This window comes from Ostrea edulis, chromosome 4 (genome assembly GCF_947568905.1).
Source record: "Ostrea edulis chromosome 4, xbOstEdul1.1, whole genome shotgun sequence".
NCBI lineage: Eukaryota > Metazoa > Mollusca > Bivalvia > Ostreida > Ostreidae > Ostrea > Ostrea edulis.
The window spans coordinates 29,042,921-29,111,372 of NC_079167.1; the positions used below are offsets into that span (position 1 = coordinate 29,042,921).

At 36.2% G+C, this 68,452-nt stretch overlaps 5 protein-coding genes and 1 long non-coding RNA gene across 16 annotated transcripts in view; 2 read left to right on the forward strand and 4 right to left on the reverse strand.

Annotated features, from left to right (window-relative positions):
* Positions 1 to 1,642: 1,642 nt before the first annotated feature.
* LOC125668065 (uncharacterized) lies at positions 1,643 to 17,378 on the reverse strand. 4 transcript variants are annotated; one of them, XM_056161141.1, is made up of 6 exons: positions 17,327 to 17,378; positions 13,357 to 13,619; positions 11,860 to 11,898; positions 7,640 to 7,690; positions 6,139 to 6,276; positions 1,643 to 2,335 (listed from the first exon to the last, which is right to left on the reverse strand). In XM_056161141.1, exons 2-6 carry the CDS (start codon positions 13,369 to 13,371, stop codon positions 2,177 to 2,179), a joined length of 402 nt encoding a protein of 133 aa, XP_056017116.1. In that variant the 5' UTR covers positions 13,372 to 13,619; positions 17,327 to 17,378; the 3' UTR covers positions 1,643 to 2,176. The 4 variants fall into 4 exon arrangements, with proteins under 4 accessions (XP_056017116.1, XP_048757780.2, XP_048757781.2 ...); XM_048901823.2 differs by lacking the exon at positions 17,327 to 17,378 and adding an exon at positions 13,788 to 14,859; XM_048901824.2 differs by lacking the exons at positions 11,860 to 11,898; positions 17,327 to 17,378 and adding an exon at positions 13,788 to 14,871.
* A 126-nt stretch (positions 17,379 to 17,504) lies between these two features.
* LOC125668063 (uncharacterized) lies at positions 17,505 to 32,934 on the reverse strand. Of its 3 annotated transcripts, XM_048901817.2 has the most exons (9): positions 32,677 to 32,934; positions 32,526 to 32,549; positions 32,142 to 32,384; positions 26,193 to 26,858; positions 23,217 to 23,240; positions 21,379 to 21,759; positions 20,822 to 21,010; positions 19,275 to 19,511; positions 17,505 to 17,910 (listed from the first exon to the last, which is right to left on the reverse strand). In XM_048901817.2, the coding sequence occupies exons 1-9, from the start codon at positions 32,677 to 32,679 to the stop codon at positions 17,767 to 17,769; spliced, it is 1,911 nt and encodes a 636-aa protein (XP_048757774.2). In that variant the 5' UTR covers positions 32,680 to 32,934; the 3' UTR covers positions 17,505 to 17,766. The 3 variants fall into 3 exon arrangements, with proteins under 3 accessions (XP_048757774.2, XP_048757775.2, XP_048757776.2); XM_048901818.2 differs by lacking the exon at positions 19,275 to 19,511; XM_048901819.2 differs by lacking the exons at positions 17,505 to 17,910; positions 19,275 to 19,511 and adding an exon at positions 19,518 to 20,723.
* A 7,103-nt stretch (positions 32,935 to 40,037) lies between these two features.
* LOC125668064 (uncharacterized) lies at positions 40,038 to 51,170 on the reverse strand. 4 transcript variants are annotated; one of them, XM_048901820.2, is made up of 10 exons: positions 51,031 to 51,170; positions 49,186 to 49,333; positions 47,580 to 47,594; positions 47,272 to 47,481; positions 45,369 to 45,494; positions 44,629 to 44,802; positions 44,452 to 44,475; positions 43,107 to 43,238; positions 42,081 to 42,251; positions 40,038 to 40,685 (listed from the first exon to the last, which is right to left on the reverse strand). In XM_048901820.2, exons 2-10 carry the CDS (start codon positions 49,225 to 49,227, stop codon positions 40,551 to 40,553), a joined length of 1,029 nt encoding a protein of 342 aa, XP_048757777.2. In that variant the 5' UTR covers positions 49,228 to 49,333; positions 51,031 to 51,170; the 3' UTR covers positions 40,038 to 40,550. The 4 variants fall into 4 exon arrangements, 3 of the variants coding, with proteins under 3 accessions (XP_048757777.2, XP_048757778.2, XP_048757779.2); XR_007367438.2 differs by having other exon boundaries at positions 40,556 to 40,685; positions 41,349 to 42,251; XM_048901821.2 differs by lacking the exon at positions 49,186 to 49,333.
* Positions 51,171 to 51,798: 628 nt separating this feature from the next.
* Positions 51,799 to 52,382, forward strand: LOC125668067 (uncharacterized). Its single transcript, XR_007367439.2, has 2 exons — positions 51,799 to 51,936; positions 52,031 to 52,382. It is a non-coding gene; the product is annotated as an uncharacterized LOC125668067 (long non-coding RNA).
* Positions 52,383 to 52,849: 467 nt separating this feature from the next.
* Positions 52,850 to 58,054, reverse strand: LOC125668066 (vesicle-associated membrane protein 8). The gene is made up of 3 exons (XM_048901826.2): positions 57,853 to 58,054; positions 56,812 to 57,027; positions 52,850 to 53,387 (listed from the first exon to the last, which is right to left on the reverse strand). The coding sequence occupies exons 2-3, from the start codon at positions 56,953 to 56,955 to the stop codon at positions 53,235 to 53,237; spliced, it is 297 nt and encodes a 98-aa protein (XP_048757783.1). The 5' UTR covers positions 56,956 to 57,027; positions 57,853 to 58,054; the 3' UTR covers positions 52,850 to 53,234.
* A 1,856-nt stretch (positions 58,055 to 59,910) lies between these two features.
* The window catches only part of LOC125670452 (uncharacterized), a 12,618-nt gene continuing 4,076 nt past the window's right edge, over positions 59,911 to 68,452 (forward strand). Inside the window, exons 1-3 of one of the 3 annotated variants that reach the window (XM_048905642.2) lie at positions 59,911 to 60,036; positions 64,382 to 64,470; positions 67,932 to 68,015. In XM_048905642.2, coding sequence (XP_048761599.1) covers positions 64,468 to 64,470; positions 67,932 to 68,015 — 87 coding nt within the window. In that variant the 5' untranslated portion in view covers positions 59,911 to 60,036; positions 64,382 to 64,467. Of the gene's footprint in view, positions 60,037 to 60,654; positions 60,869 to 64,080; positions 64,298 to 64,381; positions 64,471 to 67,931; positions 68,016 to 68,452 lie in introns of those variants that run through there. The other 2 variants (XM_048905641.2, XM_048905640.2) reach the window with 2 other exon arrangements.

Here is a 68,452-nt window from a genome sequence, read left to right on the forward strand (position 1 = left end):
CATGTCACAGTAGAATTTGGAGCGATAAAGAACCCTAAGATGTCAGGAAGAGAAATTTGTGGCACTTTACCCACAGATGGTTACGTCGCAACGTATGTGGAAAATTCTTGAATGCGTCGTAAAACGGCATACAAACGAAAGCCTGATCACAATGGACTAGTCTGTCTTTTTGTCCTACATTATCACATTTCGTAATAAATCTTGCTCTAAGATATGAAGTTTAGATATTTGTATGGAACTTTTCGAAATTCCTACCAAGAATTAAATTATTAAGAAAAATGAATTTGATGCAATGTTTTCCTGTTATTTTATTTAACATTTCAAAAAACACTCATATAGGGACGTCACAATAAATTAATTAAATAAATTGCGTAAATTGAGAGTGTTATTCAACAACATTTTTTGGGATGATTGATCAAAAGATATCAATAATTTGTGTAGCTTGTGTGTCCAGAATGAGGTTTTATGTCCTCCAAATTACAACGTAATGGACCATACATAGGCTTCTATTATATAAAGAACATTGACCGTGGTCACATGACATTGGTTTAGGATTGAGATACATCTGGTTGTCATAAGCAACCTTTGTATCATGCATGGACTTCTTAACTGTATGTATATCCATCACAAAGCAGGGCCGTAACTGCCGATGAGGCAGACGAGGCAACTGCCTCGTCTGATTTTTTGGCAAAAAAGAAAATAAAATTATATAAATGTTATATTATAGGATATATGTTTAAAATGAAGACAAGCACCTTTGTCTTTGACACCATATTACGATTCTTTACATAGTACAAATGAAACACAAACATGATAAATTGGGATTTAAAAAGTGTCATTTTCAGTCGTAAAGTCAATCGGCGGCCCCCAATCCCCTGCCTCCCCTGATTTAGAACCCTACTTACGGCCCTGCAAAGATATAACCTGCTAAAAGTAGGATGGAAGAGAACAGACGGACGGACAGACATGGTGATTCCTACATGTATATAACCACCATGGGATTGTAGCTTGTTTTCTAGACGTACAAGTTATTAAAGATATATTTCACTAGGCCCATATAATGATGGTCCCATCTTGCGGTCTGGATCTTTGACCATGTGGCTGTTGAATTCACAATTCTGGTTGAAACATCAATTAAAGCCAATTCAATTTAATTGATAGATTATCATCCCCGCCCGCCCCTCAAAAATTGGCCCACCCCGATTTTTTTTTTATTTTGTGAAACTTGCGATTTCCAGAAAATTTTCATGTCCAACTCAGGGGTTTTTTTTTTTTTTTTTTTTTTTTAACACTTTTTGTTTACATTTTCGGCATAGCAACGTGAAAAGCCACATGAAGAATATGGTTTCTTGCATTCTTATGGGCGTAAATCTTGAAGAAGTTTGGTATCTTCTTGTGTTTGAAATTAAGCTTAACCTGGAATTCGTCTGTGAAATTAGCATAGATTGATATCCATCTTGCATTAAATGAAGCACATCTGTTGACAAAAATTCGTTTGTCATTAATATTTTTCTCAGAAAATAAAAATAAAAAAAATAAAATCCCCCACCCACCCCATACTTTTTGGTGACCCTGGATGATAATCTACTAATTAAGTTGAATTGGCCTAAGTGGTAGATGTTAGGGAGTAAACAACAAACTATTTAAACATTCAAATATTTGTATTGCACTGATTGTAAAAAACACACCAAACACTTAAAAACAAGATTTAAAAAAACATGGATATGTATATACATATTGCATAATAAACCCCAAAAAAGCATTACAAAGCAACCTGAAATATTACAATGCTAGTTTTTTTAAAATACGTTTTTATACAATAATTTCTTCGCCAATATATCGTTTTTACACAAAGCGACTTAATACCACAATCAATGATGCAAGAAAAAAGTATGATCACGTAATCCACACTCGCACTTTCGCATCTAAAACATCGCTCATGGTGACCCTTTGGTGAATTTTGTCCTCGACCGAATATTTCATATTAACACAGTGGCAAATTACAGATTTTATTTTCAAATGTCCCTTATATTAACATCTCGTGAGATAGCTTCATTCAAACCGCACTCCCCCAGATACAATTGTAAAAAAACAAAACAAAAACAAAATCTTTAATATTTCTTATTTACAGCTCAAGAAGGCAAGGAGAGGCCATGGTGATCGAACGATACTAGCGCTACGACTTGTTTGTAAACAAGATTACCGCTACTACTACCGCTATCACTACACACACGGTAATAGCTATTATAGCTATGGTGAGGCGGCGGTTAGAAAGCCTGTAGCGTCTGGCTAAAGTCTTGTTCACCGCTTCCATATTATCTCGATATTGTTGCGTCTGGAAAAAACCACAAGATCTGTTTGAGAACAAATATTTATTTTGAAGCAGCAAGTGATAATTAAAGAAATAACTTGGCACACGCAAACTGTACGTTAGTATCATAGCAAAGCTCTGTATCACATTCAAAGCGATAGAAACTGTTAACAGTTTATCTTTTAAAATATTTGCTTCTTAATCTACACAACATATTATACATTTAGAAGTGACAGAGCATTCAATCCAGCGTCTGTCCCTTTGGTGAACCGAAGGCCATTTCTAATTCTAAAATCAATATGTTGTGCTCTTTATAAGATAAGTTGAATTTGAGAAGTCAATACTTTTTAGCTTCATCACGAATTCCTACAATTTGCTAAACAATTATCTGCTTCCTTATCACAAGCTTTACACAAAATGTCAAACACTGCACATGTTGGTTCCTTTCAAGAGTACACAGAAAAAGATACACGATCCCCGCCATCAATTCCTGTTATCACGTCTCTGTTGATTGTGCTCTATATAACATTAGAATTCCACAGAACTGTGTGAATGGACTAATCCCTGTTAAACCGTGCATTAGTCAAGTGAGTTTATCCCCGTTTAACCGTGCACTAGTCAAGTGAGTTTATTCCTGTTTAACCGTGCATTAGTCAAGTGAGCTTATCCCTGTTTAACCGTGCATTAGTCAAGTGAGCTAATCCTTGTTTAACCGTGCATTAGTCGAGTGAGATTATCCCCGTTTAACCGTGCATTAGTCAAGTGAGATTATCCCTGTTTAACCGTACATTAGTCAAGTGAGCTAATCCCTGTTTAGCCGTGCATTAGTCAAGTGAGTTTATCCCTGTTTAACCGTGCACTAATCAAGTGAGTTTATCCCTGTTTAACCGTGCACTAGTCAAATGAGATTATCCCTGTTTAACCGTGCATTACTCAAGTGAGTTTATCCCTGTTTAACCGTGCATTACTCAAGTGAGTTTATCCCTGTTTAACCGTGCATTAGTCAAGTGAATTTATCCCTGTTTAACCATGCATTAGTCAAGTGAGCTAATCCCTGTTTAGCCGTGCATTAGTCAAGTGAGTTTATCCCTGTTTAACCGTGCACTAATCAAGTGAGTTTATCCCTGTTTAACCGTGCATTAGTCAAATGAGATTATCCCTGTTTAACCGTGCATTACTCAAGTGAGTTTATCCCTGTTTAACCGTGCATTACTCAAGTGAGTTTATCCCTGTTTAACCGTGCATTAGTCAAGTGAATTTATCCCTGTTTAACCATGCATTAGTCAAGTGAACTAATCCCTGTTGAACCGTACATTAGTCAAGTGAGATTATCCCTGTATAAAAGTGGATTAGTCAAGTGAGATAATCCCAGTTTAACCGTACATTAGTCAAGTAGGCTAATCCCTGTTTAACCGTGCATTAGTCAAGTGAGCTTATCCCTGTTTAACCGTGCATTAGTCGAGTGAGATTATCTCCTTTTAACCGTGCATTAGTCAAGTGAGATTATCCCTGTTTAACCGTACATTAGTCAAGTGAGCTAATCCCTGTTTAGCCGTGCATTAGTCAAGTGAGTTTATCCCTGTTTAACCGTGCATTACTCAAGTGAGTTTATCCCTGTTTAACCGTGCATTAGTCAAGTGAATTTATCCCTGTTTAACCATGCATTAGTCAAGTGAACTAATCCCTGTTTAACCGTGCACTAATCAAGTGAGTTTATCCCTGTTTAACCGTGCATTAGTCAAATGAGATTATCCCTGTTTAACCGTGCATTACTCAAGTGAGTTTATCCCTGTTTAACCGTGCATTACTCAAGTGAGTTTATCCCTGTTTAACCGTGCATTAGTCAAGTGAATTTATCCCTGTTTAACCATGCATTAGTCAAGTGAACTAATCCCTGTTGAACCGTACATTAGTCAAGTGAGATTATCCCTGTATAACAGTGGATTAGTCAAGTGAGATAATCCCAGTTTAACCGTACATTAGTCAAGTAGGCTAATCCCTGTTTAACCGTGCATTAGTCGAGTGAGATTATCTCTGTTTAACCATGCATTAGTCAAGTGAGTTTATCCCTGTTTAACCGTACATTAGTCAAGTGAGTTTATCCCTGTTTAACTGTACATTAGTCAAGTGAGCTAATCCCTGTTTAGCCGTGCATTAGTCAAGTGAGATTATCCCTGTTTAACCGTGCCCTAGTCAAGTGAGATTATCCCTGTTTAACCGTGCATTAGTCGAGTGAGATTATCCCTGTTTAACCGTGCATTAGTCAAGTGAGCTAATCCTTGTTTAACCGTGCATTAGACAGGTGAGCTAATTCCTGCACCAAAAGCCTGTTCTCTGTTATACGTATTTCCTCTTGGTTTTACTTTTGAGGATAGAAGAAGACGACACCCTACTTCTTCGAACCAGGATGAAAAAAAAATCTGGAATCAGCACTAACTACATGTAGGTGCTTGCATATTATATGACTAACACTGTCCCTGTTGCTCTTGAGAATAAGGGGTTTTTCCTGTTCAGTCTTATGTAAAACGTTGATTACCTATTGAAGTGCCTTCCTAACCCCATCTCTGGGTCATGATTTTAACAAAAAATGAAACTGCACTATATGAGGACACTGGCATTTTAAAATGAACAATCATGATCATGCTAATTTTGAAGAGATGATTTTTAAAATTCTCCTCCTAAATTTGATCCTCCTATTGAGGCCGCACCCTACCCCTGGGGCATTAAATTCAGCAAATTTGAATATAAACTACTTGAGGATGCCTGCCTATTAACATTATCATGACCCTATTGCTCTTGAGAAATAGATTTTACCAAAAATATTTCCATATAAAACTTTGATCATCTATTGCGGTCCTCTACACTCTCCCCTACCCCGGCGGTCATGATTTAAAGAAACTTAAAATCTGTACATGAGGATGCTTGCATATCAATATGCTTTATCAAGGCCCTGTTGTTCTTGCTTTTAAAAGATTTTCCCTATTTATTCCCATATATTACTTTGGTTCCCTATGGTGGCCCCACCTTACCCTCAGGGATTATGATTTGAACAATTTTGAATCTACAATGATTAAGTAAGCTTTTATATCTGGTGAGTTGATTGTTGAGAATTTTAAAACACGCCACCATAATTTTCCTATTTTTTTTAAATTAGAAAAGGAGAAAGGAAGCTGATGGAGAGAAACAAAAAGGGGCAGGGGAAATAGAAGGAACGAGGAGAGAGACAAAAAGGGGCGGGAGAAGCGAGAGGTGCCCCCCACCCCCCATTAAGAGAATACAGTTATTGACTGCATCCGAGGACAACAGCTGTTTTGTTTGATCCGAGAAGGGATCTGTTGCCCGAAGCCGTACGCAGTCTATCACTGTTTTGTTATACACATGTTTGTTGACTTAGAACTTATAACAATTCAGAGTGATTGCGAAAATTAAAAACGTATCCACTAGTTTAAAAGCATACAATGTATTACCCAATATCCTAATTAATAATCAGTAATTATATTTTTCGTGTTTCTGTTCTGCGTCATATCTGATTAATTCTGTATTTCATCATCTGTCAAATCAGTGAGCCTCGCCATTACTTAAAAAAAAGGAGCAGACCGAAAATCATGTGAATTGCCCGGTAAACAGTTCGTAAACTGTTGACCGGTCAACAGACCACGAGTATGAGAGTTGATTTAACAGTTAAAATGTTGGTTCTAAATTGTATTAGTTTCATATTGAAAAAAATTGAGGTGTATAACAATACAAATTATGAAATGTGAATGACAGGCAAAACATGATATATGGATCAGGTTTCAATCATTTAATATTGGTCAAATATTTCTTACCTTATTAGCAAGATTTTCAGAAGAAGCTGCCAAATTTGATAACTTGTCTCGTCTTTCATGTAAAAGTTCTATATTATCATTATGACTGGATTCGTTGTTGTTTTTAGATCTTGTGATGTGTGGTCTAGGAGACTTCGGCTGAAAGAATGATCATTGAACAGAAGATTTATAGCGAAAATTCGTTTTCTGAAACAGTTCCATTTTGTTAATCATTGAATAGAGCGGAAGACAAATGCCATACTATAATGTGAAAAATTGAAAATAATTCATTTCTCTTGAATGAGGAAATCTAAGAGATCTATGGAAAATATTGGGCACACTGATTGAATGAGACACACTGATTGTCTGCAATTCTGCAGTAGTTATCAAAGAGTCCAGAACACACGTACATGTAACTTATAACATGGGCATAGTGCATGTCGTATCTAACCAGGTGCATTATAAAACACGAATCTCTGGCGATTCAAAATATCACTTACAGTCGTCAATGTTTAACATAAAGGATAAAAAAATATTACAGAAATAATCAAAATTATTATTCTGCGGATTTTGGCGAGAATGTTGATTCCACCGTCATTTTCACTCACGATTTTTTGTAATCAATGTCCAAGATCTTACAAGGAGTCTTTAAAAGGACATATATTGTATGATTATGTCGCTTATTATTTCCCTGGGCTTTAGCAGCTGTACGTTAAATGTCAGAATTCATTTATCAATGCTTCTTTTCTCTTGATCCGATCATTAGTGTTTAAAATTTCTGGATTTTCTGCTGCATGATAATTGAATTAGGATCGTTTAGGATAAATCACATCTCCACAGTTCTCGTATTGACCACCATAAATCACGGTCACTAATATAGTGAATGAATAAGCGTACTTATCATGAATCAAAGTACGTGGAAATAGTCACTACAGTGGGTTTTTTTATTATGCGACAAAAAGGAAGCATTGGTTGTAAATCAAAATGAAGCTTGTCATACAATAAAGCTTGTCTGTTTTGTTTAACTATAGTTAAGTTGTACAGTAAACTGTAGATACTAGCATTAGTATATGCACTAGTAAAAACTCTATTCTACACTGTTTGTACTCTGATAGTTAGTTACTTGATTGATTAAATATAGTTTAACGTCCCTCTCGAGAATATTTCATTCATATGGAGAAGTCACCACTGCCGGTGAAGGGCTGCAAAATGTTTGGCGCTTATGGCCTTTGAGCAGGGGGGGGGGGATCTTTATTATGACACGGGACCTCGGTTTTTGCGGTCTCATCCGAAGGACCACCCAATTTAGTCGCCTTCTACGACAAGCAAGGGGTACTAAGGACCTATTCTATCCCGGATCCCCACGGTATAAATAGCTGAATAATGAATCAAGTATTATGCCTATTTACGAAACGTCTACGTACATTTCAATTTGCTAAACGGCGATTTTGAATCTTTGAAATATTTTTAATGAAATATTTCGTTATCTATTCCCTTCAAGTCTTTTCTACTAACGTGATACCTTTTTGATGTCAATCATCTCAAACCCGTCTTCATCAGTGCCTTTACATGTCTGGAAAAAAAATGTTTACCATTCTAGCAGTTGATAAATACTGTTTCATCTTCATGAAAGCATTGTGGATGATAAGAAACGTGTTTTGCAGGTCTATATTACCAAAGGATCAAGCACATCAACATCTTCTATAATTTATTATTCCTAAAAGAATCTTTTTTAAGTAAACCTAACAAACAACAAAGAAGCGTTACTTATATTCGTTTATTAAATGTTTCACTACACGACAGTGGGTGGTTAGAAGACGATCATTTCCTCTTATTCACAAAATAAACAATCCCCACAAAAATGATGCCTTATTCCAAAGAACCAATTCCCAGACACGTGTTGACCATCCCCCAATGATTCTAACCAAAATGTTTGGTAGCCGGACTTTCATAGAATCGCGATAACCTTTCACCTGGATATACCATAAAGACGTGGACAAATTCAAAATTATCAAAAAGGCAGTTTAAATACAAACGAAAGGGTGTACATACAGTTCAGAACATTTTATATAGTGTTATTACATGAATGCTAGTATTTTATGCAATGCTGTAGGTTGTATGGTCAGAATTTCAAAATAAATATGCCATAGAAATGTTATGTTTTTACATGTAATCCAGGTAAGAATGCTTTGTTTTAACTAGTAATCCAGGTAAGAAATTTGCGGAATCGTAATGCCATATTTTTTGCGGAATAGTAAAAACGAAATTGCGGAATCGTAACATTTTTCTTGCGGAAACGTAATATCAATTAAATTGCGGAAACGTGGTGCACCGAAAGGAAGTTTTAAGATTACCTTCACTGCCGGTGTAACTTTTTAATTTTTTTTTATAGCTAGTCTACCTTACATCACAATCACCTTAAGGCCAGATGATATAAACAAATTTTTCTACCTTTAGCACTGAAGAGTTCCCATGGTAAAATATATTTTTGGTTGGTTTTGGTTTTCTCATTTATAGTTGTTTGAAACTCTTCTGTGTTTTAAGAGCAGGAAAGGGGTCAGTAAACAATGTAAACAATTATGGCACCAGAATCATTAAGGAGGAAAAAATCAGGAAGATTTATTAGTAAAAAATGTCATCAAAGGTTACAGAATGCTAAGAAAGGTTATGCATTATCCCTTGGACGTACGATAGTGAATGTTGATCCCAATAACAACGTGGTGATCGAGGAGAAGTTGGATGAATCAAGAAAAATTGTTCGTCTGGTGATAATTCACAGGAATGCCTAGGAAATGAAGACACGTATCCATCTGATGCATCAGAGAGTGAGGAATCGGAAGAAGAGCACGAGGAGGTGATTTGTTGGAGAAGTAGGAGATGAGTTGTGGAACTTGGAATTCTAGTGGACAATTTGGGAAAAGGTTGTTTTGCGTGTGGTAGACCACTAGATTTAAGACATTGCGAGGACGAAAAATGATATGGACTTGGATCATTGCTATATATGAGATGTCAGCAGGAAGCATGCAGTCATCTTTCTCCTGTTTCTAATTGGAAACGTCGTAATGCAGAAACTAACGTAATGCAGAAACTAACGTAAAATAGCACATCAAAGATATCCTGTATTAGGCATATCTTTATTATTTTCAGAGATGAATAGCAAAGGAAAACCAAGAGTGACAAAAACAGTAAAATCATAAATGCCATTGTAAATTATTTTCAGAAATTGTAAAATTTTATTCTTATATTATGGGAGATAACTCTTCTTTGTCTTGAGAAAATCAGCCAATGTTTTGTTGAAAAATTAAGATTTACTACTTCTATGACAGAAAAAAAAAGTTTATAAACAAATGTTCTCAATGCTTGCATTAGAAAACCTATCTCTGAAAGAAGCAAAATTACATTATTGTCTTCCCGTACTAAAATTTATTTTATATGATGCTACAAACCGAAATCTTTATTTTGATGAAAATCTTAAACTTGGTTTTAATTTTATTAATGATAATAGTTAGAGTTACACACCAAACTATCATAATAGCACACTTCTACGTCATAATAGCACACTTCTACGTCATACTCGATGGGGGCCGTATAAAAAAACTTCAAAATATCCGAGAATTCGAAATATTAAGGGCAGATGATACAAACAATTTTTTCTTTCAAAGAGACTTTATATGATGTCATTCTTTTATAAAAGTGGATATTTTCTTGAATTCTTTTCCCCTTTGACTTGGAGAGTGAAATATTTTCAGTATTTCCAAAAAAGTACAAATCAATAGTTATTATGGTAAATTAGTTTATTCTTCATTTGTTTACCTTTTTTATCCCTAAAAAAATGACTGTCAAGGAGAACAGAGTGTACAGATATTAGATTTACAACATAACATGTAAACTATGAATTCTTTATAAATTTTACACTCGGTAAATATTAGTTGCTGCTTCAATAAAATTACATATATGGACATTGCACCCTCAGTAAAGGTTTAAAAATTGAAATAAACTTCATAATATGTTGACTTAATGTTTAAAATGTAAAATAAACTTAAAGAACATATACCATACGGGGTGAATTTTCTGAGAAGCAAAATTGTAAAAATGACATTGGCTGATTTTCTGAAGACAAAGAATAGTTATATCCCATAATATAAGAGTACAATTTTACAATTTCTGAAAATAATTTACAATGGCATTTATGATTTTACTGTTTTTGTCACTCTTGGTTTTCCTTTGCTATTCATCTCTGAAAATAATAAAAATATGCCTAATACAGGATATCTTTGATGTGCTATTTTACGTTAGTTTCTGCATTACGTTAGTTTCTGCATTACGTTAGTTTCTGCATTATGACGTTTCCCAGTAGAACCAGGAGAAACATGACTGCATGCTTTCTGCTGACATCTTATATAATATAGCAATAATCCAAGTCCATGCCGTTTTTCGTCCTCGCAATGTCTTAAATCTAGTGGTCTATCACACTTAGCACAACTTTTTTCCCAAATTGTCCACTAGAATTCCAAGTTCCACAACTCATCTCCCACTTCTCCAACAAATCATCTCCTCGTGCTCTTCTTCCGATTCCTCACTCTCTGATGCATCAGATGGATACGTGTCTTCATTTCCTAGGCATTCTTGTGAATTATCCTCAGACGAAAAATTTTCTTGATTCATCCAACTTCTCCTCGATCACCATGTTGTTATTGGGATCAACATTCACTATCATACGTCCAAGGGATAATGCATAACCTTTCTTAGCATTCTGTAACCTTTGATGACATTTTTTACTAATAAATCTTCCTGATTTTTTCCTCCTTAATGATTCTAGTGCCATAATTGTTTACTGACCCCTTTCCTGCTCTTAAAACACAGAAGACTTCCAAACAACTATAAATGAGAAAACCAAAACCAACCAAAATATTTTTTACCATGGGAACTCTTCAGTGCTAAAGGTAGAAAAAATTGTTTATATCATCTGGCCTTAAGGTTAAAATACATTTATATAAAATATAGTTGGGGACTTCCAACTACTTCAACATATCCATGGTTTTCGAGATACCGATGTTCAACCTTCACTATCAGTAACTACAACTCTACTGAAAATTGAAACTGAAATTTTCAAAGACCAAAGCGCCAACTCCTCAACACATAACAATATGTACACATGAAAACTCAGCAATGATAGCAAAAATAGTGAAGTCTGTGTATAAGTCCAAGAGCCATAACTCCACTGAAATTACATGTACGTCAAATGGAGTGACAATCGTAAGTAATTCATTCCCAAAATACCACTGCACACACCGGCCAAACGTAAATCATTATGTGAGAAAAAAGCTCGGAAAACTGTGCTTCAAAACTTTGCCAAACGTAATAAAGAGTGCTGTGAAATCGGACCGTGACCTGTTACCTCTTCAAAATTCAACTTTCACTAAAAATCAGATCGATATCTGTAAAAGACCGGTAAAAGAAACTACAATGTAACAGGCCAGACTGGGTTAACACTGCATGCTCCGGCCATATCATGTCCCGGGAGGGGGCGGGCGCATAGAAAGTTTTTAAAAAAATTACTGTCATGATTTACTTTAAAAACAATCATGGATTTGCCATACCATTTGTGGGTATTGTAATCATAGTCATGTTGATATGACGAATTTTGACAATTTGTACTTGAGAGTTTATGGGTAATAGGAGGATACACTTTCAGAAATTAGAAAACACAATGGAAGAGTGGTTTTATTATCAACACATTACCTGCATTTCTATTATCTCAAATTCATCATCCGATTTCGACTGCAAAGAGAAAGTGAAGAGTGTTATAAAGTGCTTATTGTAAACACAGACACCAAACTGGAGACACATCAGTCCCATCCCATTGTACATAGAGAGATACTCTAATTTGATGTCTGTACATGCAAAAGTTGTGCGAGTAAACTGAACATGTAAAATGCGAGATAACTCTAAATTGGTGCATTCCTTTCTGCTGGAGACTACTGATAGGGAGGACACCCCACCCCTCTTGTTTTTAAATAGACCCCCCCCCAAAAAAAAACCCAACAAAAAACAGGGGCTTTTGGGGGATTCGCCTCAAGATGGTATCCACCTCAACCCTGCCTTTTTTGATCGACAACCCCTACCTCTGAATGATCGACCCGCCCCTGAATACACCTCGAATATTAATGACACTTTTCATAGATAGGAAAACAACAACACATTGCCTACTTATAAATTGATCAAATATAATATACACTTTAGTAATAAGATAAATTATAGAATAGCATGTTAGCGAAATTATTCAACATGAAAAATAGATAATTTCTTCTTCTTCTTTTTTTATACACGATCAAAAGATCGAAGAAATTGCCAACGGCAACATGTGTGTGTTCAAGATCTAGATCTAGTGAAATCCCACATACATCTGCTAGTAAAATCAATGCTTTATAAAGCCTGTTCTTTTTTTTTTTTACTTTGCTGAATACGGCGTGTACTTGGAATATGCATGTAACAATTCATCTCTATATTGTAAATATAATATATTATGCATGTTTTAATAAATTCACAATTACACACTGAAAGTCTATCAGTTCCAAAGAGTGTCGCAAACATCTATATACGGTACAGCAAAACTCGTGATCTTTTACTACCACACGTGACATGTTTTACCATATCCGCAATGAAATCCAGCGCACGTTGTAGTTAGCGCACGGGGTACAATGCTGTGATGGGTTTCACTTTTCTATCGATTCATTGTCTATCACAAATACACACATGTTGCGGAAAAAATCTATAATTATAATTGTAGCATTGTCCGTATTACAATGCTATATTATCAATATAGCTATTCTACCAGGGAAATGTCACGATAACCATTCAGCGTCACGGAAATAGCAGACACCCTAGCGTAAATAAAATATGTGATCCTATGATTTCCCTTCCAAATTATTTTCAGTATTTCAAAAGACAATCAATAAATTCTCACGTATGAACGGCGATGACAATAGCGTACACGGCGAGTGTTCCTACATGTACTTGTTTTTTGTTTTGTTTTCTTTTTTACAATTCATATCCACCTGATATTGACAAAATTTCGCTTCTTATCAGTACAATAGGCTAGGTGATTGGAATGTCGGTGAAAATCGCCTAGGGTCCTGCATGTAAGTTTAGAATAACAAAGCACTCAATAGAGTGTGCTGTCAAAGGGAAGTTACTCCGACATTTATACACCCGAGCAATTAAAAGTACAAACCCTACCTTGTACAGAGCCATTTCCTGATCTCATTTAAGGAGAGCCACCTACATTACGGGGTCCAGTCCTGCCTCTCCCGACCCCCGCGGGATCACAATGTAGTTAGCAGACGATAAGATCAATTTCCTCACGTGATACTCTGTTGCATCTTACAATATTGAGTTCCCAGAGTCAGTGGTTGTTGATTTGTAGATACGGTTGAATTGTCTTTCCTCGTTGTCAGTACGCTATCAGATAATCGGCCCTTCCGTTCGAGTGTCACACTCTCCTTTTTATCAATAAAATTCAAATGGAGAAACGATAATATTATAATGTTATTCATTTGTGTACACATAGATCCGAATACTTTTAGTGCTTTTAAATATATATATATATGAGAGAGAGAGAGAGAGAGAGAGGGAGAGAGAGAGAGAGAGAGAGAGAGAGACGTAATTACCTGGTAGTACCAGTTACATGTACCTGTCCTTGGCGGGAGGGGGGTGTTAAATGATAAGACTAATAATTTTACATGATCACTGCACTCTACGCACAAAGTATAATATTTTTTCTGATAAGAAACATAAAATACTTGCGCTCGATAACATGGATTTTGTTGAACTAGGGGTTGTTATCGTATAAATGATTAGCTTACATGGATGTGCATATATTAAAAAAAAAACAATCGGATAATATTTAAAAGTTGTGAATCTATCACTCAAGCGCCTGAGGTGCAGTACATATGTAACCGTGAAATTCATGGTGGTAGTTTCCATTACTACAACGCTGTTCCATGTAACGAAAAATGACCACGTACCTAAATATTTATGTTCAAATGTTAACACACAACGGACACGTGCTGATCACAATAGGTCACCTGACCTAAAAATCGTTGTATTCCTCAATCATCACAGTAAACTGGAGATATATGACTGTGAATTTGCAAGTATCTTAAAATTATCGGGGCCCTCTTTATCTACTAATTTCCTTTGCGATCTATTTGGTATTGATTATGAACTATAATAAACTTTTCCGGGTAGTACATGTAGGTACGGTTTGGGTTGTATACAGCACCTGCGTGTTTCTCAAAACTTCTCACAAAAATCGGTGTTGTATTATATATAAAATAGTAGACTTTCCTATTAACAATTCCTTCCCCTGCAAACTGGCTATATAGCAGTATACATGTAACCCCCACGGAAATATGGCTAGATATCTTATGTGATTCCCCCTATCACAGCCAAGTTACCCCCGAGAAAAATCTGCTGTATAATAGAACTTCTCACTTAATTCCATTCCGGTTAAATTGGTGTGGAGGACCACATGTTGATAAAAATTAATAATAATTAAGATCGATTGATTGTATTTTTTTTAACGTCCCTCTCGTCGAGAATATCTCACTCATATGGAGACGTCATCATTGCCGCTGAAGGGCTGCAAAATGTAGGCCTATGCTCGGCGCTTATGGCCTTTGATTGATTGGTTTGCTGTTTTCCGCCACACTCAGCAAATGTTCAGTTATCTGGTGGCGCCCAGTCTTTATTGGTGGAAGAGAGAACCCAGATACAATGTACCTGGGAAGAGACCACCGACCTTTCGAGAGTAAACTGGGAAACTTTCTCACTTACCGACGCGAGCGGGATTCGAACCCTCGCCGACCAGAGGTGAAAAGCCGTGTGATTTTGAGCGCGATGCTCTAACCACTCGGCCACGGAGGGATCTTTATTAAAGAAGACACTTCGAGATTTTGAGGAGATCAAGGGTCAATATCATAAATACGTCTTTCCCTCCCTATTCTGTTCTTAGGAGATGGGGAAGGGGGGGGGCATATATTTTCTGATATATCTTGTTTGATTACTTTTTATTTACGCTTAATGCAACAACGTAACTGAACGACTGGACGAAGTTACAGGAGATTTCAATGTTGCACAAAACATCATGTATCATTTCAATGTTGCACAAAACACCATGTCTCGCATTTGGAGCAGATATGGTTCATCAAATGATCGTCATAGAGCAGGTAGACCACGATTCACAACAGGGTCATCTACAGCGTGGGTCATTCCTGGGGTTCGCAGAATATCAGTTCAGACTGTTTGCAATTTACTAAGGGATGCTGGGATTAGAGCGCACAGACCTGTTTGTGGCATTGTTCCGACTCCGCAACATCACCGGAACCGACTTCTTTTGGTTCAGCGATAAGTCTCGAATTTTACTTCAGAGGCGCCAAAATGAACGTTTAGCGCAAAATTGCATCCAGTAGGCTTACCGGTTTGGAAGGGGTATTGCTATGATGTGGGCAACAATATCTTACAGGCAGGACAGCATTGATTCAGATACAGGGTACTTTGACAGCTCAACGGTATATTGATGAAGTCATACAGCCACACGTGGTTCCAATAATGCAGCATTCCAGAAAGTATTCCAACATGACAACACCAGACCACATACAGCTCGTCTAAGGTGTATTTTGCACAATATCCAGGTTCTTCCTCGGCCATTCAAATTACCAGATTTAAACGTTATTGAACATGTATGGGACAAACTGGTATCCACCAAAGAGGACGAAGAATTTCCGATTATATTTTTGTAACTATATGGCGTACATGTATCTATATGCATGATGTACATCTGTAAGAAAATATTGTAACGGTGTCATTCCCCAGCTGTAAACACACACACACACACACACACACACACACACACACACACACACACACACACACACACACACAATTATTGTATTAAACCTTGTTAATAGTTCATATTATCATGTGTGACAGACACTAGAAATTCTAAGTTCAAAAGGGGCATAACTCCCATTCAAATCGTTGAATCGGAATTTTCCTGGGAATATGCACATATACACAGCGTGGCCTTACTAACTACAAAGTTTTACGAAGTTCTATAATAAATTTATTCAGTGATCTTAGAGAAGTTGTGCTGACAAGAAAGGGACTGACGGACTGACTAACGGACGGATCAAAATAGTATACCTTCCGTAACTTCAATAAGTGGTATAATTTTAAAAGAGGACAAACAAGGACGTCTGGACATACTAAAAGTACTTAGAGGAGTAAGTATACCCTGTTGACCGGTTACACTCACCGTGGGCCATATATTTTTGTATCAGGCGAACGGAGTAATCCGTAGTCAAAATCAGTATGTAAAGAACGGCCGAACTGTCGGTATGAAACACATCAGACAGCATTCGACCAAATGATGCCTTGTACTTTCAAATTAGATCGTTATAACAACAAAGGAATTTGCGAAATGCTGAATTTAACCGAAACTGTTGAAACTCCTGTAACATCAACTTATTTGTCAGTAACCTGTGTCAATTTAAAAATTGATCATCTAAGCTTTTAAATAAATTCTGCCTCATAAAAATACAAAAAAAAAAAAAAAAAAACCCCAAAAAACCCAGGTCAGCTAACAATGGGGCATAATGCGCGCCTATGGTAATTCAAACAAACTGTTGGAGCCTATGGTAATTCAAACAAACTGTTGGAAGACCTCATCACCAAGATTACATAAATATTTTCAATGAGGAACCCCATCATCTTTTTTTGTGTATTATGTATTATATGTATGTCCCTCTTTGTACCCCTCCCCTTCTGCGAAGGTAATAATTCATTTAAGAAATGAATTTCATTTTGAAACATACGCAAGCTCTTTGCAAAAAGTATGTCTACGTGAAGAGTTGCAGTTCGTACCCTCATGTATTTTCAAATTTGAAGGTTATTTCTAATATTTATGTTCTACTTTCATTTCTGTCGGAAGTCCCAGTTGTTGAAATAGACGTAACATTTTTAGCTACAGTACATTCATACGCGCATTATCTACAACTTCAACACATTTACGAGGAAATGGCTATCATTACAATTTGTAAAGAATCAAAGGCAAAGAGATTGTAAATGTAAATAAATGAAATAATCACTGTACTTCTGTTACATTACAGTGTTGTATAAACTATAATTACATTTATGACGAACATACCTGCTAGCCATTGAGAGTGACTTCTCAGGCTGAATCATGAAGTAGAAAAACAATGACATAGGGGAACTCCGCGGGATGCAGAAATGGATAAAACTATTCCCATAACCAACATAGGAGAGATAAGTTTCATCATGTGTCAATTTACAATCTTATAAAACATAGCTAAATAAACAATTGGTAATGTAATAATAATAGTTTAATAGTATTAGTAATGTAAGCCAATATTCTGAAAGAAATTTTCATTCTTTTTATTAACAAACATTGAATAGATAAAGGAAAATTTTAAAGCAAATGTTCATGAAAATACAATGTATGTTTCCCTCAAGCGTAAAATGGACATGACAAGGAAACAATCATATCGATATTTTCAAATTCCCTAGAAGAGAAAGAAAATAAATCAAAACAGTAATAAATATACAAACATTCGACCATTTGTACTGTCACCCCAAGAAATACACTAAAAGTATCACAGTCACAATAACCAGTATCACTGTAATGGTAATGGCAATCACACAAATCACTTTACGATTCCGTCTCTTCATTTTCGTCTGTATGGCCGCCGCAGTAGTCGCAAACGAATTCGACTGAAAAAAGCAAACAAACCAACATGTGAAACGCTGATCTTTAACCTCGATATATGACCTTTTGCTTGACCCAGATATGTATGACCGTGACCTTTCACATCACTAAACAAAATAACCTTCACCTTGTACAGGTACAGTGTAGAAGCTATAATCATGGTTACATTTGTGATATGCTAACCTGTCACATAGACAAACCAAATATATATCTAATCGACCTTGTCCATCTTTGGTCGAAGACTTCTATCATGACAATTTGTTAATTGATTAATTAATTAGGTCGTAATAATGAGTAAATCCGATAGAAGTATGTCCAATAAAGTACTCTGAAGTTGAAATTAAAAATCTGCTGGAGTTCTTCATTGACAATATATTCGTAATCTTTAGTGATCAAGTCTTTCGACAGTCTGTTGGAATGTGCTCTATTGTTAGTTGACCTGTTTTTATATTCTTATGAGGCAGAATTTATTCAAAAACTTCTATGTGAGAAGAAACAATCTCTTGCTATGGCCTTTAATTCGACATTTAGATGTATGTACATCGACGTCGTTTTATCCATTGACAATGATAATTTTCATTCATATGTTGATTCCAAACATGTATATTCCCGTGAACTAGAAATATAAGACATCACAGAGTCTTTCACTTCTGCTTCACAATTAGATATCTTGTTGAAAATGATATTAACGGCAAACTAACAACTCAACTTTGTGAAAAACGCGATGATTTCAGCTTCTCCATCGTCAACGTTCCATATTTTTGTAGCAATATTCCTTTATCTCCTGCAAATGGTGTGTATAGATGTATATCTCAATTGATTCGATACGCAAGAGCTTGTTTTGCGTATGATCACTGTTTACATCGAGGCAAGCTACTGACAAACGACTTAATGGTGCACGGAGTTCAACAGTCTCGTTTAAAGTCAGCATTTCGCAACTTTTACGTTCGTTATAACGATCTAGTCTGCCAATACAACCTATCATTGGGTTAAATGCTGTCTGTTGTGTTTCATACCGATTGTTAGGCCGTTCTTAGCACATTGATTTTGACTACGGATAACTCCGTTTACCTGATCAAGATTTAGGGCCCACGGCATGTGTGACCGGTGGACAGGGGATGCTTACTCCTCATAGGCACCTGATCCCACCTGTGGTAACTCTATATCCAGGGGCCCGTGTTTGCCCAGCTCTCTATTTTGTATTGACTATAGGAGTTATGAAAGTGAGCACTGTTAGTTATCTTCACCTTTCATTGTAGAAAATAGTTTATCATTAATGGATAGTCAGGGTGTTAATCACACGCTATCTCTAAAATACTTATAAAAGTATGTCAACTCTAAACAATATATCAAGTTGAGCGTTGGTTACCAAATCTTCCAAGTGACCGGATCTCGTTTCTAGATCCTCTAACTTTTCTCCTCGTTTTGCGATCTCGTCGACGTTGGTCCTCATGATGTTGGTCACCTCTTTGACCTGACCACGGAGGTCGTCAATTTGTGTGGTTTTCGTCCGTGGTTTCTGTTGCTGAGTGGATGGCGTTGCAGGTTTGTTGGGAAGTGAAGTTGTACTGGATTCAGAGATATAAAACACAGCTGTGTTGTTGCCCTGACAAAACGAAATATATTTTTGAGGGCTTGTAGATATTAGAATTTGTTTGTATAGTGTAATGACGAATTGTTGAACTAATTGTAATCCAAAATATGAAACCTTAATATCATTAATCTTGTAGATCGTGTTAATGCCCTGAGAAAATAGCAACACATAAAAGTAAATAGGGGTGTTAGAGATTCATGTCTGCTATTGAAGAATTGAGGAATGATTTAAAATTTGACATCCACCATTACGAATGTTGTTGGTTCGTCAGATTGATGTGTCGAGATTTTACCATATTTTGGTCACGGCTGTATTGTTATCCTGACTGAATAATGTTTTCTAGATCTGTTGGAATTCGGAAATTCTTCTTTCTTCCTAATCATTAAGAATGGGGGGGGGGGGGTGCAAAATTTGCCACTAGTTTCCCAATTTTAGTTTTAATAAAAAAGCCTAGCATAAACGGTTTCAAAAATAACCCTTGATAACGTAAAAACTCTCATACTCCCCCCCCCCTCCCTAATTGCTAGGTAAAGTTCCATTGTCATGTATGCAAGGTGAAGATAACGAACAGTGATCAATCTCATAACTCCTACAAGCAATACAAAATAGATAGTTGGGCAAACACGGACCCCTGGACACACCAGAGGTGGGATCAGGTGCCTAGGAGGAGTAAGCATCCCCTGTTGACCGGTCACACCCGCCGTGAGCCCCATATCCTGATCAGGCAAACGGAGTTATCCGCAGTCAAAATTAGTGTGCCAAGAACGGCTTAACAATCGGTATGAAACACGTCAGACAGCATTTGACCCAATGCGAGGTTGTATTGACGAACTAGATCGTTATAACGACCATAGAATTTGCAAAATGCTGACTTCAATCGAGACTGTTGAAATCCCTGTACCATCAACTTGTTTGTCAGTGGGTTACCTCGATTTAAAAACTGACTATACCCAGAACAAACTCTTGCATATCGAATCAGTTGAGATATATAAACACCATATACAGGTGATAATGGAATATTGCTACATAAATGTGGGAAGTTGACGATGGAGAAACTCAAATCATCCCGTTTGTCATACAGTTGAGTATCATAGATAAAAAAAAATCATCATCGATTTCAAATATATAATTTTAAGGTAAAATACTCTCCTCCTAAAATCTTTACTCCATTTTGGCATGAAATATATGGAGAACAAACAGTAAGACAGCAGGTAGTAGTGATTTCTGGAGAACAAACAGTAAGACAGCAGGTAGTAGTGATTTCTGGAGAACAAACAGTAAGACAGCAGGTAGTAGTGATTTCTGTGATATACAATGCTTACGTCGTCGGCTCTGTACTCTTTAGAATGCTCTACATTGCTGTGGTGGTATGTCAGCTTTTCTTTGAGAAATACTTTTGCCTTCTTTGCTTTCTTTTTGACATAAGCAATTTTGAATTCGGATTTGTCTGTTGATGTCGTTGCTGATTTGTTCTTGCGTTTATTTTCAGATTTAACATCAAGCTGGGGTTCCTGAAAAAACAACAACCATGTATTACTTTTATCAATGTACACATTATTTATACAGTGTCGTAAAGGAAAATTTGCATCGCTCACATCACTAGTTGCAGACGCCAAATGTTTATCAAATAGATAATGATACATGCAATATAATATTACTTTTAGAAAGTCAACACCAGAAATGATTACAGAACACACTAAAATATCATTTTTTCATATTTATGATGATAAAATGTCACATTTGTCATACTGTCTGTTATCAGGACCCTTTGAGTCCGGCATGCACTGACCGGAAGTCAATGAATCACACGGTCATTCATAAATATTCCGTTGATCATTCAGACAATTTAATAAACCAAGACATGTGTTCACATACATACTTTTGTCCCAGTCTTAGAAGTAGCTGGCATTGACGACATGTTTTCTGATTTCGTCAAATAGTCCTTCCCATTCGAAGTGTCTGTCGTTAATTTTGTTCCCTTTATGTTCTCGAGCGACCGACATCTTATCATTTTGGAGGAGGGATTTATGTCCATTTCATCTAAAAATTTCTCCGTCTTTTCAGCCTTTGCGATATTTTCTTCCATGGATAGTTTGGCTTCATTGACCTGCAGACGAACCTCATCTGATACATGGTGTTGCTTCTTTCTGAGGCTTGTCGCCTCCGCGGGTGTTTGTACTTGTGTTTGTTCAACATTGGTGATGATGTCTGATTTTTCCGTATCCGTGAATGCCACTCCAGAACGATTTTTTCGTGATCTCTGAAATAATTCAGCTCTAGTAATGACATATATTTAAAAAAATATTCAGTGAAGTAAGCGGTGAGACAAAAATATAATTTAAAGATGAAGATAAACAATTATTGAAAAAGAAATATAAAAATAACTGATAAGATGATTTTTATACGAATTTAATTCGTACGTCTATACATCGTCTATTGATTTTTGTGCATAAACTAATTCACAAAAATATATCGGAAAATGTATTCTGTTGGGTTTAGATATTTTCAAATTTCTAATTATTGCCAATTAAAAGCCTCTGAAATGCAAGTTTAGAATATAAGGGTAGAACAAAACATCGGCATTTATTATTGTCATTCTAGACAGGTTTAAACCATTAATGGCCATGTCTACGGGTCCGCAATGGTAAAACATACGGATTCGCAGTGGTAAAGCCAAAAGGTCCGCAGTGGTCACGCCTACATCCTGCAGTGGCCACGCCTACACGACAGAAGTGGCCATGTTTGCAGTGACCACGCCTAATGGTCCGCAATGGTGAATGCCTACGGATCCGCAGTGGCCACGCCTAAAGGTCCGCAGTGGCCACGCCTACATGTCTGCAGTAGCCACGCCTACACGACAGCAGTGACCACGATTGCAGTGACCACGCCTAATGATCCGCAATGGTGAATGCCTATGGATCCGCAGTGGGCATGCCTACATGCCTGCAGTGGTCACACCTACATGTCTGTAGTGGCCACGCCTACACGACACCAGTGGCCACGGTTGCAGTGACCACGCCTAATGATCCGCAATGGGCACGCCTACGAGTTCGCAGCAACAGTTGCCTAAGGATCATTATTGGTTTGTGATGTCAACTCAATATGTCGTCGATTACTTCATGGGATAGGTTCATGTACGAGTGTTGATGCATTGATTTAGCAATTGATTATGAAGAAAATTATCTTTTCCTAAAAGCTGTCATCGACTCGTCTCCTTACATTATGAGACTGATCACAGTTCGCTATCTTTTCGTTCAGATACAGGACTAATTAATTTCAGTGATATTTTATACGCTTTATCGCAGCTTCTCGAGATCTCTCGGGATCCGTAAAATTTTGAATTTTCAAAGCAGTGTCTACTAACCCGCTCATTCTCTGCATTATAGGATGTTGGTAGCGACAATTTTTTGACGAATGGAGAACCTATTTACCATAGTTTTACTCCAATTCATTTTCATCAAATTATGCTCTGTACAGTAAAGACGTGTTTTTTTTATGGCTAGCGACTATCGAAAATTGTATTTGATTGAAATTCTATTTCTGTTTAATCCATTTGTCATATATAGTCACATACATTTCCCTGGGTTTTTTCCCCACTATACTTACAAATCTATCATTATAGTACTGATACCGAAGAACGGTTATTACATAAAACCCATATTCTACATATAAAAATACATGTACTTAAAACTTTAGAATATCATGGATTCAACATACCATAGCATTGTGCCTTTGTAGTGGCTGAAAATAAAGAATAGAAATCACAAATCAGTATATATAGATTCAAACTATAGACAACTATGAACATTACATACCTAACGACACAATCAGATCGGTATGGCGCGGTTGTTTTGATTACTCATCGAAAAACATTCAATTCTCAGGAATCAATTATTAGAACTAAGTAAGAAGATATCAAATCTTGACCACATGCCTCTATTTTGAACATTTAAAAAAAAACCTTCCTTATAAACATATATGATTTCTTTTATAATTCTTACCATTGCTTTCACTTTTCGATACGCATTTTCGATATTCTTGTGCAAAACTAAGATACTAAACATGAATATAATAAAATGCCTTCTCAAAATAAGCTGTGAAACATAAGAGTGTTTTTCCGGTTCGATTAAAATATGCCTTGTTCCCGACGATGGAGGTAACATATATACATGCAATTGTAGTGTATAACACAAGCACTGGGCGGACATGTACAGTTTCATGCTTGTTAAAATACAGAGGGATGCACACGGGTGTATTTTTATGTGTATCTGTGGATTTATAAAAGGTTATCAATACGTTCAAATCATCAATTTCCTAGGTTATATTTTGAAACTCGTCAATGAAATACAAATATTGAAAATTATCTCATAAATTTCTATGGCTAAAAAATCTCATAGTAGGTCAAAATTTAGAATATTAGAAAAACAATTGTTCCTTGGACAAGATGGTCAATCCGTCTATGTATAGAATGAGTGTATGCCATGTTTTTATAGACGGCCAGTAGAACAAATAAAGACGGCAATATGGTGGATAATTTGTATACTTTCTATAGATTTATCTTAAGTGACAGTGATTCGTAATGTGTTTCTTTTTACAGACAATGGAGTACATGTAGTTTCTTTTTATTTGTGACGTAGCTGTTTGTTTACAATTCAACATGTTTGTGAGACAGAGTCGCTGCATGGTTTAGCAATACTTTCTGACATGCTAGAACTGTCTAATAAAAGCGACAGGGTTCTTATTGACCGTCCACAGAGATATATCGGTTTGATCAACTCAATGACTTTTAGTCAGTCTGCAACAAACTGGATATCTGATATCAAACTACAGTACATTTTAATTACCAGACATTGAAATTAATATTAATTAAACTGGTCCCCACCTGAGTTTTCTAGCAATGTAAATATTTTGGAAGTATACTTTTAATTTCTATATGAAGGGGGGGGGGGGGGTTATGAAAATCACAGTGCTTGTTATTGGGCTATCCGGTGTGTTTAATTTCACCTTTTTGCACTTTCGTACAATTTATTTGCATAAACTAGCTATATCTGTTGGTGTCAACACAACATAATTAATCAATACAAAGGAATCATTACATCACATTAAATTAATGCATACTCATGTCTTCTAGCAATATAGATATAAAAAGTTTAATGCTAATAGATTGCACTTAAAATACGAGAAAATATCATTATGTACATGTATAAAATTTGAGAATTCAAAAGAACTTCCTTAGAGTATTGTGAGTTTTTCAAATTGTACAAAAGTTGTCTCAAAATGGAAGATGGAACTGAATAGAAAGCAAGGGTTATTGATCAAAATTTTGAATTATTGACCAAGTCACTAAATTTTCATACAAAATTTCGGATGATTTATAAGAGAAGTGTTCAGTTGGGAAAATATATCAAGCAAAGTAATGAATTTACAACATTTCAATTAGTTCCACGTATTTAATACTCGTGTTGTAAATTACAAAATTGAAATATATGTATGTCTAGGGGTATACATGTATATATGTTAACGACATATGGGATAAAATTTCGATTAAACAATCTTTACTTGACATATTATGGCCCTTTCAAAATTTCAACTGACATACAAATTTTAACTGGATAGCTTTACGTAATAAATGTATAATATGTCTAGACCAATGAGAGAATCATTAAACCAGAACCTAGATAGTTATAGCATCCTGCTCGGCTGTGCTCAAAAGCTGAGGAGACAACTTCCTTCACATGAATAATATCTAACTTAACTAGTATTACAGCCTCATTGTTTAGAATGTGATATAAAATAAATCTAACCCCACTAAGAACGATAAGAATATTCTATGAGACTGCTAGAAAACAGATGACTTACCATGACGGTTCATATTTGTTTTCAAATAGATTTCACATCCGAAAGCATTGCTTTAAACAATGAATATCCTACCGGTGTACACAACCTGACACAACTCGTATGTTTGCATCCTGTGTGTTTCATCGAAAAATGTACCAGGCTGTCAACTTCCTCTTTTAACAATCTATTTTAATTATTAACTCTAACATTTAGTATGGATACTTAAAACGAGCATGGAACCTTGAATGAAAAGGACCGGGAAATTTACGGGCCCCCTTACTGCAGCAGACTTCCTGTGATTCAACGGAAGGGAGGATAGTGCATTTTGTAAATAATTTGTAGGAAAAAATACACTAGAATTCATTCTCAAATTAGATAAACAGACTTTTTGTGCTTCTTAATCAAAGACTACTTTAATACGGGGATATGGAGATTTTTGTGTAGAAGGCTGTATAGAAAGCCTCGTTCTGTTGTTTAAGAAAATTCGTGCAAATATTGTTTATGAAAACTTTTTCTTCAAACAACATTGCAGATGCACACTATGAACAAACAATTTATTATAGAAATCTTTTCAGAGTGATTCAGGCGGGGATAGAGGAAACGATTAATAAGCTTAAGAGCAAGAACGATTAGTCAATTTTGCCTTGGCAACACGGAAGGAAATAGTGTGTTACACATGTTTTTGTGTAAATATATTCACAATTAGTCGTGTATTTTAGTATCAACTAGATTATCATGGAGTAAATTTCTGTATGAATTATTCATTTTTCTTCAATTTACGAACATCGACTACCATTTTTTTCACATTAAATCGTCCTTCCAATAAAGCTATGATATGAATCTTATTATGCTTACTTCTGATTCATTGATTTCATTTGTAGATATACCGGGTTTTCTTCTCAAAACGACTTCATCTGTCTGTCTGTCCACATCTTCTAACGACACCAACTGAGTGTTTTGGTCAATGTTCGAGTTGTAGGTCTTGGAAAAATTGTAAATATCAATTTCAATAGGGGACATCAGTGCTGGTGCACTTTGACTTTGGGCTGGTGGGACATCACTTTCGAAGGACAATATTGAAGAATTGTTTGGATGAACATCAACAATCGCTGGTGAAGCATAAATATCAAACGCTGGTGGAGACGTCACAGCAGAAACTGAGGTTTGTTTTGCCCCCTTCTCCTCTCCAGACTGAAACTGAGATGACGTTGATTGTGATGACCTATATATACTTTTTTTCATCGACGATGCCGATAATGTTGTTGGTAAAGTTTCATCACCTCTATTCTCAGAAGACCGAGATTTCGTTTCGATGCTTACGGCGTAATCTCTAACATGTGAATGTTCTCTCTCTTGGGCTCTGTTCGCTTTTGCTTCTATCGTCCTTTCGGTGTCCTTTTCATGTAGAAGTCCTTCATCTGAAATCCGTTTCTTTTTCGTCCGGTACACCACTTCATCAGACTCATTCACATAGCCAATGCTAGACCTTTGCTTGTCAGCCGATGTATAACTGCTTGATGGCTGAAATGTGATTAAGAGCAAAATCAATTTGTTAAAACATTGGACGAGGTCCTAAACATTTGTAATCAATGTTGATTGTTTTGTGTCACATGTCCGTAGCCTTCAAACATAGAAAAAGATATAATTACCTTTACCGTGATATAAACTGACATGTTTTGGGGTATTTGTTACGAGGGAAATCCTATATGAATAACAAAATTTTGGTATGGATTGCCTTAACATGAGTAACGTAAGGTTGTCATAACGGGAAATAAACTCTATCACGCCTTCAATATAATTGGCATCAATAGTCATTGTCTTTCATTTAATTAACACAGTACCAACACAACCTCTCATTGGGTAAAATGCTGTCATACATGTTTCATACCAATTAAGGTCGTTCGATACACACTGATTTTTACTACTAATTACTCGGTTTACCCAATTGAGATACATGTATAGAGCTCACGGTGGGTGTGACCGGTTGGCAGGGAATGATTACTCCTCCAAGGCACCTGATACCACCTTTGGTATGTTCAGGGGTCCGTGTTTGTCCTACTCTTAATTTTGTACTCTTTATATGAGTTATGAGATGAATCACTGTTCGTTATCTTCACCTTTTCATTTACCTCGTACACGGCTCCAGATTATTGGAATACTGCTTTATCCATTTCATTCGATTGCTTGTTCAATTCACATTTTTCTCTGAAAGAAATATATTTTAAAAATCCTATCGTTCAAACTTTGTGTGAAGAATAATGAAGACAGGACAAAGTGTTGGCGAGTATGTGGTAGTGAAAGGAAGCGACATTTGACGACATTTATACCAGACGACTCTGTTTCTGATAGGTGGTAGCATTTCACGACATTTATACCAGACGACTCTGTTTCTGATAGGTGGTAGCATTTCACGACATTTATACCAGACGACTCTGTTTCTGATAGGTGGTAGCATTTCACGACATTTCTTGCATACATTGCTCCTGGAAGACTCAATTCAGCGACATTAACACACGGCTTCTGGTGACGTCGGTTGGACAATGAGTGCTATCATTTATTCTGCATACTACTTCTGGATTCTTTTACTAAACAATGTGTTTGATAGCGATTTTCTTGTCAGAATAACTTAAGCTTTATTTTAATGTAAAACTTATACGGTACCAATTTTGATGCACCAGATGCGCATATCGACAAATAATGTCTCTTCAGTGATGCTCAACCGAAATGTTTGAAATCCGAAGTAACAATGAAGTTTTAGAGCTATCATAGCCAAAAAAAGCGTGCTAAAAAAGTGGAGTCAAATTCGTCTAAGGATAAGAACTATGCATGAGGGAGATAATCCTTAATTTTGAAATGAATTTCTAAATTTTATAACAGCAATTAAATATACATCCGTATTTTCAAGCTAGTAACGAAGTATTTAGCTACTGGGCAGTAGAGACCCTCGGGGACTAACAGTCCACCAGCAGAGGTCTCGACCCAGGGGTCATAATGTAAAACTTATACGGTACCAATTTTGATGCACCAGATGCGCATTTCGACAAATAATGTATCTTCAGTGATGCTCAACCGAAATGTTTGAAATCCGAAATATCAATTATTGAGTTTCAGTCCTGGAAGAGAGTAAAGGCTACAAATCTTCAGGCATTTTTTGCCTTCACTGTAAGTCACAGGGGCGAATTAAGGAACCTTTAAAAAATTCTACCATTGATTTTGGTTTTCAAAGGGGGGTTCCACCCTCCAAAATGCGTTTATTTACCCTTCTTTAGCTATATGTTCTGACGAAAGGGGAGGTTCCGACCCCCGGAACCCCCTCTGAATCCACCTCAGAGTCCACGATTCTGCACTAACCACATTGCGTCTCATTCCCCTACTGTGGGTGTGGCGAGGATACACATAGTTTGACAATTAGAATTAAAGAAATGACAAAATCATCTAAATTCTCATAATATATAATTTTATTTTTCTACGATTTAAAATTATAGATAATATTTTGTTTTCTAGTTTATATACTGACGAAACTATTACAGCCTGGATTTAGATTGAATATATGCTTTTTCATCTACAATATCGTTCATTAGCAGGTAAACAAGCTGTGTAGATTGTAACCGAAGAACTATCGTATTCTGTGTGGCTTAAATCCTGTTTGCAATACTACTGACAAACTACAGCATTAACTTTACAATACTTACATGGAGTAAACCAGTAAGATATTGCAAACTAGGAAATAAACACTACAAAAATACACCGTAAATGTGGATATATATATATATATATTATATATCAAAAGACTTATACGGTACCAATTTTGATGCACCAGATGCGCATTTTGACAAATAATGTCTCTTCAGTGATGCTCAACCGAAATGTTATATATATATATATATATATATATATATATATATATATATATAATTCAATAAAAAAAAGCAGGAAAATATACAGTTCCAAAATATATTTAAATCACTAGCGCTTTCTGGATTTTAACATCCATCCTCAGGTGAATACAAATTAATATTATTAATTTGTATTCACCTGAGGAAGGATGTTAAAATCCAGAAAGCGCTAGTGATTTAAATATATTTTGGAACTGTATATTTTCCTGCTTTTTTTTATTGAATTATTTTGACTGTGTGATATCAACTCTTTCTATTTGGATTATATATATATATATATATATGATACTGATGTCCCGTTCAACACAGCAGGTGTGACACGATAAAGATCCCTCCCTGATTTAAGGCCGTAAGTGCCGATCATTGGCATACATTTTGTAGCCCTTCACCGGCAATGGTGATGTCTCCATATGAGTGAAAAATTCTCGAGAGTGACATACGTAACTTCAACTTAAACAATATAAGATCAATCAATCAATCCAAGCAAACCATACACTATAAACATGAAAAGATGTATTCATACAGAAGCTTTAACAACTTCTAAGTCCTTTTCTGTGATGACTTTAGACTCGATTTAAATTCATCAGCTATTAGATGTTGTTAACATGTTCTGAAACAACAGTTTTCTGTGAACTGTAGTGGTCGTTGGTGGAGAGGGCGTGGTCTGTGAAAACAACCCTCTATAGTACAGAAAAGCGACAATACCCCCGAGTAAGAGAAGAAAGAGAATGACGGAGATGATGACACACACTAGTCGCCGGTGTCGGGATCGATATTTGTACATCACTTGAGTCGAACTTATCTTAAAAGTCTGTGACTGAAAGCAAAGGAAATAAAGTATGAATTAAACAATAGTAATTTTCAACTGTTCAAAGTACAAAATTGATATTTATTTCGGATCTTAATTCACAGCTAGGTTAAGGCCTCCCATATTTATCATATTAACGCATTAAAACAGCCAACCATTTTTTTTTCACGAAGCGTTCGACAGTAGAAGTGAATGTCGCAGATTTTTCGGATGAGATATTGAAAACGAGGTTCCCTGTACAGGGTTGGCACAGCTAAATGGTTCTACATGCCTAGAACATGTCTGTATTTGTGGTACTTTCACCTACAACTGGTGATATATCTGCATGAGTAAAGGACTCGAAGGGAAATAAACTATTTTTTAAAAAACTAACCAATTATATCGTGAAATGAAAACAGGTGTAGTCAAATGGAATAAAAATAACTTGGAAATATGCGTGCCTAATTGCGTTCGTGAATATTTTCCCAATGTCTGAAGTTGTAACAAAAGTCACAGAAATATCTTAATATCCCGAGTCATCGGCATGCAGAGAGGCGGGCAAACATTAAAATGAATATGAAAGAACGATCATTTATGCAACATTGTACTTCAGAATATTTTTTTTTCTGTAGACAGGTGTTGTATTTTATATACTGACATGATTTATAATCAGTTAACATGATGTCTTGTCAATCGCACGCCTGATTAGCATTTCAAAAATTTAATGACATGTTCACAACATTCTGAATATTTCAAAAAGCTCCAATTCTTTCAGAATTCCCTTTTTCACAAAATGGCCATGTTTCTGGAGCCAAAACCGTAGGTCACTAACAATTACTGCAGCTCGTCTGTCTGCAATCCATCGCTAGTATTTACATTTGAAACACCGTTAGGGGACATCATCCTACCCCTCCCCCCGTTTTACACGTCGTTTATGTCCCTAAGGTCAAATCATTCTGTCAGACTTGTGTCATTTGTAAAACCCCAATGTCTACATTGTAGTTGATTGTGTATATTCCTCACAGCTAACTTTATCAGCAGACGTCAGAAAAATGCTGCATAAGAGCACTACTTTGGAACTATCCAGTGGGTACAACTTATGCTCCTTTATATGTCGACCTGTTTTGGTATTCTTATTCAAAAGCCTCTACATGAAAATATAAAATCTCTGTTTGTGCTTTCAACTCTACATGTAGATACATCGACGAAGTTTTTAAGATTCATTCGTAAGTCAATTCGGAATATTTCAGTGAGCTTAAAATAAAAGACACCACAACGTTTTATATTTGGATGTTTTACTGAACATAAACGTTAACGTCAAACAAGCAACTCAACTTTATATACTGTAACAAACTGGATGACTTCAGTTTCTCCATCATCAATTTCCCATATCTATGTAGTAATATTTAATTATCACGTGCATATAATGTTTATGTCTCTCCCTGATTCGATGTGCAAGAGTTTGTTCTGCGTATGATCAGTTTTTGAACCGAGGTACATATGTAAGCTACTGACAAATAATTTGACAGGGGTCTCATTTAATGTCAGCATTTCGCAAATTATATGGTCGTCATAATGATCTCATTCGCAAATACTACATAAATGCTGTCTGATATGTTTCATACCAATTATTTGGTCTTGTTTTACATACTGATTTGACTATAGATTACTCCATTTACCTGATCAAGAGAGATGATTCACAGTCACATGAAATGCTTACTCCATATAAGGTCGAGGTTTACCATACTATCAACGTTGTATTCTTTACATAAGTTAGTAGATTAATCATTGTTCATTATCCTCACCGTTTATGTATAGTAAAGCCTTCATATTTGCACAAAAGGTTAAACGTAAGAGTAAAAACCACTTCAAGGCCACGCGTTCACAAACACGTTTGTCTCTTATAATGAAGTAGATCTATGTTTTAGGCCACTAAAACAGTTCTGCCTGGACTGTTATTTATTTTTTAATGAGTGTCCCTAATCTAGCTGTGTTCTTAAAAAATTATATACGCTTTATTCTGGAAATAAGATTACAAGTAATTTCCTTTGCTTTAATTTGATTTCAATGTAGCTACCTGGTTGCATGCAATGACATAACAACAGGATAATGACCACTTACCGATGCCTCCAGTTCTTCTGTTCTGACAGATAATGTATTTAATTTTCCTTCTCGTTCAACAACCTTCTCAATATTGTCCTTCATGATAATTGTCACTTCGTTCACCATCTGTTTGATTTCTTGTAGCTTGTCCCCAGACTCAGGGTGAGATTTACGTTGGTCCTGCTTTTTGTCTATTAGAATGTTAATCTTTTCGTGCTCTTCGGTTGTGAAAGGTATTGCTTGCCTGTTTCTCCTAGATCGCTATGATATAAAAAGACATAACTTAGTGACAGCTGATATAATCTATAATCTATTCGGTCACTTTTTAGTGGATATAGGTTGTATTTAATGAAATGTGTGTATTTTAAAGTGGAAATTGATAGATTGTTTTTGGAAACATACCATTGCATCTCTTCTTTTCAGCGACTAAAATAAAATTTTGATAGAAAGTTGAAGCATGTATCTTTACACGCCCAATGATAAAGTTAATTTGTCTAAAACCATGTTCAGAATTCTACATCATGAAATTACTAAAATGAAAACAAGATCTTACCATCGTGTCTCTCCGTTTTCTCAATACGATTAGAAAAGTTGCCGTTAACAGAGAGAGAGAGACGTCGATACGTAAGATGGTAAGTGTCTTACAATAGTTTCATTATATCTTGTCCTTCCTCTACATCGGCTCTTCAGTTAAACATCCTGTGTAGACAGACTCTACTGTAATTGTTTGATATGCAGTTGTAATTCAATACAAAGTAAGGTTTTGTTTCCACCAATAACTACTGTGTATATACTGTCATTTTCCAGTAAAATTGTAAAGCATATATGTACATCTTAATTTTTACGACTATTTGAAATTCTTACTGGTGATTTAACGATTGTACCTATAGATGTAGACGAATTTCGTTCCACAAAAAGAGCAAATGGCAATAACCACTTTTCATATCATGAAACCAACTACGAAGCACTAATCACGTGCTTACTGTTTGAACGAGTACCGAAAAGTTACATCCAGATTAGATTATGGAAATGCATTGCTTTATGGTGTTCATTCTCAACACACCAGCAAACTTCAGAGGGCACAAAACACAGCTGTAAGATTAATAACACGCTCAAAAAATCCAACCATATTACACCTGTTCTAATAGATCTTCACTGGCTCCCAGTTGAATACAGAATTCAATATAAGATACTTCTTCATACTTTCAAATCTCTCAACAACCTACCTCCAGTTTACATAAAGGATATCCTTGGAGTTTGCAATCCCACACGATCACTAATATCCGAATCTCTGCATCTTCTCCAGGTACCTCGGGCACGTACGAAAACATGAGGATCGACGTTTGGACAAGGCTGCATCGAGTCTTTGGAACTCTCTGCCTTTTAAACTTAGGCAATGTACTTCACTGTCTAGTTTTAAAGTGAACCTCAAAATGCATCTTTTTAGATTAGCTTTTAATTTGTGATTATTTTTATATACTTAGTGCTCTTACACACAGCTCTTACGGTGCTGTTAAAAAACATCTGTAGTTTGTTATTATACCTATGTCCTTTCTATGTATTTAATTATTCCTATGGGTTGTTTTAAATTATTCACATGTATGTGCACATCGATTTTATATTATATCTTTAATTTCACATTTGTAAAGCGCTTTAGAGAACTAATGTTGATAGGACGCTATATAAATCTATTAATTACAATTACAATTACAAATGGCGCATAATACGCCCATCTCAAGTTATGTAGAATGTGTTCTTAGTTACGAGTTATTGAACTTCCATGGCAGATACGCATTTTTACGCATCTCCGATAGAGTATGTGAAAGATTTATCTAAAATCATTCAACTAACAGGGAAAATATCAACAAATAAAAAATAAAACCTCTTATCAAAATCTATGGTAAATATTCTATTGTTTTAAATTTAAGATGTGAATTGTATTGAATTTTTGTGATAGTTTTGACATGCATCAATATTCCGCATCCATTTAATATCGTGCCATTGTCATATACACTGTAGCTCCTTTGTTAGCTGACTAGTTTTTATATTCTTATGAAGCAGAGTTTATTCAAAAGCTTCTACATCAAAAGTAAAAATATCTTGTTGTGGCCTTCAACTCAACATTCAGATATATTGACGACGTGTTATCTATTAACAATCATCAATTTAGATTCATATCTCCATTCGATACTAGTGAACTCGAAATAAAAGACACCAAAGAGTCGTCCACATCTGCTTTGTACTTTGATATTTGATTGAAAATGATTATTAAAGGCAAACTAACAACTCAACTTGATGAAAAACGGGATATTTATGTTTTTCCATCGTCAATTTCCCATATATATGTAACAAGTATATGTTGATAAACTTTTCTCGTGTACCAAGAGATTTGGTACCGAGCGAAGCGATGGACCAAATCGAGTGGCGAGGAAATAGTTTAACAACATAGTTAGTACATTTTCACACCTCGAACAAAAGATTTTAGCGTGTACAAATCAAGGAAGTCAAAATCAGAACGGCCTAACAATTGGTATGAAACAAGTCAGACAGGTTGTAATGGCAAACAAGATCGTTATAACGACCATAGAATTTGCGAAATGCTGACTTTAAACGAGACTGTTGAAACCCCTGCACCATCAACTTGTTTGTCAGTAGCCTGCCTCGATTTAACAAGATTGCTACACCTAGCCATGTCCCCCACCGCCGCAAAAAAAAGTTGAAGCACAAAAGTCCAATACATGTAACTCCTATAAAATTTGTCGAATCAAAATGGTAGCACAATATGATCAACTACACATGGTGACTAACAATCCCACAAACTATGAACAAAATCCGTTGAGCGGTTTCGGAGGAGTTGCGCCCACAAAGTGTTCCTATAGTGTAGCATGTACAAATTCAACAAAGTCCCATAACTCCTGTCAAAATTGTCGAATCAAAATTCCGGCATAATATGATCAACTACACATGGTGACTAACAATCCTACACATTATGAACAAAATCCGTTGAGCGGTTTCAGAGGAGTTGCGTCCACAAAGTGAAGTGGGACGGACGGACAGACGGACGGACGCACGGACACCGGTATTTCTATGTCCCCTTCCGCTTTGCGGTGGGAAACAAAAACTGACCATACACATAACAAGCTCTTGCATATTGAATTAGTTGAGAGATATAAACACCATTTGCAGGTGATAATGGAATATTACTACACAAGTATGGGAAGTTGATGATGGAGAAGCTGAAATAATCCCGCTTGTCATAAAGTTGAGTTGTTAGTTTGCCGTTAATATCTAAGTAAGAATCAGAAGTGGACTGTGTGGTGTCTTTTATATATTTAAATGTTGAATTGAAGGCCACAGCAAGATATTTTTTCTTCTCACATAGAAGGTTTTAAATAAATTCTGCTTCATAAGAATATAACAGGTCAGCTAATAAAGAAGCACAATTCTTGCCCATGGAAATTCCAACAGACTGTTGGAAGACCTGATCACCAAAGACTACAGAGATATTATCAATGAGGAACTCCAGCATATTTTTTATTTCAACTTCAGAGTACTTGTGCGTGGAATCAGGGTGGTTTTTAACAAAGTAATTTTTGGATGACTGATCACTAGATGCAAGGTGAAGATAACGAACAGTGATCAATCTCATAACTCCTACAAGCAATACAAAATAGATAGTTGGGCAAACACGGACCCCTGGACACACCAGAGGTGGGATCAGGTGCCTAGGAGGAGTAAGCATCCCCTGTTGACCGGTCACACCCGCCGTGAGCCCCATATCCTGATCAGGTAAACGGAGTTATCCGCAGTCAAATCAGTGTGCCAAGAACGGCTTAACAATCGGTATGAAACACGTCAGACAGCATTTGACCCAATGCGAGGTTGTATTGACGAACTAGATCGTTATAACGACCATAGAATTTGCGAAATGCTGACTTCAATCGAGACTTTTGAAATCCCTGTACCATCAACTTGTTTGTCAGTAGCTTACCTCGATTTAAAAACTGACTATACCCAGAACAAGCTCTTGCATATCGAATCAGTTGAGATATATAAACACCATATGCAGGTGATAATGGAATATTGCTACATAAATGTGGGAAGTTGACGATGGAGAAGCTGAAATCATCCCGTTTGTCATACAGTTGAGTTGTCAGTTTGTCGTTAATGTCTACTTTCAATAAAATATCTAAGTATGAAGCAGAAGTGGACGACTCTGTGGTGTCCTTTATTTCGAGCTCACAGGGATATATCAAATCGACATACGAATGAAATATATCATTGTTAATAGACAAAACGTCATTGATATATCTAAAAGTCGAATTGAAGGTCACAGCGAGAGATTTTTTCTTCTCACGTAGAAGTTTTTGAATAAATTCTGCTTCATATGAATATAAAAACAGGTCAGCTAACAAAGGAGCACAATTCGTGCCCATGGGAATTCCAACAGACTATTGGAAGACCTGATCAAAGATGAATATTTCCGTTTTCCATTTTTTGTTGAAGAAGCAACTGTCTATGATGTCAAAAAGTATAGTCTTTAATTCATTGTGAGGTTGATTGATTGTATCTTGTTTAACGTCTCACTCGAGAATTTTTCACTCATATGGAGACGTCGTGAGGAATGGTCGTGTAAGGTGTTGAAAAGTCATACGTTTTGATCTTGTTGATTTGATGAAATTTTTGCGATTTCAAATTTACGAAACGTTCTTTAGAATTTTGTAGAATCCACATTTGATTTACACCACTTCTGGCATATGTAGTTGCACAGTACGTTTGAAGTTTCTCCTTCAAAGCTGTTAATATTTTCGTGAGGAGCACGTGAGGGCTTGGTGGATCACTTACTGGATCCAGCAATGTATCTTTGTTTCTAAGGGTTTCTATGGAGTTTAGGAATCCAGTATAGGTACGGTAACTCATATTCATCCCACCCATTGACTGGGATATTAAATGTGTCTAAAACTGAAACACGGTTTTGAATAATTTCATTTTTTTAATTGGATGCAGGCCAAGTTCCCTGCATGAAAGGTGAAGATAACGAACAGTGATCAATCTCATAACTCTATAAGCGATACAGAATAGATAGTTGGGCAAACACGGACCCCTGGACACACCAGAGGTGGGATCAAGTGCCTAAGAGGAGAAAACATCCCCTGTCGACCGGTCGAACCCGCCGTGAGCCCTATATCCTGGTCAGGTAAGTGGAGTTATCTGTAGTCAAAATCAGTGTGCCAAGAATGGTCTAACAATCGGTATGAAGCACTTCAGACAGCATTTGACCCAATGATATGTTGTATTGGCAAGCTAGATCGTTATAACGACCATCGAATTTGCGAAATGCTGACTTTAATGGAGACTGCTGAAACCCCTGCATTATCAACTTGTTTTCAGTACCTTGCCTCGATTTAAAAACTGACCATATGCAGAAGAAGCTCTTGCGTATCGAATCAGTCGAGAGATATAAACACCATATGCAGGTGATAATGGAATATTGCTATATAAATATGGGAAGTTGACGATGGAGAAGCTGAAATCATCCCGTTTGTCATACGGTTGAGTTGTTAGTTTGCCGTTAATGTCTACTTTCAATAAGTTAAGCATTTAATCAGTTAGAGTGTTATGTTACACTACGTGCAAGACGAAGGAAAGTGTAAACAATTCGTCATTGCTTTCAAAACATTTTCATTTAATCAGATTTTCATAAGAGTCTCCATACAACATGGCGATGTATAGACTGCGCCCTCAGGTTTTGCCTGTGAGAAAAAACTTTATTGATTTTAAATGATTTGCATATAACATCATGTAACTCATTGGGCGCAGCCATTTTTATTTCAACAACACACAAAGTGTAGTTGAAACCCCCATTTTCATTAGTTGAACATGATGTAATCCAAACAAAGTTTGTTTTCTCCATCCGCTAGAGGGCGCTACTTAAAGCTACGTACATCGTACTAACGCAGCCAAGGGTTGTAGAGAATCGGATCGGATCGTAAACCCTTGGCTAGCGAAAATGTTCTGTTCCATACTTTAGTACATATAAAGACAGGAAGTTTTCATTAGAACCTTCATCATGACTTGCAAAATTTGTCCCTTCGTAATCAATGGTCTGTGACCTTGTCCTTTTGATAAAAATTAAACATAGCTTATTTTTGTGATATTATTACCATCTTAGTATAAACTGAATAGTAGGTGGACTCCGTTTGGCTCACGTTCACAATGAATCAGCATAAGCATTACACATACTGGCGGCAGGCCACTGTATTAATGACAACTGTGTCATCTCTGGAATGAAAAGTGTCCCCACAACATTTTCCATATCTGATAACATTGTTCTGACTTTATTATCACCATTCATTTCAGATCTATAGCAGAAGAAGCTTAAAATTGCTTTCAAGATTTCCATATATTACTCAATTTTTGTTGTCATGGCAACATAATTTTTTTTTAATGTCCGTTTCAGAAAGTTAACAATGTAACTTTTCAGAAAATATTTACTTTATCATACATTGTAGGTAAATAACAATGCTACATTGATAATACAATATTATATGTTGCTAAGTTACAGGGAACGTGCTTATTACTCTGCTATGCAAGGAATCAAGGCAACCATCCCGCTGTAACACACTTTCGGTTACATCGTTATTAACAAAAGGTCTTATCTTAACTCCAATTCCGTGGGGATACGGGTTAGAATAGGTTGTCTGTACCCCTTATTTGTCGTAAGAGGCGACTAAATGGGGCGGTCCTTCGGATGAGACCGCAAAAAACCGAGGTCCCGTGTCACAGCAGGTGTGGCATGATAAAGATCCTTCCCTGCTCAAAGGCCATAAGCGCCGAGCATAGGCCTAAATTTTGCAGCCCTTCAGCGGCAATGGTGACGTCTCCATATGAGTGAAAACTTCTCGAGAGGGATGTTAAACAATAATCAATCAATCTTACCTTAACTCAATCTAATTAAAAATAGATGTTAGATCCGCTCGCATACTTGCATACATAACATGTATGCGAGTAGGCGAGCGGATCTAACATCTAATTTTAATTAGATTGCGACAGAAGGTAGATGAAAGGCGAAGATAACGAACAGTGATCAATCTCATAACTCCTATAAGCAATACAAATTAGAGTTGGGCAAACACAGATAGAAGAAAAAAGAACAAGAGTTTTGTATGTAAAATATTTTCCAAAAAATTCAACAACTTGTAATATTTTCAAACATCAAAGAATTGTAAAGAATCCAAACCCTGACAATATGCACATCTGCAAGTTGTTTACAAAAACTTTAGCTTTCAAAGTGAAAGAGTTAAATGGACAAACCATGTAGCTGTGTAGTATTTTCTCAAAACAGTTCAACAGCCAGGTTTCTCAAAATTGAAGACAATAAAAATTCCCACTTGCACATCATCAATACTCAAAATTATTTTGATAAAATGGCGAAACGCCTGCAAGAGAGATCAAAATGGATTAGAATTGCAACATGATTTAAAGTGACCCACATTAACGCTACACAACAAGGTTAAGCTTGAGACTGTGGGAAATTAACGCGGTGGTTTTTTAATTAACTATGTTCACTATTCCGCGAAATTAAAACCATAGTGAATAATATTGTGTAATAGTATTTCAATACTTTTGTACTTGGAATTTTAAAAGTAGACTTCCCTACCAAGTGAAATTAAAACCATCGCAATTGTGCCCTTGTAAAAAACAAATTGTGAAATTTTAACACCGCGAAATTAAAGCAACTTACCGTATATGAAAGAGAAATCAAAATATAACCAGAAAACCTCGAACATACGCACATACAGACATCGCTGTACTATAATGTTCTGTAAGTACTGTCTAAAGACTGATGTATAAAAAGCATGTACTACCGGCTTCCTTGAGCCTGGATTATTGCAAAATAAAACATAACGAGAGTACCCGTCATTTATCACTTTATTAGAAATAACGAAAAAAAGTCAGCAGAGCATGAAACTGGGAAATAAACTACTAACAAAAAATAAAATAAACAAAAAAAAAAGTAACAAAGCAAAAATACTGTATTATCATTAATTCAGTAAGACATGATACTAGACATAAAAAGGGTGTGACAAAATGGCCAACACATGGACAAAATATGCGGAAAGGGGACCATCAAATACTGCCAGCAAACTAATGAGGTACATGTATGTGTATAAACGAACAGTATACATGTTACACGAATCCCTGATGCATGACAATATGATTAACTTCACAATCAATGTTTCTGCTATTCTAAGACATGGGACCAAACACTTGCTGTGTACTGAATGTGCATCCGCACTGTAATTCAGCCCAATAATTTATTGTTTGAAAGATATGATTTATCGACGAAATAAAATGAGAATACACAAAGCTTAGTGTCACTACACCCATTTATAATCAAGTTTATATAATCGTAAGACATCATATTCATAAGATGAATATCATTACCAATACAATCACTATAGCGATAAGGAAGAAACAAATCAAAATTAGAACTAAAGTGGATATTTTCTGCTTGGTGTCGTTTTGTTTCAAGTTCCCCTCCATCACGAAAGAACGCGACTGAAACGATAAAGATACATACTGTCATAAAAATAGCATACAAACATATGCACATTTTGACCAAAATATTTCACTATTGAATAACATGTGTAAAGGTTAAGGTGTATGTGTAAAGGTTAAGGTGACCAAACATCAGAAATGACGATTTATACGTAGTTATGCACTTTGCATATCAATTTATTCATACCTTGCTATCCACTTTATTTATACTTTGCTATATTATCCACTCTAGATACAAATTATCCACTTTACCTATGATTTGTATGTCTACATGTATACCTTGTGAATTTCTTTCTTTATATTTTATTATCCACTTAATTCCCACCTAGTTTCTACTATATTTATACATTGTTATTCAGTTATCTACTTTTTATACCTTGTTATCCAGATTACACGAACCCCTTTCCCTCTTTATTCATGCCTTCTTAATCCCTTCATATGTATTCTGGAGTCTTTATTTTGCTATATGCATTTTTGTATGATAATTGTAAAATCGTGACAAGCTGCTAACAATGGTCTCGATTCAAAATCAGCATTTCGCAAATTCATTCTTCATTATAAAAATTAAATTTGCAACCCGTCATTAGGTCGAGTGTTGTGTTTCATACCAATTTTTAAACCGTTCTTTACATATTGATTTCGACTACGGATAACTCCGTTTACCTGATCAAGATATAGGGCTCACGGCGCGTGTGACCGTTCAGCTGGTGATTCGTAATTCTTCTAGGCACCTGGTCTCTCTCCTGGTGTTTCCAGAGGTCCGTGGTTCCCTTACTATCAAATCTGTATTATTTGTGGCATATTATGAGATTGGTTGGTGTTCGTTGTCTTCTCATTTTAGGAATCGCACAATTGCACATTAGATGCAATCGATGTTCAGTAAAGTATAGCTTTACCTCACCATTCATTTATGAATACTTTGATATCCACTTTATTAACAAATTGTTATGCAATCTATTTATATACCACATCAATCTTTTTATATATACTCTGTTATCTACTCTATTCATACCTTTTTATCCACTTTATTTATACCCTGTCATCCACTTTATTTCTACCTTTTATCCATTTTATTTCTACCTTTTATCCACTTCATTCTTTTTTTAACCTTTTTATCCACATTATTTATACCTTGTTATGCACTGTATTTGTACTTTATTATGCACTGTATTTGTGCCTTTTATCCACTTTATTTATCTCTCGTGAACTTCCTTCTTTATATCTCGTTATCACCTTCTTTACTGTCACCTTATTCGCTGTACCTATTCCTTATCATCCACTTTACGTATCTATATATTTTATTCTTTCTTTGTTATCCACCCTATTTATACCTTGTCAACTTCATTTAAAAAAAAAAAAAAAAAATTCATCCATTTATATCCACTTTATCCATACCTTATTTCTCCCTGTAGAGCCGAGCAGTGGCGTTTTTTTCTCTTGTGTTGTTATTTCTGTACTGACCTGAACCCTAGCCACATTACGTTGGTAAGAACCGGAACAACAGCTTGACTTCATTGACGGTCCATCTGTAGAATCAGACGGGGAGGACGAGTCTGGTGAGGAGTTCTGATAGGTAGAGAATCAATATTTTATGACTATCAGTTGGGTAAGATGAGGATCTAATTTATTCAATAAAATATACATCATAGCAGGTAATGCTTTGCTCTCCCACTTTACTGTAGACATTAAGCTATTATTCATCTTAAGGTATTCAATGTATAATGACCATATTTCATATCTAATAAATGGATGGTGGAATTTTTGTAATCATGGTATCATTTTGAAGGGTTCATCAAATAAAAATAATCCACCAAAGGAATTTTCAAAATTTTGTTTACTGCTTGATTTATTTCATCTAGAATTTAACTTGAAGTATATGGGAAAACATGTTTTATTACAATATTTTAAAAAGAAATTATATTTTCATACAAATCTCTTGGTAGAAAGTTACAAACACTTTCTCTTAGTGAAAATATGAAATAAAATTAATCATTGACCATACACATTATTAGAAAATTAGATTTTTCTTATTTTTACAAAGGGCAGACAACTCTTCCAAAAAATCTTAAGTGCAAAAAGGTCAGCTTCTAGTCATTTACCATTCATGTGAATTTCATCTGCTTCACTTTCATCATTATTTAACAATAAAAATTTATGTTGATCTAAATCCTTCAAAATTGTTCATTATCCTTTCATTATACATGGAATACCTTAAAACGTTAAATTTACGAAATAGGCCCCACTTGAAATAAGATTTTTATAAGTTTGGTTGATAATGGAGAATCTTGACTTACACAGATAATACATTGTTTTATATATACATGTACAGGTACTTGTAATAACACTTGTAATCATTTGGTATATACACATGTACATGTAACTATCGCCAATGTTAAAATCATATACGTGCATAACTGCTACCTTGAATGGCTTGTAAAAATCGACATCGTCTTTCGTAGGACTATTCACTGGATTGAATTTATCAATGAGAGTTTCAATATCTTTCTTATTTTTTTCAGCTAGATAAATTCCAGCTCTGTTCTTCCGGGATCGCTGAAGAGAAATACATTAAGAACTTTAAGAAAAACCTCATTTAAAAATATAACACATTGTAATCGTGCTATACATTCATCATATGCGATCAAAGTTTTCCCAATAGAAATGTCATAACTTTAATTACCAACTCGAGAAGGTTGTTTACATGTATTTGATCTGCTATCATAGCGTAGAATGACACTATAGCAGACTCCAACTCATAATTAACAGGCACTTAAAGAGCAACTGAAGAAGAAGATGATGATGAATGACAAGCAAGAGACCCACAAAGGACGATCAAGAAGGTTTGGACATCAACATATTAGAATTAAAACTATACTAGTAATTGTTTTAGAATACATGTACATAGACGAATTTCAATTCGAAACAGAAAAGAAGGTGTTGTGGTCGGCCGAAGGAATTCGAAGTTCATAACGTCACGAAAGCGTCACTATGTGTTAACATCTTCCTCATTGTTACCGATTCTAATGTCGCAATATCCACGAATGAATACTGAAACACATATAAGTCATTTTCTGAACTCTCTTCGGGTATTTTCAATTCTTTGTGATCTACGATCCAGAGAAAATCAATGTAACGCGGTACTACATCATATTGTACATCATAGGTTTGAGTCCAAGGGCGACATTTTTGCCGTTAGTCGTCGAGTACGTAGTCCGTGAATTATCACAAGGTCCTATCACCAACAACCTTTCAACGTCATCTATAAATGAGTAACCAGCTTTTATATTTATTTATCGTGCATTCTCAAACACAGTTAACGTCTTCCGCGACCTTTTTCTGGGATTAATTAGTATACGATTTTTACTTGAAAGCCCTTTTTGTACATTGAATTCGTCACACCAACATGAAACTCTGTAGAACAGACATAATGACAGAGAATCTTCAAAACGTATGGAACAATTATAGAACGCCACACATGACTGAATTTGAATGAAATATGGAAAAAAATATTTGCGTATTTAAACAAATTTTGTCTCCACATGGTAAAACGTCGTATCTGATATGGGTTGAATTGATTGTTGATATTCTATTGACGTTCCCTCGATAAAACAAATTCAATTTCCGTGTTTTTTTAGCGCATGACTTAAAAGTTAATGGACATTCTTGTAAAATTATAAATACATGTAGATAGCTTAACATCATTTTATGACGTATGCCACAAGGCTTAGACCTTCTTGCTCATCAATAGTAGATTTCTAACACTCACCAAAGACTCCGGTGTTTTAATGATCTGTAAAAGAATTTTATGTTCATAAAATGAGAGGCGGAAATTTAAACTTGTCAGTTTTAGTGCTGATAGAAATTATCAATTTTGTCAGGGAAATAATTCAAAAAATTGAATACATAGGATGTTATTCCAAATTAAGTATACATGTACACTGACTTGCTTATCTACGGCTTCTTCAAATTCATAGCCAGTGTCTCTGAAGTCTCTCTTCATTTTATTTTCGTATTCTTTTCTTTCCTCATCAGGGTTTGACATTTTCCGCAAAGTTATTCTTTCCATCCCATCCTTTGCTATCTCCGGAGTAGTTTCAGTTTCTGGTCTGGACACCGACTATAAACACAATAGTACAAGAATTATTCTCCATGAAAAACCATTTACTATAGTTGTAATACATCGTGTAAAACGTCGATGAGATGGAGGCTTTCAGGTAGCAGGTACATGTAATTCGTTTAATAGTTTAGTTTGGTTTCCTGTTAAAAATAATTTTATCTCTCTGCTGTACTAATATCATTAACGCTGTTTAATAAATAATGAAATAGAAATATTTACAATTTTTAGTACAAAGGGAATGCAAATTGTGAACTTGTCACGAAAGGATATTGCAAAGTTCTCTAACTTTTTCTTAAGCCCGAGAAAAAAGTTATGTTTTTCTATCTATCTATATGTCTGTCTACCTACCTACTTACCCACCCACCCTCTATCTACCTATAATAAATGTATAAAAAAGCCGCTTGAATATACATGTTCTCGACTAGATCTTTAATTCTTCAGGAGAATGCAATATGATTAAGTCATTATACTTCCGAAGAATAAAAGAAACCAGTTGAGTACATGTATACCAAATCGGCTTTATAATATTTTTATTATATTACTACTTGTGTAGATTTCTTGTGTACCTTTCCTGCATCCCCGAGAGCATGCCTTTCACGCCGTTGTTTCTGCTGTACTTCTCGACTGATTTGTTCATGTTCTTCGTCCGGGAGGAAAAGCGCCCGTCTACTACCCCTCGTATGTTTTAATCTCTTGTTGAAAAAAGTTATTATGTACCCCGTAAATAAACATCTCGATGTAAACTAAAACCGTGTACATGTTTGTTTGTTTTACATCCTGTCGAGAATTTTTCACTCATATTGATAAAAACATTAAAATGCAGAGGAAGAATAATGGTTTGCCTATTATGCTTATTGCCATCATTTTAAAAACCTTATCAGATAGCATTAGAAATCATTAGCTATTTTGTAATAAAATAGAGCAAAGAGCATGCTGAAAGGAAAGTATGGCTCTTTTGATTCTGCTGAATTCGATGATGTATAATCATATAGCCGTATTCTGCTGAAAATGATCGATTTAAAAAATAAATGTGGTTTGATAGTATGACGGGGATTCTGTTGTGCAAATTATCCCAATATTTTCAATGTATTTCATCCCTTGATACAAAGAAATCGAACTTTCATTCCTTATATGAATAGTTTTCAAATAAAAATAATAGTATACACATTTATGCCACGTTGAAAGAACACAATTTTTTTTAATCGAGAAAGGGTGTATCTACTTTGTTTACATCCCTTTGGAGAATTTATTACTCATGTGGAGACGTCACCGGCGGTAGTGAGGGGGCCAGCATGTTTTAACTATAGATACACGTCAATCGTAACTACTCGTCTATTTCCGTAACCGCAAATGAACCGGTTACGGAAAAGGACGAACGCGTGATCCGATTGGATACACGTATGGGTATGACATTCACGATCGCAGCAGTGAGATATCGCTGTCGTGCCAATACCCTACCATGACGCGAGACCTTCGTCTTTAACGAAAGAACTCAATCGGATCACGCGCTCGTCCTTTTCCGTAACCGGCAAGAAGATTCAGACGTGGATCGGCGAAAGAATTGCTTCGCCGGAATCGCGCCTGTAGATGAGGTTAAAAGGTTAGAACCGAATCCCTGTATAATGTGTTATTTATATTCACATACGAGGTTCATTTGCGGTTACGGAAATAGGCGAGTAGTTACGATTGGAAAGACCTTTCACTGACTTCTAATGCAGGGAACAGTTATTACGTAGCTTTGACGTCTAAGGTTTGACGCGGCGCCGAAATCGAGAATCGACCCCCCACCCCACACACGTCTGCAAAACGAATTCCCACACCACTAAGCTGCCGCGACTGGTTGTTTATCAGGTAAAATGTTAAGATATGAAAAATTGAAAATATAAATATTAATTTAGAATGAGAGCCAGTATGGCGTAGCGTCATACACACCAGGATGGTGAGCATTCATGGCGTATTATATCCGTACAACTCTACATGGTCATCCTTTTGAATGAAATCGGTGGTGATCTAACAAGATTGGAGACAGTATATGAATTTCGAAGAATACAGAATAACTTGATATGTCAAACGCCGTCACGATTTCCATGATGTTTTATTCATATCGCATCAATTATTTGTGTATGATTGTATGAAACGATTCAAAGTGATGTAACATGTTTATTTTCTTCGAAATAGAAAACTACACAATAAAAATGGAAAAAAGAATAATACAAATATATTGCAACGTTTGACATTGGTATGAGGTATATTTGCTGTTTAAAATAAGACGAAAATGTTTCAAACAAAAAGAAGCACGCTGATGGATTTTGGAAAATATCGGTTTTCTATTAAATATTTGGTAATAGAATTGGTGTGTTTGAATATATTTGATAATGAAATAAAGCTATATCATATATGTTGCAATGAAATGAAATGTAAATTTCATATATTGTCATACATATAATATTATAGAAAAATATTGAGTACAATCATATCGAGGGAGACAACTCCGCTGTCTTCTTGTTTCAGCCGCCTGTTTTGTTTCTCCACAGTCCTTCCTTCTTCTAAATTTCCCTCGACATCTCGCTGAGGTGTGGATAGAGGTCTTTTACGCCTCTGTCTTTTCTCTACTATCCGATTAATATTTTCATGCTCTGTGTCACTAACATAAACAGCACCTCTATTTCTCTTCGCAATCTATTTCAAAGAGGATACAAATATCAATTTAATTTGACCCCCTTTAACCCCATTCATACAATTTAAAAATAGGGAATTTAAAGTTTCGGAAAACTTACCAGTTGCTTTCTACTCTGAAAAATAAATAGGGTTTATTAGTGAGGATTTTAAATTCATTTTCTGTTAAATCACAGAACGAAGGCACGAAAAATGGGGATATAGATCTGTGTCTTCATGCATTGTATCATTTAATTTTTGTTTCTTTCATTATCCTTTTGCTTACATGTTTTTATGTTTGAAAAACAAGTTTTCAATTTGAGACACATGTCCTTAAAAACTTTTTATTAAAAGATAGAGTCAAATGTCAAGTCATTCTGCCTTACTGAAAATGACAACACCCTTGCTTATTATTGCATAAGATCATACGAGTTTGAGATCATTAATTTTAAAAGTCATTTGAGGTGTAGTTTATTATTTTTAAGAGTTTATACCATCCATAATTACATTAAAAATTTACTTCTTCAGATCTTCTTAGATAGGGGATATAAATGATTATACAATAGTCGAAACAAACAATCTGCGGACAACAGCATTCAGGAAGTGTAAATCTCCCCTGGAATAGTAAAGAGAGGCAACCCTAATTGGAAATATAGCAAATTAAATATCTCCACACAATTTTCATTCACAGATCGTTCTTAAAATTTAGTAATTTTCGCGAGTCATCGAGCTTATCGTTTGTAAAATCTTGATTTTAAAGTCTTATGATACCTTGTCCACAGATATACATACACATAAGATCGAAAGCATATTGGCCACTTTGTACCATTGCCAAGTGTGTTGAATAGTATGTTATGAAATAAATTTCACCATGCTCTGAGTGTCTTCCACCTCTTAATTTCTGTTTTGAAATTTCTAATCACATATATTCCTTTGTCTACTATTACACCTGAAACATGATGTCAGATGTATAATGACGTGGCATTACATACAACTTAGAAATTAATAAGTTGTAAATCTTTGTGCAGACGTTTGTGAATACATCTAACTGTACTATGATATATGTTTTCAATCATGCATTGCTAATTGCACATGCGTGTAAATACGTATCTGCATGACATGTATGAAGGTACCACATATTCTATAGAGATGCTTATTCATTCCATTCATTAGCGCATATTCAAATGAATATCTGTATATTATAAAACGACAAGAAAACTTATACTCCATCATCTTTCTATATAAAAACAAGGGCAATTGAAGCAAATATCACATCTTCTTTGAAATATACATGTGATAAACAATGCTAAGTAAATAAACACCCCATAACAACAATGACCAGTGAACAGGTGCACCATGCTACTTCTATATCAAGTAAAACAGATATTATATAATAACAACAAGTAAAAGAAATACCCATTCATAACAACGACAAATAAACATGTACTCCATCAACGATATTTGAACGGAATAAGATATGCCCTGTTTTATTTCTACAAGTAAAACAGATTTCTCATCCTATATCTATATAATACCAACGACATGTGAACACAAATGCACCAACTTTTTTGGTATTTGATAATAAGCACAGGTAATCAGGGAACACATTTTAATAGAATAACAACGATGATCAAAACAGCTACTCATTGGTATTTCTATAGAATGATATTTACAAGTAAAACAGCCGTCATATTTCTAAATGACAAGGAGGACAAGCAAAACACAAACCCCATTTTTGTTGATATTAATTTTTTTCCACAATATCCACATAGTCTTATGTAATTAGGTCTTCCATCAGTCTGTTGGAATACCCATGGGCACGAATTATTCTTCTTTCTTTTTTTTTCTAGCTGAAATGTCTTTGTATCTGTATAAGCTAGAATTTATTCAAAACCTTCTAAATGATATGAAAAAAGCGCTTGTTGTGGTATTCAACTCAATAATTAAATACAGCGATGACGTCTCATCAATTAACAATACTCACTTTCATGTATATGTCGATTCGATTTAGCAGTGAACTCAAAATAGAAGATACCACAGTCTTCCATATGCGATTCATATTTGGATATTTTATTTTATTGAATACATATGTTAAGGGCAAAATTAAAACCTGACAACTACTTTATGGCAAACTGAATGACTTCAGCTCATAAATTGTCAACTTCCTACATTTATGTAGCAATATTCCATAATCATTTGAGTATGGTGTATGTCTCTCAATTGATTCGATACGCGAAAGAATGCTCTACTGACAAATAAGGTGATGTTACAGAGGTTTCAATCGCCTCGTTTAAAGACAGCATTTCGCAAATTCTATGGTCGTTATAAAATACAACCTGACATTATGTGGAATGTTGTCTTACGTGTTAATTACCAATAGTCAGGTCGTTCTTTACAAACTGATTTTGACTGTTCAGATTACATAACCGAGATATAGGGCTCACGGTGGGTGTGACCGGTCAACAGGGGATACTTTCTCTTCGTGGGAACCTGATCCCACCCTGGTGTGTTCACGGGTCCGTGTTTGCCCTATTCTGGATTTTGTATTCTTTATGGGATTGATCACTGTACGTTATCTTCACCTTTTCTATATAATGTATGTAACAAGTAGGAAGATGCCCCATATTTCTCTCTAATACATGTAACAACGAGTTACAACAAATAAAACAGGTACCCCATTTTATTGCTATCAAAACATGGAATGATCAATCTCATCAATCCCAAAAAAGAATATAGGACTCTAAGGACTGAGAGTAGGACAAGAAAGGACCCCTGAAAATACGAAAGATGGAATTAGATACTTGGGAGATATAACTATCCCTTACTAACAGGTCATACACGCTGTGAGCGCTCCATCTTGATCAAGTAATCGGAGTAATCCGTAGTCAAAACCATATTTGATAATATTGAGAATAAAAACAGATATATCATCTTAATTCTAGACAAAAACAATAACAAAGTAAAATGAATACCTTGTCTTATTTCTATATAACAACAATGACAAGTAAAGAAATGCCCACTCTTATTTAAGTAATAATGACAAATAAAACAGATACCCCGTTTTATTTCAGTAGAATAACACTGACAAAAGATATATTGACTTATTTCTATATGACATCTCTGACAAGTAAACAGATCTATTGACTTGTTTCTGTATGATATCTCTGACAAGTTATATATCAGATATATTGACTTATTTCTATATGACATCTCTGACAAGTTAACAGATATATTGACTTATTTCTATATTATGATACCTCTGACAAGTAAACAGATGCGCCATTTCATTTCTGCTGGTGAATAATAAAAAGACAATCGTTCCTTCAAGTCCATGGATGATGAAATTATTCAATGATTCATATTCAAGTCCATGCATGATGAGATTATTCAATTATTCATATTCAAATTCAATCAAAAATAAAAGAAAACGATTCCCGTGTGGTTCAGAAAGCATATTATGTAAATGAATATTTAATACTTCATAATTATAAACTACATATATTTGCTGTTTAATAAATAAGAATCGGGCATTCTAATAAATAGAAGTATTTATAACTTAAAACCCAAACTTACCATGTTTGCTCCTCATGTCATCGTTAAAACGTTATATTTTCAGTTTTCTTCTTTGTTAAAACATGTAAACCCATATTTCACGGTGACACAATGGCGGTAAATGAACTTGATCTGCTTCCTCGGTTCAAACATCCTGTTTGTCTTCCTTCTTGCATGTTATGTCGATATAGCGTTATGAAATAATTTGAAGGTATATGCGTGCTGATATAGAGTGTAATGATGGAATATTTACTATCTCGTGATTAAGGAGACATTTGATATTTTAAGGAAGAACCACTATTATCTGTGTTTATATTTAGTAATCATATCATCCTTGAATGTTACATTGTCATATGAATTTACATAATACGTATATGACATGATTTATAGAACAATATTTACATTTTCAGTGGGTTTTTTTTTTGGTGTTTTTTTTTTACGTTGACGTCTTTTTTCAAAACAAATTATAATGATAGCCATTTCCTCAATGTGCTGCAGTTGTGACCAATGCGCGTACAAAGGTTGATAACTTTCAGTTTTGAAAGTACATGTACTCGTACAGCGTAATAAATGCATGCATTTCCCGCTATTTTCTTCAGAAATATATACCCTATATTTACAGCCTGCTTTCATTTCTATCAGTGTGTGTAAACTACATCCGTGGTGTGATTTGGTCGCGATCAGCGATGGAGAAACTGGCGTCGGTCTAGCTTACTAAGTTGAAAACGCAATTGTTGATCACAGATTTCGACAGAAATTCAAAGGATCTGAGAGAATTGATGGTGGGTATGATGGGTCAAGTTAACGTTAAGTTCTTAGTCAGGTTTTTGGAAAGAAACAATGGTATGTTCATCGTTAGGACTCGCGGTTGTAGGGGCAATGCAGGAGACGATTCAAGACAGTAGGACAGATTTAGACCAAGTGCAGGTAGGTTGCGTCTTTTACTTACCTTCAGTGTGTGTAAAATAAACTAAAAACGAACTGACGGAGTTTTTGTTCACTTGAGAGATTTCTGTTGTAGGATTTTAATGAAGACTCGCACCGGTACCCTGACATGAACATGTAATTTTTTCGAGCCTCGAAACCAGCCTCGCTTATAATCATGCCGAGTCATAGCCGTGATGGAAGTTGCCAGGAAACAACAGGTTAACTTATCATCATGAAGTAAATACATACATGTAGGCTTATAACTCTACCTACATGTTTTCGCTTCCAATATCATAGAACTTTATTTTATAAATTCGCCATGCAGAAGTTGCAGACGGATTTAAAACTGTATAAAATGAAACAACAGAACGATATATGTTTAATGTTTCTCTTTTATAAATTGATGAAATTCTTGTTTGTTTACAAAATAAACTGTATAAATATTCTGCTGCGTTTATTTCTGTTATGATCTCATTGCAGTGGCGGATCCAGGGTTTACGAAAGGGTGTGTGTGAAAGTCAAGTATTAGCCAAAATGCTTAACCATTTTGGGTGCCAATCTGGAATTTTACTCACACTATTTCTATTATTTAAATTTGTGGAGAAAGAGAGGGGGGGGGGTGTCTAAATCCCCCACTGCATTGCATAAGCCAGAAGCCAGGTGAAAATACAGAAACTGACTTTTGAAGCGGTTATTGTATTCATACACAAGAACAAACTGATCACATGACCAAATTCATGTCACACGAAATTGAACATCAATTTCATTAGTACTGTCATATAAGGAAGTGCATTGGCAAATGTAAATATATAACATTATCTATCAGTTGCACTCAGTGATACAGTGTAAAGGATGCATAGGGATTTTCCAAAAGGAAAAGTTTGTTACTAAGTAAAAAACCTGAACGAATTAATATGGATGGTGTAGAAACCTTTTATTCGGTATAATCCATAGATTATAGACTTATGCAAAAAGCATATACATGTACATGTAGATTTCGCACTTCGTGCTCAGTCAATATGCTTTTTTCCGAGATCGATATAGTATGTATATATATATATAATTAAAACATAATTCGTTGGCATGATATTGTTAATTAAGAGTACAAACGGTAAAAAAAACAACAAAGTAATCCGTCATAATATTACAAAATTAATGTCGTATACTGTATGTTAAAGAAATTTTTCGATTATTGCCGATTCCGAACTTGCTACTTTGCATTGTTTTAAAATCATCTTGGTGTCTATCTGGGTAATTCTTGGTCAAACACGACGCTCACTCTTACAAATTTCCTTAAATTAACTAGAAAACACACCATTGGTTCCCAAAGCAATTAACACTATAGCAGTGACTAATACTGTAACAACCACTACCAAGATTATCATCGTTTTACGATTTCGCCACTGTTGTTTCCTCTTTATGTTTGTGGTAGTCTTCTGAAACATGTTTGCCTGCAAATAAATGCATCAAATGCATAATTATAGTTGCAGCAATTAATCTCTTTACCCTTTTCAATGCATCTTTCCCCTACTACATGTATTTGCCTATCTCCCTTTCACCTACCTGCCCTCCCTATCATCTCTCTGCCCCTCCCTATCATCTCTCTATCTCTCCCTATCACCTCTCTGTCCCTCCCTATCATCTCTCTGTCCCTCCCTATCACCTCTCTGTCCCTCCCTATCATCTCTCTGTCCCTCCCTATCACCTCTCTGTCCCTCCCTATCATGTCTCTGTCCCTCCCTATCACCTCTCTGTCTCTCCCTATCATCTATCTGTCCCTCCCTATCTCCTCTCCGACCCTCCCTATCACCCCTCTGTCCCTCCCTATCACCTCTATGTTCCTCCCTATCAACCTCTGTCCCTCTCTATCATCTATCTGTCCCTCCCTATCACCTCTCTATCCCTCCCTATCACCTCTCTATCCCTCCCTATCACCTTTATGTCCCTCCCTATTACCTCTATGTCCCTCCCTATCACCTCTCTGTCCTTCCCTATCACCTTTCTGTCTCTCCTTATCACCTCTCTGTCCCTCCCTATCACCTCTTTGTCCCCCTCCCTATCATCTAGCTGTCCCATCCCTATCATCTTTATGTCCCTCCCTATCAACCTCTGTCCCTCCCTATCACCTCTATGTCCCTCCCTATCATCCTCTGTCCCTCCCTATCACCTATCTGTCCCTCCCTATCATCTAGCTGTCCCATCCCTATCATCTTTATGTCCCTCCCTATCAACCTCTGTCCCTCCCTATCACCTCTATGTCCCTCCCTATCATCCTCTGTCCCTCCCTATCACCTATCTGTCCCTCCCTATCATCTATCTGTCCCTCCCTATCACTTCTATGTCCCTCCTTATCAACCTCTATCCCTCCCTATCACCCCTCTGTCCCTCCCTATCACCTTTATGCCCCTCCCTATCACCTCTCTGTCCTTCCCTATCACCTCTCTGTCACTCCCTATCACCTCTCTGTCCCTCCCTATCATCTATATGTCCCTCCCTATCACCTCTCTGTCCTTTCCTATCACCTCTCTGTCCCTCCATTTCACCTCTCTGTCCTTCCCTATCACCTCTCTGTCCCTCCCTATCATCTATCTGTCCCTCCCTATCACTTCTATGTCCCTCCTTATCAACCTCTATCCCTCCCTATCACCCCTCTGTCCTTCCCCATCACCTTTATGCCCCTCCCTATCACCTCTCTGTCCTTCCCTATCACCTCTCTGTCACTCCCTATCACCTCTCTGTCCCTCCCTATCATCTATATGTCCCTCCCTATCACCTCTCTGTCCTTTCCTATCACCTCTCTGTCCCTCCATTTCACCTCTATGTCCTTCCCTATCACCTCTCTTTCCCTCACTATCACCTCTCTGTCTCTCCCTATCACCTCTCTGTCCTTCCTTATCATCTATCTTTCCCTCCCTATCACCTCACTGTCCCTCCCTATCACCCCTCTGTCCCTCCCTATCACCTCTCATTCCCTCACTATCACCTCTCTGTCTTTCCCTATCACCTCTCTGTCCTTCCTTATCATCTATCGTTCCCTCCCTATCACCTCACTGTCCCTCCCTATCACCTCTCTGTCCCTCCCTATCACCTCTCTGTCCCTCCCCATTACCTATCTGCCTCTATCTATCATCTCTCTGTCCCTCCCTATTATCCTCTGTCCCTCCCTACCATCCTCTGTCCCTCCCTATCACCACTCTGTCCCTCACTATCATCCTCTCTGTCCCTCCCTATCACCTCTCTGTCCCTCCCCATTACCTATCTGCCTCTATCTATCATCTCTCTGTCCCTCCCTATTATCCTCTGTCCCTCCCTACCATCCTCTGTCCCTCCCTATCACTCTCTGTCCCTCCCTATCATCTATCTGTCTCTCCCTATCACCCCTCTGTCCCTCCCTATCATGCTCTGTCCCTCCCTGACATCCTCTGTCCCTCCCTATCATCTCTCTGTCCCTCCCTGTCACCTCGCTGTCCCTCCCTATCACCTCTCTGTCCCTCCCTATCACCTCTCTGTCCCTCCCCATTACCTATCTGCCTCTACCTATCATCTCTCTGTCCCTCCCTATTATCCTCTGTCCCTCCCTACCATCCTCTGTCCCTCCCTATCACTCTCTGTCCCTCCCTATCATCTATCTGTCTCTCCCTATCACCCCTCTGTCCCTCCCTATCATCCTCTGTCCCTCCCTGACATCCTCTGTCCCTCCCTATCATCTCTCTGTCCCTCCCTGTCACCTCGCTGTCCCTCCCTATCATATATCTGTCCCTCCCTATCACCTCTCTGTTCCTCCCTATCACCTCTCTGTCCCTCCTTATCATCCTCTGTCCCTCCTTATCACCTCTCTGTCCATCCATATCATATATCTGTCCATCCCTATCACCTCTTTATCTCTCCCTATCATCCTCTGTCCCTCCCTATCACCCTCTGTCCCTTTCTATCACCTCTCTGGCCCTCTCTATCACCTCTCTGTCCCTCCCTATCACCTCTCTGCCTCTACCTATCATCTCTCTGTCCCTGCTATTATTCTCTGTCCCTCCCTATCATCCTTTGTCCCTCCCTATTACCTCTCTGTCCCTCACTATCATCCTATGTCCCTCCCTATCACCTCTCTGTCCCTCCCTATCACCTCTCTGTCCCTTCCTATCACCTCTCTGTCCCTCCCTATCACCTCTCTGTCCCTCCCTATCACCTCTCTATCTCTCCCTATCACCCCTCTGTCCCTCACTATCACCTCTCTGTCCCTCACTATCACCTCTCTGTCCCTCCCTATCACCTTTCTGTCCCTCCCTATCATCTCTCTGTCCCTCCCTATCACCTCTCTGTCCCTCCCTATCATCTCTCTGTCCCTCCCTATCACCTCTCTGTCGCTCCCTATCACCTCTCTGTCCCTCCCTATCACCTCTCTGTCCCTCCCTATCACCTCTCTGTCCCTCCCTATCATCATCTGTCCCTCCCTATCACCTCTCTGTCCCTCCCTATCACCTCTCTGTCCCTCCCTATCATCTCTCTGTCGCTCCCTATCACCCCTCTGTCCCTCACTATCACCTCTCTGTCCCTCCCTATCACCTTTCTGTCTCTCCCTATCACCTCTCTGTCCCTCCCTATCACCTCTCTGTCCCTCACTATCATCTCTCTGTCCCTCACTATCACCTTTCTGTCTCTCCGTATAACATTTCTATTTTGCTATCACCTCCTTCTCCCTCATCACCTCCATGTTCATAAAGATTTCTTTCTTTCAGGAAGCACAGCGAAACAATCTCTTGAACCAATGAACCACAGCCACAAGCAGGAAAATTAACCAACTACGGTTATTATATAGATAGACGATGCATGCGTGTAGTATACTAATATAACTGTCGGATAATGAAGACGACCACTTACATTTTGTTCCAGGTCTTCTGCTCTGGTTTGTAGAGTTTCTAGTTTGTCCCCTCTGTCTATGACTTTACCTATGTTGTCCTTCATGACACCTTTCAAGTCATCGACTTGTTCATTTAAGTCCTGTATTGTGGGATTATCAACCATTGTTCCCTTTTTTATTTGCAGAATCAATCGTTTAGCAACTCTTCACAATCTGCAGTAGGTGTCGGCGTCCATCTGAAATCAGTTTTAGATTTACAGTGAAGTAGACATGGTGATCACTCAGGCGTGGAGTCAGAAGTCCGTCCTGAGATGGAGAGAATATGTTTGTCAGTACATGTACGTAATGGCCGCCTCTACTAACGAGTACTTACTCATGTACTACAACTGACTCTGTAGTACTCTACTCAAATGCTAGGTTTGCCAGGAGATTTCATAAAATGTAAAATTAGAGGTAATTTCTTCTTCATTTTTCAGAATTAAAAGATAACTGACGTTTGTTACTAGTCCTACGTCAGCCGATGTAACATTGCATCGACTAAAATCCCTACGCTACCACTTGAACGATATAATGTTCGAAATTTCATTCATCTACGACGAGTGATGCACAATGTATTATCAAAATATGATAATCTTTTTTAAGATTGGTCTAACATAAAACGATATGCAGTGTAGTATTGTTAGGAACAGAAATCTGGTCCCAGATGGTGTCGTTTGATATATTATCAATATACAAGGATTACAAAAGATGTTTCGGAAGTAACCTACCTTGTGAAATTATATCATCTTCACCTCCTTGTTCCCAAACTTCCTTCTTACACTTATATCATAACTGTTTGCTTGAACACACTTGTAAACAACTGTAATTGCATGTATAACATGGCGAATATGTAAACCAAAATTTCATCTCGACTATGCATGTTTTTTTTTTTAAATGAAAACCACGTTTGAAAACAGGAAGTTCAATATCACATTGTACACACGAGAATAAAGCCTTGAACAGCATAATCTTTTGATGATGTGCAAAATGTATGACAAATAAAAAAAAAAAGTATTATTTACCTGCACAGGAAAGCAAATCCCCTGCAGATTGAATCCAAATTAACACACAAGACACCCAACACGGTCGAGGTCGCAAGTTGCAAGTTAACGATAGACAACAATACAATCTTGACAGTTTAACTTGATAAAAAAAAATTGCACCGATATACTCTAGAAATTAAATTCCACTTATCAGAAGTAGACTTTCCCGTTCTGCATAGTCTAGAATGGAAATTTCCGGAACGAAGATTTACATATGCAATTACTTTAGTTCAATGGGGGTATCGTGTATTTTCTCCTTCATTTTTAGAACGTGGAAGATATATCTTTAACACTGGTACTTAGAAGGAAATCGTACGTCATCTGATACCGTTTTTACTCAATTCTCTCAATGTTATTACATCATGTTGAGCTCATATCGTTCAAAACTAATTTCTTTAAATAAACTGGTTAAGTTTCTTCCCGACACTTGGAAATACATGTATATACATGTACATTTGAAATGAACAATTTTTTTCTGTAACATACATCCGACAACAGAAATACGATCTCTTTTTCCGGACAAAGTGGGGTTTCACTCTGTAACCATATTGTATATTTGTTTATTAACTTGCGTACCGACCCGGTCAGAAGTTCGGCAATGAATTCATTAAGTCATACAGAGATTGTGAGATCTACCTACGTATTAGTTGAGTAGTTTACTATACACAATGAGGATATGTAAGTTTCATTAGATCTACTGAATTAAATGTACTTGTAACTTGTAGGATGTACTACCGTATTTCTGTCTCACTAAAAGTCAGCTGACAAGTCTGCTTGATTTGATATACCGATAACGCATTATCAAAACTTTATATTACGATATTTTAGTAGGAAACGGACCCCCACCCACCCCACCCACCGAAAAAACACCATGCAATGTTTCAGCACACTTACCGTTAATTGTTATACATACACATGTACCTATACAAAGAGCAACGACATTTTTAAAAGAAACTGTTTTCATCATGATGTTAGTTTTGTTTACAGGAAGATTTTTCTCTCTTTTTTTTCCCCAATAGAATTTACCTTTTGATAAAAGGCGCTCCGCATTGACAATGTTCACTGACCGTGTTCTTGAACATACCGACCGGTGTTTAAAATTTAATTTAGATTATAAGTTCAAGGATTAAAGTAAAACTGGGATTATTGTCATGAAATGAATACAGATATATATATTATTACTACAGTAACTTGATCCGAAGAGTCGGATCACGTCGAGTTGACAGGCGCGGATCATCAGATCACACGAGACGCGAAGCGTCGAGTTTGATCTGATGATCCGCGCCTGTCAACGAGACGTGATCCAACTCTTCGGATCAAGTTACTGTAGTAATGATAAATTTATTATATACCCCCTTCTGCATTTTAAATCCACATTTATAAGATGATAAATGTAATCCAAATTATCAAAAACAGACATACCATGAAATTATGTTTTGTGTACGTAGTTTTGTTTTGTGACACGGTCAATATTTTCCACAAATAACGTTGCGTTGATGTATTGTGACGTCATTGTGACGGCATCAGTTTCAGAGGATACTGATACGGAATCAGAAAACCACAGTGTGGTGATCCGGAAAACCGGATCACACGCTGTGAAATCCACAGTATCAACGAACGATACATTGATGGGTATATAATAAATGAATGTATTTAAAGATGATTTCCCGATTGTTGCCAATGATAGCTCTTTGGAGCTAATGTTGTATTGTTTTTACGATGTCCGACTTGAAATAAAGATTATTTGATTTGAACGGTCACAGTCGGGAACTTACTGATGCTATTCTTTTGGACATTTTCGGGCATGATAGAAAAGATGTCCAGTGGCGTAGCTTCCATTGAGGCAACCGAGGCAGCTGCCTCGGTAAAAAAAAACAAAAACACCTTTTACGTTGTTAAAATGTCGATAGCTTCTGGGGGGCGCAGCCCCTCCAGACCCCCTGCCTCGGTAATATTCGAACCCAAGCTACGCCTATGATGTCCACGCGTTTTCTAAATTGATCTTGAAAACAGAGAATACCCGTATGTGGATGACGTGGGCGACCAACAGAAACAGATCAGAAGTATAAAACCGGCCCTGTATGTGTCTTTTAAATTTGATTCAAATGACGACGTGGATTGTTGGTTCTGTCGCTTTGTGACTGAAGCCCGAAAAACAAGATAGTGAGTACATGTGTACCTATTTTATAGTGTTTTAAGTTTTAATGATGGGGTATGAGAGAGAGAGAGAGAGAGAGAGAGAGAGAGAGAGAGAGCCAAGACCCTGCACCAATTCTGTTGACTGAAACACCGTGGTCAGAAAATGTGACGCCCCGTCATTGTTGGTGACCAATCATTTATAATTTTGGGTTTCATAATTATAAATACAATTATGGCATGGTTACCCAACCATGAGGCTTGGGCTTGGGATGTACCAAGTGATTTGGTATGGGCAAAAGTCTTTTTGTGTCAATTTCAATTAAATTTATTCCCATATTACCCTAACCAACAGAGAAGATATACATATACACACAATGTTAAACAAAGAATTCAGTTGGTGCAATGCATTCAAGAGTGTACAGTTTATATATTGTTTTAACCTGGAAGGGTAACTCTCTTGTGAATTATATTTGAAAAGATTACTCATAGTTTATACCTTTTCACATAAAAACAAATGAAAGAATTGTCTGACATTTGGTCTGTTTGTATATTTAGAAGTTAAAGTTCTACTATCGCTTACAGTGGAACAAGTCATGATATAATGAAACTCATCCCCAACCTCATTTTCACATGCATTACAAATTCTCTGGTTTTTGGGCACACCACTCCATCTGCCTGTACCATATCAGCTGTGTTTTGTGCCCTCTGAAGTTTGCTGGTGTGTTGAGAATGAACTCTAATCTGGATGTAACTAGCGAGTTTACTAGCTTCATCATTGATAAATGAACAGATACAGCCAATTCTGCGAATGTTCACATATGCTGATCGGGAAATAGAGAGACAGTGTTTTTCCATGGTAAGGGATTTGTCAAAGAATACGCTTAATTTTTTTTTTTTTTTTTTTTTTTTTTTTTTTTTTTTTTTTTTTACGAAAGATGATGTATTACAATAAGAAACCCATTTCATTCAGAGTTTGTTTAATAACATTAATCAGTCATTTTTCATATTGTCTACAGTTTGTAATATCCAGGTATAGTTTAAATCACATTATGTAAAATTTCTGTATATATCTCATCCATTTAAAATCAACGTCAACATTGTTTATTAATTGTTGAGTTATGTAAAAAAAAAAAAAAAAAAAAATGTACAAAATACCAGACAACTTTGTGTCTTTACCATTCAACAATTTTAACCAGAATTTAATCATTAAAATTTTGACATGTATACACAATGGATATCTAGTAAGTTCACCATAAATCATATCATTTCGGGCAGTTGTCTTAAGATTCAATATAACTTCACAAATGTTTTAGATGCAGTCTCTCAATGATGTCTAAATTTTCAACCCCCCATAATTCACATTATTGGAACAACCATTTTATCAAACATGTCAAGTTGACAATCGATATATGAAATTCAGTTCTCGATGTGAAACATGTACTACGTGAGATTTTCCCATTTCGCTGCCAGCGGAAGAAAATGGTGTGTAACGTCTTGTGGATTAGTAATCAATGCAGATATATATATATTTTAAAAGAAAGGATAATCATTCATTTATAATGCTCCTGGTCATGGCCAATTAATTCAGGGCTTTCACAGATGACAAAGTCCATGTCGTGGCGTTCACAGCTTCAACGCCCTTTATTGCTTTTAGTGCTAACAGAGTGATTGACGTTAGAGAAACGTCAGGCAAACAAGGAGGTTCAACCCCCACACGGAGGCCAGCAGATTTCAGTAAATCGTCTGTGTATTTTTAGACACCGGGGAAACCGATGAAATCTTATTGTATCACTAATGTTATGGTGAGTCTATCAAGAAGAAAATCATTCGACAGAATTACTTTGTCTGAAGGACAACGCCACCTTGTGCACTCTTCTTTGGTATGTACAACATGTACTATTATTTTTTCAAAGTCTTGGGCGTGGATCAAAGGCGAGTATACATGTATGTCACTACCGTAAAGCTATTATAAAAACATCTTTTATTCTGCGTGATAATGGAGAGGCATATTTTAATAAGCTGGGTGTTTGTAGGTGTTTACAGTTTATTATATTCATATTATATGATTGATGTAGGCGTGCACCAAAATCAGAACACAGGTGCACGAAACTGATAAAGAACGCTAATTTTAGAATCTTTGGGAAACCCAAATGCAGCATCAATTAAGTACTAGCAAAATATCATCTACCGTTCGTGAATGTAGTTAGACATGTAATTAGAACTAGCATTTTCTAAAGAAAATTCGGGTACGTAGTTTTTGTCAATGCCCGTCCGTCAGTCTCATTTTATCTTTGGAACTCTTACATTTCAAAACATAGTTAAAATTAAATTCCTTTGGCACAAGATATTGCGCAGATATAAAATGTTAGGTCCAGGGTCTAAATATATGGACCCAAATTGCCAGTATTCCTACAAATGCTTATCATCGGAACTTCTAGTTAAGGATTTAGGATTCTAACTTGTGTAGTGGCGATCGATCCATAAAATGTTCAAGGGTGGGGGTGCAACCCAAGTTTGTACCTTTCCGCCTAGGTACAAGAATACATCTTTGTACATAGCTTTCTATAGTCAATATATGTATATGTGAAAGCCTAAGTAATAATCCAGTGTTATCTAGATCCAGTCACAAACAATTTGTAAAATAACAAAAAATGTATTATGATTTCATTATTAATTTCAAAGAATGGTTGCTATGGTAACCACTTATGACATTATTTCCCTCTTAAAATTATACATTTTGATTATCATCAAGTCATTCCCAAAGGATGATATTGATTTACATATAAAATGCTCTCCCCAAAGTTAATAAATATTACAATATAAATCACTTATGATGAGATTTTCAAATCTATAGATGAGGAAATTAGGCATTTTGGAACATTTTTATTCTAGAATTTCTTCAATATTCTGAATATACACATGTTGGGAATCTGTATGGCATAAGAGACTTAAGTATAGATATTATTAAAATCAAATGTTTTTAAAAACCTAAGCTTGGAATAAATAGATGAATTTAATAGAAATAGTGGGGGTGGGGGGGGGGGTGGGGGGGGGGGGTTCAACATCATATATATGTTTGTTTGTCAGCCCAGTGAAATCATGACAGTAACAACCACCTTAAAGGAATAAGAATGGTCAAGTACACAATCAAATAAATGACAATAAACAAACATATATACAGGATAATCTGGATTAAACAGACTAGGGACAATATTATGCCAAAAAAAAACACCGGTCCAGTAATAATTGTTTGACTAGAAAAAGCATACATTTTCACATTATGCACCCGGGTTAATAATACAATACGGATGACAAGGAAGTGTCCCTGGGTCATAATTGAAAGATACATGATACAAACACGTACCAATAAATGTAAAAAATGTACGTGTACTCAAACCTCTATATAGTAATATTACATCATAAGAAAACTAACCATAGTTAATAAAAACATATGTACATGTACCGCAAAAAGACAAGATGGGTCGTCATCTGCCACCGTAACAAGGTAGCATCAAATTAGTGCCAGGAAAAATCCCCTTGGCTGCCTTGTTACCGCCCCCATCCAACCACACACACACACACACATTATATATATATATATATATAAACAAAACACATAATTGGCTATTCTTATACATTTGTATTTTAAGGCAATGCATCTGAATCTTAATTATTTAGATAATTTCAGAATTATATAAAGTTAAAATCATTTTCATTTTTTAATGTTATGTTTCATGAAAAATCTGAGCCTTTGAAAATTACCATTATTAGGCCAGGTCTTGTTGCCATGGTAACGAGGACTTAAAATCATAAATTAAGTTGTTATTCACAATAAGATACATAATTTAAAAAAATTACACAATCGTTGTCATGTGTTTGAACGATATCTTCAGATTCTGTGGTTCGACTCTGTATAAGTTGTTTTCTCTGACGTGTCACGTTTCCTATATTATGGATATAGTGGAAGGGGTGTGTGGGTTCCAATTTCCATAAACATTCAGAATGGCACATTTAGATAGATTTGTTCAAGAACAAACCAATCACCAATTTCCCGTAAATATGTCTCTAGATTTGTTTATGAGAAATCGAAAATTACATAATATTTCCTTATTTTCGTTCAACGCTTGTTACATGTGTATACACACAAAGGCCTAACTTGATGTTTATATATAGTACTTATAACCCTGTATAACAAGGCGATGTAGAATGAATTGTAGATGTAACATAGCTGGAGTTTTCTGACAAACAGCTGCAGTGTTTACACTCGTGAAAACAACAACAACATGTAATCAAATAATGGTTAATGTGAGTACTGGAAACTATACGAAAGTGTAAATATTGATTACAGAATTTTCTGTTCTATTTTTAGACTTTCAGGAAAATCCGTCCGTGTGTTCTGCTGCATTGCGGCGTGAATCCGTGCTAACTGCTCGACCAGTAAACCTTGGAAATAAAATGGTAAGTCTTCTTTTTATATGTATTTCTTAAAACCATGTACTTTGTTGATGTTTGTTTTATAAATGCACAGACGCAAGTGGAAATGGACCACCCCTCGTTTTGTGCAACACTACATGCACAAGTGAGTATAATTGCTTGTAACATTGACAAAAAAAAAAGAGTTATGTTATTAGAATTCCGACCGTTAATCATTTTCATAGTGCATTTATTACAGTTTGAAAAGTTCTCAAATACCCTAATTTAAACTTAATGCAGGACAAATCTGAATATTGATATCTACATTCAGCTATATTTTGTCATTAATAATTTGAAATCGTAAATCTAATATTTAAATTAATGTGATCGACTGAAAGAAAACAAAACTCCATTAAAAAACAATGAACCCGAATATACATGGTATTACGGCTTTATGAGCAGAAATGTTGATCATGAAAATATTCAAATGAGAAAAAGAAACTCTTCTTCATAGTTCCAAAGTGACCACTTAAAGTGTGGGAAATATTAAAGAAAGATTTACATGGTGAAGTTCATAGAATATTGAAACTGTACTTGCAATTAGAAGAAAACTGGGAAAAGTAATTGGCCCAGTAAAATCAGTTGCTCCTGGTGGTTGCCCATATGTTTCCGGTGGTTCATCAAAGGAGAAATTGACTGTTCTCTACTCAGCAAATGCTGAGGGACATGGTGCCCCATTTTTGGGGTATGCAGAACACAAGCCAAAGTCAAAAGATTCCATTACAGGAGCACAAAGAGATTCCACAGTTGTATACACAACAAGGGATGCTTACTCCTGCTTGGCACCTGATCCCGCCTCTGGTGTGTCTAGGGGTTCGTGTTTGTCCTACTCTTAATCTTATATTCTTTATAGGGGTTATGAGATTGATCACTGTTCGTTATCTTCCCCTTTTCATTTTATCAAGACAGGGTGGATGTATTCTGAAGCCATTTGCACCTTTCAAACATGCAGGTCAAGAGCGACCAGTAGTCCTGTTGATGGGCTGTGTGTCTTCCCACTAAAATATGGGTGTTTTCTCAAAAGCAATCTCTTTGCAAATAGAAATTATTAGGTTAGTTTCTGATGTGACCCAATTTATCCAACCCCTTGACAAAGATATATTTGGTCCTCTGAGAAAGCAATGGTACAATATTGTAAGAGAAAATACCAGGAAAATCCAGACATACTTATAACAAAGAGAAATTCCGCTGTCTAGTTAGCAAGAACACATCTAAAGTTATACTGACCAAACATAATAGTAGGCAAAGGGTCGGGCTTTTCCCACTCGACAGAAATGCTGTATCTGTAAGCTCTTTGAGACTTACATTGCAGTCCTACACCGGCAAATGATGACGTCTCCATATGAGTGAAAGGTTCTCGATCGGGACGTTAAACAATATACAAACAACCACATTCATGAGGAAATGGATATCATTTCAATTGGTAAATATACGGAAGGCAAAACCAATGGAACTGTAGATATATTTTGTAGGGTTACCAATTGGGCATGTATTCCTTTAGGATTCACAGGCTTCATTCGTTAGTTTTTGGATAAGGGGTGTATCATTACATGGGAAACAAATGAAATGCCATATCCTACCCCCCCCCCCACACACACCTTTGGCCGCAAGTGTAAGAAAAGGGCGAGGTGCAGTCATACCACGTGACTACTTCGTCCAGTGGTAATCAAAATTAGTTACTTTTGTCAAGGAAACATTGCAATCAGCTGAAAACCAAAAAATTAAAAGATGCAATGAGCATTCAGTAACAATAAAAAAATGATTGGTATTCGCAGAATTGTTTATTTGTTTTTTAGACAAATTCTTGTGTAAAGAGGATTAATATCATTTGAATAAAGAATTCAAAAAAGTTTTATATGAACGTGTGTGTGTGTGCGCTGTTGTTGTGTTGTGTGTGTGTGTGTGTGTGTGTGTGTGTGTGTGTTCTAGAGGTGGTTCCTTTTTCAAAACATTCAAATACTCATATTAAGCTAAGCCGAAAATCTTCAAATACGAATAAAGTTGTGTATGTTTAGAAATAGAAATTTTATCAGTTAAATAAAAAGGTAATGTATTGGTTGTATACGTAGCTTTCACACAACACATCCCGACTATAATTTCGATCTATCCGTGTGTTATATTACGTTAGCAACTGTAGATGGCGCTGATTCGATACTGGAAAATGAATTAGAAACTACAAATAATAATAATAATAAATAGAGTGGGTGTTGAATTGATATCTCTGCGTTTTGTAATTGATTTTACGGGATTTTTGTAGCAATAATAAAAATAATGATAGCTATAATTAAAAAAAATGCCAAGAATATTCTTAGCTTCGTGCATGTAACTTGTATTCACAACAAAACAATAACAAACTGATCTGAAAACATTAAAACTACTGTACATCTCATGTTACAGAGGAAGTAGAATGTACATTTCATGTTACAGAGGAAGTAGAATGTACATTTCTTGTTACAGAGGAAGTAGAATGTACATTTCATGTTACAGAGGAAGTAGAATGTATATTTCATGTTACAGAAGAAATAGAATGTACATCTCATGTTACAGAGGAAATAGACTGTACATTTCATGTTACAGAGGAAATAGACTGTATATTTCATGTTACAGAAGAAATAAACTGTACATTTCATGTTACAGAGGAAATAGACTGTACATTTCATGTTACAGAGAAAATAAATAAACTGTACATTTCATGTTACAGAGGAAATAGACTGTACATTTCATGTTACAGAGGAAATAATTAAACTGTACATTTCATGTTACAGAGGAAATGAATAGAATGTACATCGCATGTTACAGAGTAAATAGGCTGTATATTTCATATTACAGAGGAAATAATTAAACTGTACATTTCATGTTAGAGGAAATAAATAGACTGTACATCTCGTGTTACAGAGGAAATAGACTGTACATTTCATGTTACAGAGGAAATAGACTGTACATTTCATGTTACAGAGGAATAGACTGTACATCTCATGTTACAGAGGAATAAACTGTACATCTCATGTTACAGAGGAACTAAACTGTACATCTCGTTACAGAGGAAATAGACTGTACATCTCATATGTAAAATATTAACAACAATGGACCAAAATTATGATCAGAAAAGCTTATCTATCAATCCATCTATCTTTGGCATGAATGCATGAATTATGTCTTGCCACGTTGCGTTATTTTAGCACTGGTAGAGGGTAAACTCGAGGATGGGTGCCTGAATCTTATATGTTACTAATTCTTACTAGCAGCGGTGACCAATTACCTTACTTAGATATACGATTATCATGTAGACACAAAATTAAAATAAGATTAAAGTATTGCATTGTATCTGTCATAGTAATATTTTTCAGCTTTATCATGATATGGAAGCAGGAGGAAGGGGGGTGTCCTTCCTTCCCACTAGATGCACCTTGTGAGTGTGATTTCATTTTACACATTATTTTATGTAGGCAAAATCAAAGTCAAAGAGAATACGTGTGTTCAAACGCTTCAAAAGGAAGAAGGAAAAACGTGAGACGTCTGTACAAATACAGGTGAGACTTCTGTAAGGAAAAAACCAGGTGAGACGTCTGTACAAATACAGGCGAGACGTCTGTACAAATACAGGTGAGACGTCTGTACAAATACAGGTGAGACGTCTGTACAAATACAGGTGAGACGTCTGTACAAATACAGGTGAGACTTCTGTAAGGAAAAAACCAGGTGAGACTTCTGTACAAATACAGGTGAGACTTCTGTAAGGAAAAAACCAGGTGAGACGTCTGTACAAATACAGGCGAGACGTCTGTACAAATACAGGTGAGACTTCTGTAAGGAAAAAAACCAGGTGAGACGTCTGTACAAATACAGGTGAGACTTCTGTAAGGAAAAAAACCAGGTGAGACGTCTGTACAAATACAGGTGAGACTTCTGTACAAATACAGGTGAGACTTCTGTAAGGGAAAACCCAGGTGAGACGTCTGTACAAATA

Excerpts from the sequence above, each read along its gene's own strand:
- LOC125668065 (XM_056161140.1), bottom strand. The coding sequence starts at position 11,988 with ATGTACAATGGGATGGGACTGATGTGTCTCCAGTTTGGTGTCTGTGTT. Across the intron at positions 7,691-11,859 it reads TTGAGATAATAGAAATGCAG|ACATGTAAAGGCACTGATGA; the intron begins GTAATGTGTTGA and ends TTTTTTTTCCAG. Across the intron at positions 2,336-6,138 it reads CTGAAAATCTTGCTAATAAG|ACGCAACAATATCGAGATAA; the intron begins GTAAGAAATATT and ends GGTTTTTTCCAG.
- LOC125668063 (XM_048901817.2), bottom strand. Across the intron at positions 26,859-32,141 it reads CAGAAGAACTGGAGGCATCG|CCATCAAGCAGTTATACATC; the intron begins GTAAGTGGTCAT and ends ATCACATTTCAG. Across the intron at positions 21,011-21,378 it reads CTTCTAAGACTGGGACAAAA|GAACCCCAGCTTGATGTTAA; the intron begins GTATGTATGTGA and ends TTGTTTTTTCAG.
- LOC125668064 (XM_048901820.2), bottom strand. The coding sequence starts at position 49,227 with ATGTGGATATTGTGGAAAAAAATTAATATCAACAAAAATGGG. Across the intron at positions 45,495-47,271 it reads TTGTCTCCCTCGATATGATT|AGATTAAAACATACGAGGGG; the intron begins GTACTCAATATT and ends TTTTTCAACAAG. Across the intron at positions 43,239-44,451 it reads TTAAAACACCGGAGTCTTTG|CGATCCCGGAAGAACAGAGC; the intron begins GTGAGTGTTAGA and ends ATTTCTCTTCAG.
- LOC125668066 (XM_048901826.2), bottom strand. The coding sequence starts at position 56,955 with ATGGTTGATAATCCCACAATACAGGACTTAAATGAACAAGTCGATGAC. Across the intron at positions 53,388-56,811 it reads CAGAAGACCTGGAACAAAAT|GCAAACATGTTTCAGAAGAC; the intron begins GTAAGTGGTCGT and ends ATTTATTTGCAG.